Source organism: Malus sylvestris, chromosome 11 (assembly GCF_916048215.2).
Source record: "Malus sylvestris chromosome 11, drMalSylv7.2, whole genome shotgun sequence".
Classification (NCBI taxonomy): Eukaryota; Viridiplantae; Streptophyta; class Magnoliopsida; order Rosales; family Rosaceae; genus Malus; species Malus sylvestris.
Window position 1 is genome coordinate 34944910 of NC_062270.1, and position 72089 is coordinate 35016998.

General features: G+C 37.0%; 2 protein-coding genes and 1 pseudogene across 3 annotated transcripts; 1 reads left to right on the plus strand and 2 right to left on the minus strand.

The window, feature by feature from the left end:
- Positions 1-17575: 17575 nt before the first annotated feature.
- Positions 17576-19800, minus strand: LOC126591518 (transcription factor MYC2-like). 2 transcript variants are annotated; one of them, XM_050257221.1, is made up of 2 exons: positions 18909-19800; positions 17576-18586 (listed from the first exon to the last, which is right to left on the minus strand). In XM_050257221.1, the coding sequence occupies exons 1-2, from the start codon at positions 19696-19698 to the stop codon at positions 17829-17831; spliced, it is 1548 nt and encodes a 515-aa protein (XP_050113178.1). In that variant the 5' UTR covers positions 19699-19800; the 3' UTR covers positions 17576-17828. The 2 variants fall into 2 exon arrangements, with proteins under 2 accessions (XP_050113178.1, XP_050113176.1); XM_050257219.1 differs by having other exon boundaries at positions 18903-19800.
- A 5825-nt stretch (positions 19801-25625) lies between these two features.
- Positions 25626-54897, plus strand: LOC126590439 (UDP-glycosyltransferase 79B9-like; annotated as a pseudogene).
- Positions 54898-56920: 2023 nt separating this feature from the next.
- LOC126590440 (uncharacterized) lies at positions 56921-57520 on the minus strand. The gene has a single exon (XM_050255902.1). The coding sequence runs from the start codon at positions 57518-57520 to the stop codon at positions 56921-56923; it is 600 nt and encodes a 199-aa protein (XP_050111859.1).
- Between the last annotated feature and the right edge of the window lie 14569 nt (positions 57521-72089).

Genomic DNA, 72089 nt, shown 5'->3' on the forward strand with positions numbered 1-72089 from the left:
AGTTTAATAAAGGTGTGAGTATTAAAATTCTAAATCAATTATTAATTTTTATTTAAAAAATTATGTAACTAACATGTAAATTCATTATTACATTAATGCTAGGGACTTAAATCAAAATCTAAAAACTAATAAGATTTCAGTCAATAAACATTAGTAATTAGGGACCGGATACTATTTTTTTTCCAAAAAAAATCACGTACTAGAAATGCACAACGATAGTATATTCCAAAGCATGAACATGGCTCCATTTTTGTGGGAAATGAACTGGGATCGGGTCTATGTTGGAAAATAGTTATTTATTTAGTGTTTAGATTTGGGTTTAGCCCATTAAAATTAGGTTTTTGTTTACTTACTTATTAGGGATTAGGGTTAGTTTATTATAAATAGAAAACTTTGTTATTCAGAGATAATAAGTCAGTCAAAATTAGTCTCTTCGGTTCATGTAGTTTTCTTGGCAATTCCATTCAATAAAGTTTTATATTTAGTTAGTTTATTTGTTTGTTGTGTGCTCTAATATTTAACTTTGTATCAGAGCAGGTTCAATCATTTTGGTATTTAATCTGCTTTGATGTTATCAATTTCGTATGTTCGTATAGTTTGATACAACAACAACAACAACAACAACAAAGCCTTTTCCCACTAAGTGGGGTCGGCTATATGAATCCTAGAACGCCATTGCGCTCGGTTTTGTGTCATGTCCTCCGTTAGATCCAAGTACTCTAAGTCTTTTCTTAGAGTCTCTTCCAAAGTTATCCTAGGTCTTCCTCTACCCCTTCGGCCCTGAACCTCTGTCCCGTAGTCACATCTTCGAACCGGAGCGTCAGTCGGCCTTCTTTGCACATGTTCAAAATCACCGGAGCCGATTTTCTCTCATATTTCCTACAATTTCGGCTACTCCTACTTTACCTCGGATATCCTCATTCCCAATCTTATCCTTTCTCGTGTGCCCACACATCCCACGAAGCATCCTCATCTCTGCTACACCCATTTTGTGTACGTGTTGATGCTTCATCACCCAACATTCTGTGCCATACAACATCGCTAGCCTTATTGCCGTCCTATAAAATTTTCCCTTGAGCTTCAGTGGCCTACGACGGTCACACAACACGCCGGATGCACTCTTACACTTCATCCATCCAGCTCGTATTCTATGGTTGAGATCTCCATCTAATTCTCCGTTCTCTTGCAAGATAGATCCTAGGTAGCGAAAACGATCGCTTTTTGTGATCTTCGCTAGATTGCTCCGGTCATTAGTGTGGATAAGTATATAAATGGATAGAGATAGGAAAGCAAACACAAGATGTACGTGGTTCACCCAGATTGGCTACGTCCACGGAATAGAAGAGTTCTCATTAATTGTGAAGGGTTTACACAAGTACATAGGTTCAAGCTCTCATTTAGTGAGTACAAGTGAATGATTTAGTACAAATGACATTAGGAAATATTGTGGGAGAATGATCTCGTAATCACGAAACTTCTAAGTATCGGAGTGTGGTGTCGTCTTGACTTGCCTTATCTGTCTCATAGGTAGATGTGGCATCTTCTCTGGAAGTACTCTTCCTCCATCCAGGGGTGGTATCTTTAACTGGTGGAGATGCACAAGGTAATGTATCAATTTCACTTGAAGCTTACTCGTAGTTTCAGGCTTGGTCAAGCGCGATACAAACCATGTAGTAGGAGTCCTCCAAGTCGCCGAGCTAGGGGGTCTGCTGAAAGAGGTGACAGACAAGGTAAGCAATCAGAGCTCCGACTGATTGTTCACCTTCTCCCCATCTTGCAGCAGCATGAAGGATAAAGAGAAGAAAAATGAGAAGAGATGATATGAGATACTTTTGCTTTTGAAGAAGTAACTTTCCACAGGCTTATTCTTGAACTGAGCTGGAGGGTTTTCTGGTTTCCTCCAGAGTATAAGGCCGACTGAAGAATTTGAGGGTCAAAACAAGTCCATCAAATCTAGAGTACGTTCCACCCTGCTGATATGGGATACTTTTGCTTTTGACAGAGTAATGAATGTATCGGCACGTGTGCTGTTACGCTTGTCTCCACATGCTTCCTTGTATCCTTCGCACTTGCCCTATCTGTTCCTCAAGCAGATGCGGAATCTTCCCTGGAAACATAAGATGTTGAAGATGAGTACTCGAGAGCAATGCCAGGTAAGTAATCAGGTAAGGGGTTCCAGGCAGTCAGTTCCTGGCTGGAAGCTTGATTCCAAGTGCTGACTGATTGCTCTCTTTCTCCTTGTCTTGCAGGTAAAAACAAGGTCAAAAGAAAAGACAGGGAAAAAGCATGATATGGGATACTCTTGCTTTTAACCCTGATGATATGAGATATTCTTGCTCTAGTATAGCTTGTTTGCAGAGGTATTATCGGGGGGAAAGAAAGCTGAATATTTCGAAAGGCTTCGTTGGGAGTGCCCTCTCCGATATGATGAAGGGTTGAGCATTTTTGCAGGTCTGCCTGTCCGTTGGGGATGGAGGTCGACATATATAGGAGTCTCCTTAACAACAAGTAGTAATGCTATTCCTTTACCCTGCTTGGTCATAGCACGGTAGTGGGAGCTGCCAGTTTCACATGTTTTAACTCTGTCAGAGCACTTTGAAAAAGTGGTCTGTGGTATCTGGCTCTCGAGATTCGGAGAACGATGCCTCTTCGATTTTTTAGAAAGCAATCATGCTGGGGGTATGACTCTCGAGATTCGGAGAGCAGTGTCTCTTCGATTTTTGAGGAAGTAATCATGTTGGGAGTCTGGCTCTCGAGATTCGGAGGGCGGTGCCTCTTCGATTTTGGAGCAAGCAATCTTGTTGGGAGTGTTGTCTCGAATGTGAGTAAAGGTTGGGCATGTTTGCTAGTCTACCTTGCCACGAAGCACAAAGGTTGACACACAGGGACTTTCCAATTATCCAGCAATGGTACTGTTCCTTTACCCTCTCTTCGATTTTGAGAAAGTAGTCATGTTGGGAGTCTGGCTCTCGAGATTCGAAGGACGGTGCCTCTTCGATTTTGGAGCAAGCAATCTTATTGGGAGTGTTTTCTCGAATGTGAGTAAAGGTTGGGCATGTTTGCTAGTCTACCTTGCCACGAAGCACAGATGTTGACACACAGGGACTTTCCAATTATCCAGCAGTGGTACTTTTCCTTTACCCTTGTGGGTAATAATATGGTAGCTAGACCTTCAAAATTTATGGGTCTAAACTTTGTTAGTGCTGTTTCTTTGCTATTCTTTTACCCTTCTTGGTCAGAGCGATGTAGTGGGAGCTGCAAGCTTCACGTGCTCAACTTTGGCAGAGAACTTTGGCAAAGTTATCTGTGGTACCCATGAGCTATTGTTGCGTGTGGGAAGTGGGTGATTGAACAGTAAGATTCATGTGTTTTCTACTTCCCCAGAAGTCTTTGACAGAATGCCCATAATTTTCGCAAAACTGAGTGTGCGTGTGACAGGTGCTGACAAGGCTGGAAAAGTAGGTGCCTCTTCGATTTCTGAGATCGGCCCTCGTGGTCTCTGGGGAGCCCAGCTTTTAAGAAAGCGAGCGCCTCTTCGATTTTTGAGATCGGCCTTCGTGGTCTTTGAGCAGCCCAACTTTTGAGAAAGCAAACGCCTCTTCGATTTCTGAGATCAACCCTCGTGATCTCTAAGCAGCCCAGCTTTTGAGAAAGCAAACGCCTCTTCGATTTCTGAGCAGGCGCCTCTTCGATTTCTGAAGCTTCGTCGAGTGCAGATTTTTATAGGGGCTGGCATTAAGTTCCAAAGCACACTTGAATCTCCACCAGTAGAAGCTTCATTCTTGCACTTCTAAGATCTTGATTTGTCCGACCTCTTCTCTCTTCAACACCTTTGAAAATGTCTGGCCCCTCCGACCGTCGTTTTGACTTGAACCTTGTTGAAGAGGCAGCCCCGCCTTCTCCAGACAACATATGGCGCCCATCCTTCGTCTCCCCTACTGGTCCTCTTACCGTTGGGGATTCCGTGATGAAGAATGATATGACCGCTGCGGTGGTGGCCAGGAACCTTCTCACTCCCAAAGATAACAGACTACTTTCCAAACGGTCTGATGAGTTAGCTGTTAAGGATTCGCTGGCTCTCAGTGTTCAGTGTGCAGGTTCTGTGTCTAATATGGCCCAACGCCTATTTGCTCGAACCCGCCAAGTTGAATCATTGGCGGCTGAAGTGATGAGTCTCAAACAGGAGATTAGAGGGCTCAAGCATGAGAATAAACAGTTGCACCGGCTCGCACATGACTATGCTACAAACATGAAGAGGAAGCTTGACCAGATGAAGGAAACTGATGGTCAGGTTTTACTTGATCATCAGAGATTTGTGGGTTTGTTCCAAAGGCATTTATTGCCTTCGTCTTCTGGGGCTGTACCGCGTAATGAAGCTCCAAATGATCAACCTCTGATGCCTCCTCCTTCTAGGGTTCTGTCTAGTACTGAGGCTCCAAATGATTCCCCTCCGGTGCCTTCTCTTTCTGGGGCTCTACCGACTGCTGAGACTTCTCCTAAGCAACCTTTGTGAAGGCTCCCTCTTGTGTGCTTATTTTGACTCATGTATATGTACATATTTGTAGCTTATCGGGGATATCAATAAATAAGCTTTCCTTCATTTCAACGTATTGTGTTAAATACACCAAAGCCTTCTTCGCTAAGTTCTTTGAATTTTCTTTTGTTAAAGCTTGTATGTTGAAGCTTTCTGAGTGGAGCATGTAGGTTGGGGTAGTGTTCCCTTAATTTCCCGAGTGAGGAAAACTTCTCGGTTGGAGACTTGGAAAATCCAAGTCACTGAGTGGGATCGGCTATATGAATCTTAGAACGCCATTGTGCTCGATCCTGTGTCATGTCCTTCGTTAGATCCAAGTACTCTAAGTCTTTTCTTAGAGTCTCTTCCAAAGTTTTCCTAGGTCTTCCTCTACCCCTTCGGCCCTGAACCTCTGTCCCATAGTCGCATCTTCTAATCGGAACGTCAGTAGGCCTTCTTTGCACATGTCCAAACCACCGTAACCAATTTTCTCTCATCTTTCCTTCAATTTCGGCTACTCCTACTTTACCCCGGATATCCTCATTCCTAATCTTATCCTTTCTCGTGTGCCCACACATCCAACGAAGCATCCTCATCTCCGCTACACCCATTTTGTGTACGTGTTGATGTTTCACCGCCCAACATTCTGTGCCATACAGCATCGCCGGCCTTATTGCCGTCCTATAAAATTTTCCCTTGAGCTTCAGTGGCATACGGCGGTCACACAACACACCGGATGCACTCTTCCACTTCATCCATCCAGCTTGTATTCTATGGTTGAGATCTCCATCTAATTCTCCGTTCTTTTGCAAGATAGATCCTAGGTAACGAAAACGGTCGCTCTTTGGTATTTCTTGATCTCCGATCCTCACCCCTAACTCGTTTTGGCCTCCATTTGCACTGAACTTGCACTCCATATATTCTGTCTTTGATCGGCTTAGGCGAAGACCTTTAGATTCCAACACTTCTCTCCAAAGGTTAAGCTTTGCATTTACCCCTTCCTGAGTTTCATCTATCAACACTATATCGTCTGCGAAAAGCATACACCAAGGAATATCATCTTGAATATGTCGTGTTAACTCATCCATTACCAACGCAAAAAGGTAAGGACTTAAGGATGAGCCTTGATGTAATCCTACAGTTATGGGAAAACTTTCGGTTTGTCCTTCATGAGTTCTTACGGCAGTCTTTGCTCCTTCATACATATCCTTTATAGCTTGGATATATGCTACTCGTACTCCTTTCTTCTCTAAAATCCTCCAAAGAATGTCTCTTGGGACCCTATCATACGCTTTTTCCAAATCTATAAAGACCATGTGTAAATCCTTTTTCCCATCTCTATATCTTTCCATCAATCTTCGTAAGAGATAGATTGCCTCCATGGTTGAGCGCCCTGGCATGAACCCGAATTGGTTGTCCGAAACCCGTGTCTCTTGCCTCAATCTATGCTCAATGACTCTCTCCCAGAGCTTCATTGTATGACTCATTAGCTTAATACCCCTATAGTTCATGCAATTTTGTACGTCGCCCTTATTCTTGTAGATAGGCACCAAAGTGCTCATTCGCCACTCATTTGGCATCTTCTTCGTTTTCAAAATCCTATTGAAAAGGTCAGTGAGCCATGTTATACCTGTCTCTCCCAAAAGTTTCCACACTTCGATTGGTATATCGTCTGGGCCTATTGCTTTTTTATGCTTCATCTTCTTCAAAGCTACAACCACTTCTTCCTTCCGGATTCGACGATAAAAAGAGTAGTTTCTACACTCTTCTGAGTTACTCAACTCCCCTAAAGAAGCACTCATTTCATGTCCTTCATTGAAAAGATTATGAAAATAACCTCTCCATCTGTCTTTAACCGCGTTCTCTGTAGCAAGAACATTTCCATCCTCATCCTTGATGCACCTCACTTGGTTTAGGTCCCTTGTCTTCTTTTCCCTTGCTCTAGATAGTTTATAGATATCCAACTCTCCTTCTTTGGTATCTAGTCGTTTATACATATCGTCGTAAGCCGCTAACTTAGCTTCTCTGACAGCTTTCTTCGCCTCTTGCTTCGCTTTTCTATACCTTTCACCATTTTCATCAGTCTTCTCCTTGTATAAGGCTTTACAACATTCCTTCTTAGCCTTCACCTTTGTTTGTACCTCCTCATTCCACCACCAAGATTCCTTTTGGTGTGGGGCAAAGCCCTTGGACTCTCCTAATACCTCTTTTGCTATTTTTCGGATACAACTAGCCATGGAATCCCACATTTGGCTAGCTTCCCCCTCTCTATCCCACACACATTGGGTGATTACCTTCTCTTTGAAAATGGCTTGTTTTTCTTCTTTTAGATTCCACCATCTAGTCCTTGGGCACTTCCAAGTCTTGTTCTTTTGTCTTACTCTTTTGATATGTACATCCATCACCAACAAGCGATGTTGATTAGCCACGCTCTCTCCTGGTATAACTTTGCAATCCTTACAAGTTATACGATCCCCTTTCCTCATTAGAAGAAAATCTATTTGTGTTTTTGACGACCCACTCTTGTAGGTGATCACATGTTCTTCTCTCTTCTTAAAGAAGGTGTTGGCTAAGAAGAGATCATATGCCATTGCAAAATCCAAGATAGCTTCCCCATCCTCGTTTCTCTCCCCAAAACCATGGCCACCATGAAAACCTCCATAGTTGCCTGTCTCCCTGCCCACGTGTCCATTTAAATCTCCTCCTATAAATAACTTCTCCGTCTGAGCAATTCCTTGCACCAAGTCTCCAAGATCTTCCCAAAATTTCTCCTTCGAACTCGTATCCAACCCTACTTGAGGTGCGTACGCACTAATCACATTGATAAGTTCTTGTCCTATTACAATCTTGATTGCCATGATTCTATCTCCTACCCTCTTGACATCTACAACATCTTGTACCAAGATCTTGTCCACGATGATGCCAACACCGTTTCTCGTTCTATTTGTGCCCGAATACCAAAGTTTAAACCCTGAGTTTTCTAGATCCTTTGCCTTACTACCAACCCACTTAGTTTCTTGTAGGCACATAATATTTATCCTTCTCCTCACCATAACTTCCACTACTTCCATAGATTTTCCCGTTAAGGTTCCTATATTCCACGTTCCTAAACGCATTTTGCTCTCTTGAACTCTACCCTTCTGTCCTAGCTTCTTCACCCTCCCCCGTCTAATAGGATCAAAGTACTTCTTTTGTGTGTCCCGGGTAAAGTTGATAGGAGCATATGCTCCCAAACAACTTTGAGTGGAGTCGTTCGAAAAGAAGTTTCTATGGCCCCCTTGCTCATTTAACACTGCATCCGGGTGCCGATGGAGATACAGCGACCCTTGCTCACTTATCACTGTGCTCAGGCCACACAGCGCGCCACTTACGGGTGACGCCCTAGCTTTAGCGCGATTTTGTTCTGGATTCATTTTCATAAGGATTCGACGTGATCATGGAGTGCCGGCTGTCGACTACCTGACGCCCTCCCCCTCCTCCTTTATCCGGGCTTGGGACCGGCCATGTAAGACATAGGCGGAGTTTTCGTATAGTTTGATATTAAAAAAAAAAAAAAAAAAAAAAAAAAAGAATATTGCTGAAGCTTTGTCATGCCTCGCCACTCCGCTGCTTGAATCGATTCCGCGGCTATCCATTTAACTCGTTGTCCGCACCACCACCCGTTGAATCCGCTGCTTCCCTTGTCGTACCTGCATCCCCGCCGCCGCTGCACTAGGACCGACCCACCAAGTCTTCTGTCTCGATCAAATCCCGATGACATCGCACCCCTCGCAGCCCCGCAAGCCAAAACTCGTCGCCATACCCATCTACTTGTATCCGAACTTGCACCACCATCTGATTGCTTCGCTACTTAAACCCAGAAATCCGTCGTCGCACCCATTGCATCGTCGCCATGCCACCAAGTCCCGCCTGCAACCCTGCCGTCTCACCACTACCTGCTATAAACCCACGTCGCTCGCCTACTTGCGCGCAGCGCAGACCGGACCTGATAAACCCACCTTGCTTGCTACTTGTTGTCTGACCGAAACCAAATCGCACCATAATTTGTCACTGTTCTTGATCATTGTGTTACGATGGCCAGAAAAAAGGAAGAAAAAAAATAGAAAAAGAAAACATAAGAAGAGAGAAAAAAAAAGGGTATGAAGCCCACTATCCTATTATGATTTGTTAATTGAAGCTCTGTTAGCCTGGTTTGTTTGGGGCTCACACGGTTGATGTAAGAATGGTTATTACTGAGCTTGGAAATCTCCTGGTTGCCCACCATGATGACGATGACTTGAGTGCTTGAATTAATGATCATTCGAGTGGCATTGTGTACTTGGTTATTATTTGGATCTTCAACTGGAATCTGCTTGCTACTTGTTTGCTCGGATTGTTCGTTTGCTCACTTGATTGCCTGCTTGCCTTGTCGTGTCTGCCTAACGGAGCTTGCATCCGCATCTGCTTGTTTACAAACTCACGACGTGTATTGCCATGAGTTTGACAGTTTGACGAGGGTGTTGGAAAATAGTTATTTATTTAGTGTTTAGATTTGGGCTTAGCCCATTAGAATTAGGTTTTCATTTTCTTATTAGGGACTATGATTAGTTTATTATAAATAGAGAACTTTGTTATTCAGAGATAATAAGTCAATCAAGATGTAGTATCTTCGGTTCATGTAGTCTTCTTAGCAATTCCATTTAATAAAGTTTTATATTCAGTTAGTTAGTTGTTTGTTACGTACTCTGATATTTAACTACACCAAGTAGGGGTGGGCACGGTTTGGTTTGGTGCGGTTTTGAGTGAAACCAAAACCAAAACCGCAAGTTTTTGCGGTTTGGTTTGGTGCGGTTTTGAAGCTAAAACCGAAATGAAACAAAACCATTTGGTGCGGTTTGGTTTGGTTTCAAACGGTTTTGGTTTGGTTTCGTTGTATGAAAAAACTATTATAGTTACCTAATTGATGACAACAAAATTCACATCCACAAGAACCACAACAAAATAATTCAACTTGAGGCAACTAAGAGCACATCAAATCCGATGCCAGTACCGCAAACCCAAACATAAAAAAATTCTAATAACTTTGGTTTTGGTAGAACCTACAAATCAAACTATGTGAAATTTTTTTAATAACAAAAGGTGGTAGATGTGTTTTAGTAAAGTGGCAAACACACAGAAAGTGTAACATAAAGAAAGTCCCAGTAACTACAATTCTGGGTGATCACAACCAATACAAGTGCAGTTTGAAGAGCACTGCTTGGCCTATGTTGTATTGTTTGATAACTTTTTAATTTTTTTTTTATCGTATGGGTAGATGTATCCACAAGGAAGGATGTCTCACCACTTCTAGTGATGCGCGAAGGTGATTATCTAGCTGTGAAAGGACCTAAGGTAATCTTTTCCTATCAATTAAGAGTCCATATCAACCAAAAAGGAACAAGGAAGACAAAGCTACAGAACCAAAAAAAAAAAAAAAGCATTAAAACCCATTCGTTCAACAACATTTTCAATCTTCCATGTCACCCCGGGATAATCAGGATGCAGTTTGAGCCTTTTAGGACCAAGGTTAAAGACTCTAGGTAAAAATACAAAATTTTCTACGAAATTTTGAATCATTGACGTACCTCCCTACAATATGCAAATATCATATATGCTTTCAATTGACATTCTAATGTTCTTGAACGAAGAAAAATCAAAGACTAACCAACGAAAAACCAAATCCCCTTTTGATTCAAAACCCAACCCTAAACCTAACCCTAAAATTAATCTCAAATCTATAAGTAAATTTAACTAAAACAAGTTATAAATCATAGTTCTTACCATATTAGAACTCTGAAATTTAGAAGCTAGAAGCTGGAGAGCCTGGAATGAAGAGGGAATGAGGCCGAAGGGGAGAGAGAGACAGCGCCTGGAGACTAGAACTGGAAGAGTGCACGGATGAATAAAAACTTGAGAAAGAGAAGTCTTTACTCTTTAGTCTTGGTTAGTCCACGGGACTAGAAGAAAGAAAATAAAAGGTTAAGTTATGTGGCCATGTTATGATGTGGTTGAGTCCATACTAAATGTATGGACTCAATGAAAAGAACCAATTAAAATTTAACATTTAATAAAGGTATGCGGTTTCGGTTTCGGTTCGGTTTCGGAGGGCCGAAACCGAAACCAAACCGTTTTCCCCCTATTCGGTTCGGTTTCAAACCGAAACCGTTTTGAAACCGCAAAACCAAACCGTTCGGTTTGGTTTGGTTTGGTTCGGGTTTCGGTTGCGGTTTTCGGTTTCAAGTGCCCACCCCTAACACCAAGTTCACTTGTTAATTTAGTTCTATTTTCAGAATCTGGCATGGATCATCCCCATCTTCATCGACGAGTTGCATTCACCATAGGACTATCGTCGCCACTACTTTCCCATGTTTCGACCTTCCTCCAACAAATGCACCAAACCAAACCGAACCCACCAACCAAAACCACACATCCACCAAAAAACAACCGAACAACCGTTTGAGCCCATTTCCTGCCCTGTGCTGAACAATTGGGTTCTACCGGCATAGGAACCACTGGCGGCGGTTTGTTCATCGTATTCTCATTGCGCAATTCCGTCGATTTAAAACTCCATGTGTAGAACTTGTGCAGAGCTTAAAAGCCCTTGTCGTGGCAAATAACCAAACGACAACATTACTTTGCAAGTACTCACGCAAATCAACCGTGTAATGAAAAAAATATTACTAAACTGTAGTAATAAGTGACAAAATACTCAAATATAACTCCATTTTCTCATTTACAATTCCCATAAATACATTAAATACAAAGATGAGTACTATAAGAATATGTACTATGTAGAGAGAGCCATGCATATGGATATGGAATCGTTTTTATCTTGATATAGGTGAAGCCATACAACTCCCGTAATTTTAAAAGTTCAAATTAATCTAGAATCCAGAAATTTCAAATTTGACATGAACTTATGAAATTCCGGAATTGGATTTGATATTAAATTTCAAAAAAAAATTAGACTGGAATTGCAAAAATCGTTCTGGAACAGATAAAAGTCCACATATATTGGATACTATCTTAGATATTAGGTAAATATCTATTGACAACAAACTTGTGTCTCTTATATTTACAAAAGAGATAGAAGAGAGATCGTGATTCTATTGACAAATATAATAGGACATTTTTATATCTGTCTCCTATGAACAGTCTTTATAAATGATTTTTTATGTTTTTATCTTGTTGTAGTGGTATTTTCGGTTCTATCCGGCTCAAAATCAGGCATAGTCCTAATAACCCAACTTGTATGCTGTTTTAACAACAATTGTTAGGTTCAGTTTTATTAATGGCTTTGTTAGATTGGGTCTCAAAGGCTATATACAAAAGGATAATACTTAGTAGGCCTGGCAATTCCTGACACGACCCGATAACCCGACACGAAATTAACAGGTGTTCGGGTCGACATAATAATGAATCGGGTCGTTATCGAGTAACCTAATAAGCACCGGTTAAGATAACGGGTTGGTTCAGGTATAAACATGAGTAACACGATACACGATAAGCAAAATATTAATTTTATAATTTTATAACCCTAAAAAAATACTATAATAATTATATATATTAATTTAACAATTTTATACCCCTAAAAACTATAATAATTATGTATATATATATATATATATATAATTAAATATTAAAAATTGGTGACCATTGGATCCGCTTAAATATACATACCATTCAATTTCTTAAGTGTTATACGTACAAAATAAATAAATTTAAATCTACTTAATAAATAAATAAATAAATATATATATATATACACACACACACCATTGAACTTGATGGGATACGAATTCTACAAAACTAATTTCAACAATCCAACCGTCAAACTAGTTTGTATATGCTTCGACATCGCATTAGCAAAAAATCGCACAAAACAAGCATTCAAAGATCAAGTAACGGGACAAAACTTTTCGACGGTTATCAATGAAGAATCATGATATAACGGTTATTTTAACTATGATTTTGATGATTTTTTACAGCTACACTCCTTGACCCTATATGAATACAATGAATGAAATTGATCTTTAATTTAAAATATTTACACTAGTGGATACCACAAAATCTTATGTTATACTTAATGAAAGTATGAATAAACTCTTAAGTGTTAGTGAATCTATTGTTTTGATGAGATACGCATTCTACGAAACTAGTTTCAATGATCCAACTATCAAACATGTTTGTATATAATTTGAGATCCCATACGCCAAAAATTGTAAAAAACAAACATTCAGAGATCAAGTAACGGGACAAAACTTTTTGACGGTTATCAACGAAAAATCATGATTTAACGGTTATTTTAACTCCGATTTTGATGATTTTTTACAGTTACACTCCTTGACCCTATATGAATACAATGAATAAATTCGATCTTCAATTTAAAATATTTACACTAGTGGATACCACAAAATCTTATGTTATACTTAATGAAAGTATAAATAAACTCTAATTGTTAGTGAATCTATTATTTTGATGGGATACGTATTTTACAAAACTAATTTCAACGATCCAACTATGTCAAACTGTTTGTATATGCTTCAAGATTGCATACGTCAAAAATTGCAAAAAACAAATATTCAGAGATCAAGTAACGGGACAATATGAATACAATGAACAAATTTGATCTTCAATTTAAAATATTTATACTAGTGGATACTACAAAATCTTATGTTATACTTAATGAAAGTATGAATAAACTCTTAAGTGTTAGTGAATCTATCGTTTTGATGAGATATGCATTCTACAAAACTAATTTCAACGATCCAACCGTCAAACTTGTTTGTATATGCTTCAAGATCTCAGACGCCAAAAATCGCAAAAAAAAAACATTCAGAGATCAAGTAACAGGACAAAACTTTTCGACGGTTATCAACAAAAAATCACGATTTAACGGTTATTTTAACTCTGATTTTGATGATTTTTTACAGCTACACTCCTTGACCCTATACAAATACAATGAATGAACTCGATTTTCAATTTAAAATATTTACACTAGTGGATACCACAAAATCTTATGTTATACTTAATGAAAGTATGAATAAACTCTTAAGTGTTAGTGAATCTATTGTTTTGATGAGACACGCATTCTACGAAACTAGTTTCAACGATCCAACCATCAAACATATTTGTATATACTTCGAGATCGCATACGCCAAAAATCGCAAAAAACAAACATTCAGGGGGCATTTGTTGAGCTGGACTATCTCGGACTGGACTAGCTTCAAGGACTAAGCTGGACTAGATTAGACTAGACTAAGCTGGACTAATTTAGTGAAGCGTTTGGTGCAGTGTTGGACTAAGAAGCTGGATAATAACAAATTCTAATATTATATTATTTAATATATAAATTATTAATATTTTATTATGATCTAGGTGACCGGAGATGACGAGGAGTCTATCAGGAGTGGTTGTTGAGCATGACGAGGACAAGAGAGGATAGTCTTAGCTAGTCCCATGGTTATTGGGGAGTCTCGCTAAGACTTCTTAGTGAAGGGTTTTGTCCATGCTAGTCCCCTTTAGTCTTATTAATGTTAGTCCCAGCATGGAACAAACACGATATTGGACTAACAGCTAGTCTAGTCCAGTCCAATCCCACTTAGTGAGGGCAAACAAACGCCCCCTCAGAGATCAAGTAACATGACAAAACTTTTTGATGGTTATCAATGAAAAATTACGATTTAACGGTTATTTTAACTTCGATTTTGATGATTTTTTACAGCTACACTCCTTGACCCTATATGAATACAATGAATGAACTTGATCTTCAATTTAAAATATTTACACTAGTGGATACCACAAAATCTTATGTTATACTTAATGAAAGTATGAATAGACTCTTAAGTGTTAGTGAATCTATTGTTTTGATGAGATACACATTCTACGAAACTAATTTCAATGATCCAACCATCAAACTTGTTTGTATATACTTCGAGATCGCATACGCTAAAAATCGTAAAAAAAAAAAAAAACATTCAGAGATCAAGTAATGGGAGAAAACTTTTCGACAGTTTTCAACGAAAAATCACGATTTAACGGTTATTTTAACTCTGATTTTGATGATTTTTTTGCAGCTACACTCCTTGACCCTATATGAATACAATGAATGAACTCGATCTTCAATTTAAAATATTTACACTAGTGAATACCACAAAATTTTATGTTATACTTAATGAAAGTATGAATAAACTCTTAAGTGTTGGTGAATGTATTGTTTTGATGGGATACGTATTCTTCGAAACTAATTTCAATTATCCAACCGTCAAACATGTTTGTATATACTTCGAGATCGCATAAGCCCAAAATTGTAAAAAAACAAACATTCAGAGATCAAGTAACGGGATAAAACTTTTCGACGGTTATCAACGAAAAATCACGATTTAACGGTTATTTCAACTCCAATTTTGATGATATTTTTACAGCTACACTCCTTGACCCTATATGAATACAATGAATGAATTCAATCTTCAATTTAAAATATTTACACTAGCGGACACCATAAAATCTTATGTTATACTTAATGAAAGTATAAATAAACTTTAAGTGTTAGCGAATCTATCGTTTTGATGGGATACGCATTGTACGGAACTAATTTCAAAGATCCAACTGTCAAACTTGTTTGTATATACTTCAGGATCGCATATGCCAAAAATCGCAAAAAACAAACATTCAAAGATCAAGTAACGGGACAAAACTTTTTGACGGTTATCAACAAAAAATCAAGATTTAACGATTATTTTAACTCCGATTTTGATGATTTTTTTACAGCTACACTCCTTGACCCTATATGAATACAATGAATGAATTCAATCTTCAATTTAAAATATTTACACTAGTGGATACCAGAAAATCTTATGTCATGATGATTGATGAAAATTGACGATTTTGTAAAAGGAATAACATGCAAGCTTTGAGTTCCATTGGCAAGATTTAAACTTTTGAGAAAGGTTTCACAACCTTGAAAACAAAAACTCTTTCATTTTGCATATCCTTGCACATTTAATATTTTGTAATAGACTAGTTGTGTATGGATGTTTGTTTATTAGGCTCTTATTTTCGAGTTTAGATGTAGTAGTTAAACGACAAATGTGTTTTAATGTTTTGAAGTAATATTTATGTGGCAATGTGTGGTATGTGCAAATTTAAAGGAAAAAAATATTTTTCTTAACAGGTCATAACGGATGTGACACGACATGACTCGTTACAATAACAGGTGTTACACGAAAACGACATGAACATGACAAACATGACCCGTTTGCCAGGCGCAATACTTAGTACTCACTAAGGGGCTCACTTATTGATTTGGCTTAATATTAAATAATACTACGTGTTCCTTAATTTTTAAAACTTAAGAAAAATGAATAATATGTCAATTATTTTTAACAATAAAACATATTTTAAAATATTCATGGACAAAATAAAAAGATGAGTACCCAAATATTATCCTATACAAAATGAATAGGACAAACACCTTGCGCATAGCATCTAGAGTTAGTAAATTTTATCTTTAAAAAAAGTCTCATTTTATCTAGAGAGTTACTAAACACTAAACTTAGGTGGCACTTATTTACTCAGCCATACTTCATTAAAATAGATACGTTTTTAGGTAATAATATTTTAAAATGAAAACTAAAAGTAAAAAAGTTGATTGAAATGAATTAAATTTTTTCAAGTACTACAAAGTGTCATATAAAATACTAGTAACTGTTATTAGTACTCTAAAAATTTTATTTTACACTTCTTACAAGTGCATTTTTCTTTCTAATTATAAAAAAGTTTAGAATGACAAATGAGATTTTAGAATGCTAATAACAATTTTCAAATAATAAATATGAACACTTTTGAAGATGACATTTACTTCTGTGTTTTAAAAAATGATAAAATTTACCACTTTCTTAGAGATTTTTAGGTGCTGACTTGTTTATGGGTACAAATCATAACACGTTTAAATCCTATTACAATATGATAATTATTGAACTACAAAGGCTACAATACAAATCACTTTCTCACTCGTTTCATATCATAGTACATAATTGAGAATAAAAAATAAAAAAGGAATTGTTATTGACACTTCAAAAATCTCATTTTACATTCCAAATTTTCTATAATTAGAAAGAAAAATATATTTACAAAAAATGTAGAATGAAATTTTTAGAATGCTAATAATAGTTCTAAAAAATTAAAAAGAACAATAAAAAGGCAAGTCTCCTCATCATATGAAGAGTTAAGGTACATTTAAAATAAATAAATAAAAATCTATTAAAATCCAGCACTACTATAATGTTTCTTTCATTATTGCTCAATTTAGGTCTTGGTTCGAAACTCGTGGTTGGTGTGGAAGCTAAACTTGTGGTCAAGGGGAGACTAAAATGCATGTGTGAGTCTTTTCGGCCCTAAAAAAATATGAATAACCGTGGCTTGCCACTAATTGTCCCATTTTTTAAAAGAAAAAAATATTTATTTCATAACTCGTCGGATTACTCAATAATACAAAAAATGAATAGTTATAATTAAATTAAGAAAATACTATTGTTTTTTACTTGTTAATTTAATAGATATAAAATCAGACTACCAAATATTCGGGACAAGACTTACCCAGAAACTATAAACTTACAACTGACTTTTGATTGGACCTCTGGTGTTCCCCTTCCTAGCGGCAGTATTTATCATAATTTATTACAATAGATAAATTTTAGATAATAAGATTTTAAGATGAAAACTAAAAGTAAAAAAGTTGATTGAAATGAAATAATTTTTTTAAGTACTACAAAAGTGTCACATAAAATACTAAATATGAACACTTTTGAAGATGACATTTGCACTGTGTTTTAAAAAATGATAAATTTACCAACTCTCTTACAGATATTTAGGTGCTGACTTGTTTATGGGCACAAATCATTATAACAAGTTAAATCCTATGTACCATATACCAATTAGTGACCTACAAAGGCCACAATACAAATCACTCTCTCACTCGTTTCAGATTATAGGACATTATTGAGATAAAAATTTGAAAAGAACAGTTAAAAAGGCAAAGGATGATTTTCTGCATAATACGAACTACTCAATAATACATTAATTCAATGGTCATAATTAGAATGAGAAAATATTATTTTTACTTATTTATCAACTTATTAAATATAAAACCGAACTACTTAATAGTCTGGGCTAGACCTACCAAAAACTAAACTTATACCTAACGTTTGATCGGACCTCCCGTGTCCCTCTTCCCAAGGGACAACGTACACCTGACTTCGAGGTACAACAAGCACTACTCAATGAAAAATCATTGTCCTTATAAAAATCTTTTTATAATACCATTTCTCAATGCCTCCTCACTAGTGAACCCATAAGGCAGTCTTGCCACAACATCTTGAATCATTAACTCTTTCACGCTCGATATGCTTGCATGGTAAACTTGTAACCCTAGGCATTTGAGTGCACTCATCAACTTAGCATATGGGTAGTCTTGATCCGGACTCTGAACACGTATCATGGCTTCTGACCCCATAATCTTCACATCCACATCCACTTCCACAACTGCAGCAGCAGCTGCCCTATTACTATTACTAATAGTGTTATTATTATTATTAGCATTATTATTAGAATAATGATGCTGGTCAACTATGGAGCTGGTGCTTTGGCTGGAGTGATGATCAAGATTGTTACTTGCATTATTGCCCGCTTTAGGTTTTTGTGCTTGTTCTTGGACTTTGGCCTCCAACTCCTCAACTTTTGATTTGAGTTGATTGATGTACGCCACGGCATCGGCAAGCAAAGAGGACCTGTCCATTTTGGACACATTGGGAACAACTGACCGGAGGACACAGAATCTGTCGTTGAGTTTCTCCCTCCTTTGTTTCTCGGCCTCAACATGGTTTGACAATTGTGATTCTCTACTTGCAGCTCCATTGTTTGATGATCTTCCTCGCTTTTTTGATCGAGTCATGTTCTCAGTATTCTCGGAGGTGAAATTGCCAATGGAGTTGGAAGGTGATTCTAGCGATGACCCTCCTACATTGATAGGTGCAGCTTCTTTTATTCCACCTTGATCTGGAAAATAAGAAGTATTGAACATCGATGTTAAATTTGGTGTATTACACGTAGGTGAAAGCAGTGTAATTTACTGATGGACCTATGCAACTAATATGTACTTGGTAAGTGACCAAAAGCGAAAGTAAAATGCTTGGTATTAGGTGTTAATCATTGACCATGCCATTTCGGAGCTTGATCACTATATCACTATTTGGTAATATCGACAAATAACCAACCAAGTTCGAAAATTATACAAATTAGGTACCATACTTTGGTATTTGGTAAGTACGAAAAAACGAATTGCTCTCGAATTTAACATAGTTTTGGTGTATACCTTTACCTTGTCGGGTCAGTTCATTTTGATCTGCTGAGAACAGTTCATTTTCCAGGATAGGAACAAGTATATTGCCTTCACGACTGGTCTGCTGCTTTGAGAGCCTGCTGTTGTTGTTGTTATTGCCGTCTGATCCGAACAGTGACTTTGATAAGTGTACTAGACCGTAATCTTCTTTGATCACATCCAAAGAGGCCAGTTCAACCACCCCACAAGGAGTTGCAATGCAAACCAAAGTTTGGATTCCATGCATTCTTGCCTCTTTCACTCTCTCACACTCGTAAAACTGAAATTCATGGTCACCTGCAAGCCAAACAAACCCACCAGAACCAAATGCCCTGCCGAAAATATTGTTACTATTATTACCGTGGCTTGCTGAGAATGACTGGGTTAAAGAAACGGTGTAAAAGTAAAACAACTCGGAGTCAGTGACATCTCCATGATCCACCAGCCTCATGTCCAAATCCATTACGTCATCATGCAAAAGAGCTTCAACTTCCCGGTTAATCACCTTCTTCCCCTCCACATTGTTGAACCCAAATTTGGGTTGGTAACTGCTGGTCAATTGATTGCTTCTTTTTGATGCCAAGTGGTCGTGGGTGTTCTGAAAATGTCCGCCAGCCCACGACAGGGAAACTTGGTCACTACTGTCTTTGGAGGCTCGCCAGAAAATGGAATACACCCACCACTCAGGCACGTTCTGAACTATGAACTGTAGGCGCTGTTGAAATGTGGTTTCTTGGCAGAAATCGGGTGGACAGCACGAGGATAAGATTTCTTCCATAGTATTTGCCATAGTTTGGGTTGCTAAAGAAGGGGACTTTATGTAACAAGAGAGAGGAGGGTGAGAAGCAGAACAGTAGAAAAAGAGAGTTAAGAAACTAAGAGATCGAGGCTCTCATTGAGACCATCTCCAACCCTGGGCTAAAAGCTAAATTACCCCCCAAATTACCCCCCCAAACACTCTCAAACCCATGCTAAAATTTTAGGCTAAATGCCAAATGCTATTTCTGGGCCAAATACCCCCCAGCTTCCCCCCGGGCTAAATGCGAAATGTTTATCGGAATTTAAATTTTTTTAGATTAAAATGTTCATAAAATTAATTTACAATAATCTACATATTTATTTTTAAAAAAAATTGATTTAAGAAAAAAATTTAGGCTAATTTCATTTTTTAATAATTCCGGGCTAAAATTTTAGGGTAGAAGGGTTGGAGCAGAAAAGATGTTTCTGGGCTAAAAGCTAAATTTTCCGGGCTAAAAAATTTGGCTTTTAGCCCAAGGGTTGGAGATGGTCTGAGTGGTGTGGCTTTTGTGATTTGGTTATGGGCATAAATGTAGGGGAACCAATGCCTAGCTTTAGGCGTTGCACTGTTTGGACTTTTGGGCAAATGGTGCCAGCGTTTCAAACACGGTGACATAATAGACTTAATTTGCTTATTAATTAGACATATGTTGATTTTATTTTTTAAATTAAGGGATCGGTTCCTGACACTTCTCTTAGTATCAATACCATAGTAACACATGGTTGTAGATTTGAGATCGACAATAATATATTTTAAAATATAAATTTGATGAACAGATACTGAAATTTTATTTTAATATTCAGAATAATAAATATCACTGAATCAAAGATAATCGCATGATATAGATTGAATATTCCAAAGCATGAACATGGCTCCATTTTCGTGGTTAATGCGCTGGGATCGGATGTACCCCACGTGCACTCGATTATTTTTTACTATTTTCAGTATCTGGCATGGGCCACATGGCTTGATTTGATCAACCTAATTCCGAGTCTCCTCATCCTCACCAGAGATTTTTCAGTTCCGAGTCTCCTTATCCTTATGAGAGATTTTTCAATGTGGTTGACATATGAAATAGTACATCACGTATCATTATATAAATGTTAAGATTTGTGTGTTAAAAATTTAATTGGATTTTGGAGTGGAGGTCACAGTTTGGAGTTAAGAGTGCGTGGCAAACTCAAGACTCGTTCGTTTTGGTAATCGGGTGAGAATCATTTTGTGAATTTGAGAGAAATTTGAGGGAATCTTCTCCGGGTTTTCGAGTTCATTACTCATTTGGTTTAGGATATATAATTTGTGGAATTTGGGTTGTGAGAGTTAAACATTTTTTTTTAATCTCCGTTTGTTTAGTGAAAATTTTCGCCGTGTGTATGTAGTCTTTACGCCGAACCACGTTAATTTCATGTGATCTTAGTTGGAGAGTGTTTGTTTCTTCAATTTCGCTTCCAACATTAATATTTGGTACTTTATTAGAATTCATTTCTGTTTGAGCATAAAGCACAACATTTATCAAGTCACTTATTAAGAACTCGTTAAGATAACGAGTTTAACACGATATGATTTGTTAAGATAACAGATATGACATAAAGATGACACGAACACAACAAATACAATCATTTTGTTAAATCTAGTGACATTACCTCTTTCCTTTTTTGTTTTTGTCTCTCTGACTCTCAATGGGTTCCAATGTTTTACCGGTAATCTTGTCATTGTATGTCTGAGTAGTGAGATGTTTATTGCCAAACACTTTTGTCATAATATTGTTTTTGCCAAAGAAATCTTGTGATACAATAGAAAGAGAAGCGCTCAGTTGTTTAAAGATCCTGTGGCCCCACTCAATCGACTGCACATAAAGATAAATGTACAGATAGATTTCTCACTCTCCATTTATTGTTGGTCCCTTTTGGGACCTCGGCCTGACAGAATGACAAAACCAAATGATTCTCCCTTCGCCCCGCACCTTCTTTCAAATGGACCTGGATTGTCTACCCTTTCGTTCCATCTACTTTTCATCATCTTTTATTTCTGTGGTTATGGTTAAGTCATGTTAACGTTTTATATTTCCATTACTTTTTGTCTTATTATTTTTATAAAAAAATTAATATAAAATGTTGACGTGGCTTAACCATGACCACATAAATAGAAGATGATGGAAAGGGTATGGAACGGGGGAGGGTAGACAATCCAGGTCCATTTGAGAGAAGGTGCGGGGCGAAGGGAGAATCATTTGGTTTTGTCATTCTATCAGGTCGAGGTCCCAAAAGGGACCAACAATAAATGGAGAGACAAAAAGTAATGGGAATATAAAATGTTGACGTGGCTTAACCGTGACAACAGAAATAGGAGAAGATGGGAAGGGTATGGGATGGGGAGGGCAGACAATCCATGTCCCTCTCAAATTGTGATCTTTCAAATAATGAAGGGACTGATCAATTTTATTTGATAACAAAGAATAAAGAGAAATATTAAGGAGACTCTCTTAAAATGAGATTTTTTTTAAAAAATATTTAAATTTGTTTTTTAGTTTAATGTTAATTTACTTGTCATAATTATAAAACATTAAGAAACATGAGATGATATAGAATTATACTTTTGAGAAAGACTTCTTAGCCCTTCTTAACAATAAATAAATAAAGTAGATATCAACTAAATTGCATTAGCATATTTTAAGAAAAAAAATTTCTATGTTAAAAAACTTACCATATTGAGATTATTTGGTCAATTAATAGCAAGGATTCTCATTGGTCATTTCATTTCATACCTATTTTACACTATTTTTATTTTGTCAGTTACCATTTTTTCTAATTTAATGTCGCCGTGTTCTATTTTATCAAAATAGTGCTCGTAAATGGTGCTTCGTGATCATGAGGTAATTGGAGCCGTAATGTTTTTATTTGCATTGTCTAAATAAAAGCATAACGTTTTTTTCTATCTCGCGATTTTTTTTTTGAGAAGTTTTTACCCTAACACGATCTTGCAACATTAAATGCATTAGTTTTTATGAATTTTCCTCCTTCAGAGTCTTACAACATTTGTGATTGTTATTTTGTAATTTTAAACTTTCTGCAAGTACCCTCCGCCTCTAAGTTCTTCCTTTCATGAACGTTGAATGGTATGCAAATACAACAAAACCTTGATATGTCCAAATCAACGTTGAATGGTTGGCAAGGCAAGAAATGGAAACTTGCATTATTTGTAGAAGAGAGAAAACCGAAGGAAAAAAAAAAACTTGCATAACAATCTCTTCATGTTGACAGCTAAAGAGTTTAGATAATGTTATTCACACACCCATTTTTATTTCTTACGTATCCTTGTTAAATTTTGTCCATTGATATTCTTCAATTCATTTTCATCCGATGATCGAAAATTAAGAGAAATGTATGAGAAGTAAAAATGAATGTGTAGATAGCACAACCTAAGAGTTTTTGACCTCATGAAACTATATATTGATGGTATAAGCTTGTTATTACTGTATCAAATAGCTATATGGTATATAATTATTAGAGAGACGGGTTAAATGTCCACTTCCAACAACACTAATATTGTCCCTAACTTAGTAATTACCACCTACATAATCCGTCAGGTATGCAGTTTTATCACAAAAGACATCGGTATTAGTTAGAATAAAGTTAAGATATTTAAACTCTTATTTTCTTAGAAATACGGTCGATGTGAGATATTTTAACATATAAAACGTCGGATTCGGTAAGGTCATCGATTTGGACTAACCTTCATTGCTGTAGAGAAGTACAAACCAATCATACAAAGTAACTTCAAATCTTCTGTCAGACATAATTTTGTACCACCGACATATGCTATAGTTTTATACGAGGTGTTGCTATGTACTTTTCTTCTTTTTCATATCAAGTGGGCAATCACTCAGTACAATTTGTAAGAGCAAGTCCACCCATAGACATTGCTCGGGGGACAGGGGAGAGGAAAGCGCCCGAGGCCCTGTGAACTTGCTCCAGCGTTGAAGGAGCCCGAGCGGAGGTGAGGCCCGAGCTCCGGGCCTGTGAAGAGTTGACAGTCCGAGAGCCCGAGTGGGTGTGACGCCAGCGTTGGCGTCTGACCTTTTTTTTTTTTTTTTTGGTCAGGCGCGTGCACCCTACTCGCGCGTGGGGGCGCGTCACCTGACCATTTTTCAGAAAAGTTAGCAGACTTTTCAGACATAAAAGTTACCGTTCGGAAGCCACGTGGCTTCCCACAGTCCGTTCGATCTCAACGGCTCTTTAATTTGGACCGTTGGATCTCAACGGTAAAAAAAATAAAAAAAATCTTATTTAATATCAACCGTTCGATCTGAGATCAACGGTCGATATTAATATGCTTTATAAATAAAAAAATAGTTTTAAAATTAAGAAAAGTTACTGTTGTGACACGTGGCACAATCTGGAGTGTTGGAATTCATTTTTTTTTTTAAATCCAATTGCAGAGATTAATTATTTGAATAAAAAAGTTTAAAAATTGTAAAAAATCCGAAAAAATATCTGAATTTTTTTTTTAAAAATGTTTCTACTTTTCTATAAATACATTCTCATTATCATCTACTTTACACCACAATTTCATATTTTCTCAACTACTTTCAATCACATTCCTATATTTCTCTCAAAGTTTCAATCCAATTTTTTTTCAACAAAATGACTACTGATGCAGGTACGAATTGGACGCTTCTTGAAGATGTTGCATTGTGTACTAGCTGGGTTGAAGTTACTCATAGTTCGCGTACGGGTAATGAGATGCAGTTGCGAGAAATGTGGAGTCTTATTCATACTAATTATCTTGAAAAAATGGGTGGGAGTAGAACCAAAGAATCGATGTCTAGTTGTTGGAAATTACTTAGCCAATCGTTTAGTATTTGGAGAGACGCCTTGGCACAAGCTAGTAGTAATCTTCGAAGTGGGGAAAATTACATGGATCATGTAACAATATATTATTTATTTGTTTGTACTATACCCAAATTTACATTTTAATTATTTGTTTGTATTATTTATTTGTTACATACTTTAATTATAATTATTTGTTTGTATTATTTATTTGTTACATACTTTGATTATAATTTTTTGTTTGTATTATTTATTTGTTTCCTACTTTAATTATAATTATTTGTTTGTATTATTTATTTGTTACCTACTTTAATTATAATTATTTGTTTGTATTATTTATTTGTTACATACTTTGATTATAATTTTTTGTTTGTATTATTTATTTGTTTCCTACTTTAATTATAATTATTTGTTTGTATTATTTATTTGTTACCTACTTTAATTATAATTATTTGTTTGTATTATTTATTTGTTACATGCTTTGATTATAATTTTTTGTTTGTATTATTTATTTGTTTCCTACTTTAATTATAATCATTTCTTTGTATTATTTATTTGTTACCTACTTTAATTATAATTATTTGTTTGTATTATTAATTTTTACATACTTTGATTATAATTTTTTGTTTGTATTATTTATTTGTTACCTACTTTAATTATATTTATTTGTTTGTATTATTTATTTGTTACCTACTTTGATTATAATTATTTCTTCTCCCCCATTGTGTAGCTAATTCAAGCACAAGCTTGGTATGGTGCCAAAACCAAAAGTAAAAATAAATCATTCAATCGTTGGGAATGTTGGAATATTGTCAAAGATTGTCCTAAATTCAGAGTTGTGCCTGTCGGTCCATAAGTTGTCATGAACAGCACCCCACTACACTCTACACCTGATAATGACTCGCATGAAGATGATGCAGAAGAAGTGCCCAAAACTCCCATCCCTGAACAAGTGTCAGGTTCGCCCGTTATCCAATTAGGCCTCAAGGTAAGAAGGCTTCAAAGAGAAAAGGAAGTGCTTCCAAGCATGATTATGCAAAGTACATGGAGGAACTTACTCGCCATAGTGAATTGACTTTGGCGCGGGAAATGGCGAAATTTGAGGCTGATAAGGCTGGAGAGGAGGCAAAAGTTGCACCTGTTGAGAGAGAATTTCGAGCTAATCAGAGAGAAAGAGAGATACTTAGGCAAGAAAGGGAACTGGTTAGAGAAGAAATAATGGCTCAACGAGATCGTGAGATTATGAACATGCCTTTAGAAGGGAAGTCTCCAAATTCTAAATATTTTTGGAAGTTGGAGAAAGAGGATGTGGTGCGTAGGAGGCGTGCAAGAGAAGTGAGAGCAAGAGGAGATGGTCCTAGCACGACAAGAGAAAATCATCCTAGCACCACAAATTGGTTAAGTGATGATGATTAGAATACTTTTTGTAATCGGAGCCCATAGTTTTCCAATCACCTTCGGTTGTAATTTATTATTTATTGAATTGAGTATTTTATGTTGTTTTAAATTTATTGAATTTAGTACTTTATTTAAAGTGAGAATAAATTTATTTAATATGGTAATATATTTATACTATAAGAGAATCTTTATTCAAATGACATAAACACACCAAATAAAATTACATAAACACACCAAATAATAAAAACCTCACTAAAATGAACTAAAATAAAATACACCAAATAAAATTACATAAACACACCAAATAATAAAAACCTCACTAAATGAACTAAAATAAAACACACCACAAACCAAATAATAAAAAACACACTAAATAAACTTAATTATCTTCAGGTTGTTTCAACGCCCACTGGTGCTCTATCAAGTCATTTTGCCGGGCATTGTGCATGTCTGGTCTTTGAAATGCAGTATATCGTTGAATGACCCTTTCATTGTAACGTCCATCCATTTCTAATGGCTCATGTTGCATGGGCTCATCGGTGGCGTTATGAGCACAATATATACGTGTTCTTGAATTGTTCATCGTGTCTGCCTCATATTCATCAACGGCTTAATAATCGTACTCATCTTCCACAATCATGTTATGAAGAATGATGCACGTCATCATGATGGATCGAAACGACTCTACATCAAACAATCTGGCAACACCTCTGACGATCGCCGAGCGAGCTTGGAGGATACCGAAACAACGCTCCACATCCTTCCTGCACCTCTCTTGACATCTTGCCAAGTGTTTTTTCTTTGCACTTCGCGGACGTGGCACTGTTTTGACAAATGTTGACCACCTTGGGTAAATGCCGTCAGCTAGGTAGTATGGCCCGTCGTACATACGTCCGTTGACCTCATATGTGACTTTTGGTGCCTTTCCTTACAGGAAATCGTTGAACACTGGGGATTAGGTAAAGACGTTGAGGTCATTTTGAGCTCCCGGAACCCCGAAAAAGGCGTGCCAAATCCATGTATCAAAAGATGCCACTGCTTCCAAAATGATACTTTTTGCTCATTTTCTGTCTCCATAAGCGCCTTGCCATGCACTTGGACAGTTTTTCCATGTCCAATGCATACAATCAATGTTCCTAATCATCCCAGGATAACCTCGCATCTCGGCCTTCTTCAGAAGCCTTTTTAAGTCCATGTGAGTAGGTTTCCGGAGGTACTCAGCAGTGTAGATAGATTCGATTGCTTCGCAAAACCTCATCAAGGACTCAAGAATGGTTGATTTCCCCATCCTTGCTATCTCATTCACTTGGTCTGTAGCTGCTCCATACGCAAGCATCCGCAGCGCAGCATTAATTTTTTGCTTGGGAAGGAAACCCATAGCACCACAAGCATCATTCTTTTGCACAAAGTAAGAATCATGGTTGTAAACAGCAATCATGATTTTCTTGAACAAATGTCGTTCCATTCTAAAACGACGTCTGAAGTATGTATCAGGAAATGCACTATTATGGACAGCATAATCGTCCAACAGCTCATCACCTCGTTGTTGCCTGCTTCTATTAAGGTTTCTGGAATGGATGGGCCTGCATATATGAGCCACAACTTGGATGACTCGACGAGAATATGAGTCTCTGGCCATTCTTGCTTCGTCATCTCTCATTCTCCGCTCCTGATCCTCTTCCTTCTCATTTTGGGCTATATGGAGATTGAACATTCCTTCAGATTGGTTAAACAATTCTTCCTCTTCTTAATCGATTTCCCACATCATGCTTGAAGAAGAAGACATTGTAAGTAGAAACTATGAATAATGATACAGATTTTGATTTGGTGAAGAAGGAAGCAAAAACTATGAATAATGATAGAGATATTGAGAAAATTGGTGTGAGATTTAAAAGGATGGATGATGGATTATATGGAGGATTCTGAAATGATTAGGTTGTAGATAGTGCCACGTGGCATGCCGTCATTCGTTAAAAATCTGATCGAAATCTATCCTAAAAGATTCTGAAAAGATAATGACACGTGACACGACGACATTGGATAAAAATCTTATCGAAATCCATCACCAATAATTATTTTTTCGGATAATGACACGTGGCGCAACGAGAACGATTTAAAATCTGATTGAAATCTATCCTCAAAAATTCTGAAAAGATAACGACACGTGGCACGATGACATTGGATAAAAATCTTATCGAAATCTATGACCAATAATAGTCGTTTTGGGTAAATGACACTTGGCACAACGAGAACGATTTAAAATATCTTATCCGAAATTACAAAAAAAATTATTTAGTATTATTTTGTAAAAAAAATTAATAAATATTTTATTGCCTATTGCCATGACTATTCAAGTGCAAGGGTGGAGATGCAAAAGGCAGTTACTCTTTACATGGTGGATTAAATAGTGGATTGCCCGGTGGGAGGGCTCCAAGGGTGGAGTTGCTCTAATGGCTCATTAGTGAGATGCTGAGGGCTTGTAGAGGTGAAGGACAATGATTAACAATCCTTTTGCCCTCACTAAAGGGTTCAAACAATGGAAAAGGGTCTTCGGATCCTTTTTGTGGGGATTTGAAGGATCAATCAATCATGTCCGTTCATCGTATATCGTACGATTAGTTTTCGTTAAGTACTATTTATATTTAATTTTAAATTTAAAAAGATTTCTGACTGTATGATATACAATAGCCAGACATGATTGATGGAGCTCTTGGATCCCCACAAGGAGGATTCGAGGAAAAGATCATTTTCCTCAAACAATAATTAACTGGACAGAAGTAGGCAGAGAGATGAGGTAAAATAGTGGTTTCTGAGATCTGAAATTCTGAATGATTTTATGAATCACCTATACGATTATATTTTACTACGTCAGTATTTTATAAAACTATTTTTCATATTTATACAGGAAGCATTGTAACATGTGATAATTAAATACACAAACAGTGATGAAATCTATGAAACGTGGCTGACTGTAGATTTAGTTAGGATCGTTGTTTGGGGATTTGGATCCCATTCGGATTAAAATTGTGGAGATCCTAGAGATCCTCACATCTTAACCATTTATTGTATATCATGTAGTCAGAAATTATGTGACTTTATTTATTTAAAATTAAACACAAATAGTAACTGACGAAAACTGGCCGCATAATGCATGATGAACGGCTAGGATGTGAGGAACCCTAAGATCCTCACAAAGATGATTCGGAGAAGATCCTCATCCAATGATTGGTACATATCCTTCGTCCTGTATTTCATGCAATTATTTTATGATAATATTAAGGACTCAATCAGGAGGAGTAAGGAACACATTGTTATTGTTGTTATTATTATTAGCAATAGACTAGTATATAGCATGTGTTTATTAAAATTTTGAAAATAACATTTACAAAGAGAGAAAATATAAAATAGTCGCTAAGAAGTCACTACTATCAATTTCAAATCTCAAACACTAAAGTGAGGAATTATGCTAATTTCAGAGACTATTTTGGTTAAAAAGCCATGATTATATTCCTCGCTACTTTTAGTTTGGTTTTTTTTGTTAACTGGGTTAATTTGATCTTGGAAAAATTAGCATGCGGTCCCTTGTTTCTAATGTTCATTGATTGAGACATTATTAGTTTTTAGATTTTGGTCAAAGTTCCTATTATTAATGTATATAATGAATTACATGTCAGTGACATCATTTTAAAAAATAAAAATTATTAATTGATTTAGGGTTTTAATACTCAAATTTTTACTAAATTCCTAATTAATTTTCAATTCAAATCATTTCCAAAATATAAAAAATAAAATTAGAATAAGTTTGTACTCATTAATGTTTTTATAAAAAATTTCAATTTTTTTAATCTTATATGTACCCATTCAAATACCAATTTGTTATTTGTAAAATGTACCTATTTTTTTTTTATATAAAATTCATTCAATCTTTTTTCTTATCCATTTTTTAAACTTATATGGGTACATTCTATTTCATTGATTTGAGAATGTATCCATTTCAAGTTAATAGAAGAAATTTAATAATGTTATTATGTGACGACCCGTCCCTAATTTTCCTATGTAATTTCTACCCGAGTATGTGTATTGACGGTTATGCCCTTAGTGGTGAACGACTTGGACGTGTTTATTTCCTCCTTATTTATTTTATCGTCTTTGTAAATAAATTGTGCACGTTATTATGGGACTGCGTAGATTTTATCAGTGTGAAAACACTATTCCGGATAGATTTTCGATTTCCTTTCTGTACAAAATCTAAAACCCTATCCCTAGCCTTCTATTTAGGCTATCCCGTGCACTCCACCAATCCCATCCATTCCCTCATTTCTGTCCACTAATTAGAAAAGAGAAAATGGGACTCTCTCTCTCTTCATTCTCTCTCTCCTGTATACTCTCTTTCTCTGCAAACCCCTTGAACGAACCCTAAACCTCTCAGATCGAACCCAAAAACCACTCCATTGTACTCCTCTCATCCTCACGATCACAACCATGTTCTTGAAACCCGGAATGGACGAGTTTTCAACTTCGAACTCGTGAGGTTCGAACTTAGTGATCTGAGTTCATCAGATTTCAGGCCGAGTTAAGGAGTTCTGAAGGTAGAGGAAGCCTTCCCACAACTCCCTGAGGCCTCTAGGACATTTTTGAAGAAGTTTGGACGTCGAAACAACCGAGTTTCGAGGAGTTCACTTTTGGCAGGAACTTTCGAGGCGTTTTCCGACGACTTCTGTCCACTTTTTGGACTCCAAACAGGTATAACGCGATTCTACTCTCCATGAGCTTCAAATCCATATAAAGTTTGTCGAAAATGGTTGAAAAATGAAGAAGTTATGTAACTTTGAAAATTTCCCAGAAATCAGGTGAAAATCGAGTTGTAGACGGCGGCGACGGCGAGGACCATCGGAGAAGGTGATGGAATATTTCGTCAGAGTTGACGGAACATTCCTGACGGCGTTAGGTAGCGTCATTAACTTCTATTAGCATTTAAAGGAATATTCCGTGGAATATTCCTGATCACGTCAAGCTAGCTGATGGCGCTGGCCTGCGTATGGGGGGGCACGTCTGGCCGTGCCATTGCCAGCGCGTGAAGGGTCAAAATTTTTTTCTAAAAAATTGGGGATGTTCGTGACGTCGAGTAAGTCACGGTGGTATATTTAAACCCTAGGTTTGAGCAAACTATGGGGGTTTTATGTAGGTTTATGTAAATGTGCTTTAATTAATTCAAAATTAGTTATTTCACATATAGGGGAAACGTATCCCAAGGATGTTCGAGGCTAAGCTAGGCTCGGGGACTACGACCCAGCGACGTACTTGTGAGTGGGCAGTTTATTTTTATATCTATACGTATTTATAGTTTCCAGAATTGCATAAATACATCACTTTACGTTTATATTGCCAAATAGTTGATAAATGCGACATAATTGTGATAAATACTGCTATATGGTTGAGATATTACTGTCATGACATTCATACATATTTGTACGTGCTCATCTTGCTGCATCGGTGTTAGTACTCATCAGGGCCAGGGCTAGTCCTTCACGTGTATGATCATATCGCACCCTTCGCTCATCTTGGATCCAAGTCCTGTCGGGTAGATTGCATTAGGCAATCCGACTTGTATGTGACCGTTCTTCTACACCAGCCTTCACATGATCGTAATACTAGATCATATTGATTACACCTAGTCTTGTTCGTGTCAGAAATTATCTGTTCGAACTCGTGTATCAGCCTAGATGGATGAGCACTTAGCTATACTTGATTATCACATGATTATATTATTGTGGCATTTGATACATCATGACTTGGCATGTTTCTGGTTATAATACTATTATAATGCTGTTAATTTATTATTTACATACATACGTAGTATGTTTTAAGGAAACTATACTTGTTTTACTACGAGGGGTTAGTACATTAAAAAATAAAGGATTTCGCATAAGCATTGTTTTGCTGACCCACCTAAATTTTTTTTTTGCCCCTCCAGGACCTAGATAGATGTACTCTTTATGGCACTCGAGGAATCTCGGCAGTTCTGATATTCCCTTCTGTTTAGATGTACGAACTCGCACTGTTGTGTAATAAGTGTACTTTATTTACTTTGACTACTCTTCTGTAGTCTCACTGTCTATTATGCTCTGAATAATTGTAGTGGGTTCATTTCACGATTGCGCACTCTTTCACTATTTAGTATAATTTGTTCTAATTAGTTTTAAATTTATTCACTTTACATCACTTACCCTTATGGTTACGTTACCTCACGGTGATGGCCAGCATGCTTCGACCTTTCCAGGTCTGAGCGTGTCATATTAAGCCTAATATATATATATATATATATTTTTTTTTTTTTGAAAAATGTACCAATGTTTTGGTGCAATAATTTTTTTAGTTAGTATTGATGAATGTACCCATGTGTGTGTGTGACAAATCGTCCCTACTTTTATGATTTTAATAATTTTAAAAGAGTGAATGGACGAAAATGCCCTTGAGGTGAAATTGTTGACCTTCATTGACTGTCAATTCGTGACGCGAATGGGCTATTATTTTACCATATTCTCAAAGTACTCGACGGTACGAACACATGGACGCAAATGGACCTTAGTTCCGAGTTAGAACGGAGAAGTTACTAGCCTCGGAAGTAATGAGACATTTTAGACATGTGGACTTACTATTAGTAGTAAGTCTCTATAATTAGTTAGCTGAGTTAGGAAGTTTCCATTTGTGGAAACTAACCCAAAAGCCTAGAAACCCCAACCCAATTCGCGACCCAATTGATACCTGCAACCTCCCATTTTCTTACGCTGATTCGGGCCAACTATGGTGGATTTTTTCGACGCAACCAATACCATCTTGAAGCTCTCACTCCCCTCTACAAAACCCAACCAAGAACCACCTTGATTAACCACTGTACGTGGCAGTGTGAGGCCACAAAACTCGATGAAAACCAATGGTGCTCCGGCCACCCTTTTCCTTTTTCTGGTGAATCGGCAAAGCGATGGCCAATTCAACCACTTGGGTTTTGTAGCCCATCATCCCAGGAGTAAATCCTGATCAACTTTGACCCTGTTGGACCTCTGTAGATGATGAATTGACACGGGGAAGCTTTGGGCACCCATCAAATTTATCGGCAAATTTACCATTTTCCGTCAACTTTGGCTAGCGGGCTGACGCTGCCTTTTTAAGTTAAATTTGATGCTTTGATTTCAATTTGATAACCGTTTGATATAGTTCGATAGTTTGAACCTAGTATGGAATACTACACCACTTGACTATTTTATTATTCGACAATCCGACAATTGGATCATCACCAAACCTTAATATGTTCTAGTACGTAATATTTGAGAACCATAGGAACTGACGGATTGGGAATCCGACGTATGGATCTTTCCAAATTGAATTTCTAGGTTTGTAAAACTAACGTTGATAGCAACTTAATTCTAACAATTGGCAGAGATCCGACCGTTGGATCGTAAAGAAGTTTTAGTATGTTGTTCTAGAAGCATAGTGTGGACTATAGGAAGTTACGGATCGGAAAACCATGGGTAGATGTTCCAGGTTAACTTGTATAGGTTTGTGAACCTCACCTTTGATAGAGACTTGACTTTTGGACATTATGTTACGAATTGATCTCAAATATTAAAATCAATGTTACTAGAGACTATGTAGGGCTTATTGGGCCTATATTGATTAATGAGTTATCCCAGATAATATATACATCGATTGACTTTTTGTAAAATTTGATGGGGACCCTCCTTAGCGTATTTCGATGTGCTAATTCCGACTCTGCCGTCCATTTTCCGAAATTCGACCGTTTTAAGATCGTTCCTTTATTAGCCGTACTTTGTACGAAAATGCGTAATTTCATTAGCACGTTATATTTACCTAAATGGTTTCCTTTCTAGGCAAAATGCATCGCAAGGACACTCGATGCTACAAGGCGGTTCGACTCGGTGACATGATCTTTGAGTGGATCTTTTCTTTATATATACTAGCAGAGAACACACACTTGTGTGAACAACTTCTCTTAATAAGTGCATATTTTTTTAATATTACATAATTACTGTTTTGTCCTCCTTATGTAAATATTGTGTATCAAAAGTGAGGGTAAAATTGGAAAAATAGGGATATGATTGTTATTTTGTCAAAAGGTACAAAATTACTATTTTGCCCTCCTTTTGTCAATAGTGTGTATCAAAAGTGAGGGCAAAATAGGAAAAAAATGGGGAAAAAGTTGACAAGGAGGGTTTTCTTAATAATAGTATGTATATATATATTGGTTACTTTCCATATATACAAGCATTAATAAATTCTTTATATGATTGCCATGATTAAATTGATGTTTATAAGAAATACCTTATTGTTGGGAAATGATGAAATAATCCTATGGGATGCATAGGTATGCTTACTATAAGGAGTTGCCTTGATTATATTTATGGCCATGAATAGTACGATATTGATTATAATTGTTGAATGGCTGTGGCATGACTATATTGATGTTATCTGCTTATCGTTTGTTGCACTGGTGTTGGTACTCGCCTAGGCTCGGGCCAGTCTTTTACGTGTATGTGCACATCGTACCGTACACTCACTTTGGATCCATTGTAGGTGCCAGTCCTGTCGCACAACTTGCCATAGGCAACTTCGACTCGTATGTGCTACGCATAACGCTAGTCTTCACGTGATTGTAGTACTATAGCATATATTATTATTACACCCAATCCTGTTCATGTCAGAATACCTCTACATGAACTCGTGTGTCAGCATGTGTCGATGAGCACCCGATATGATATATTGCTTATGTGAGATTTTTTGATAATGGATGTCATGCCCTTATTTACGAGATATTGTGTCGTAATGAATTCTTGAGATGTTGCAGGCTACGGTAAGTATTTTCTTACTATACATAGTATGTATATTTTGGAAACTATACTGATTTTACAGCGAGGGGTTATTATGTTTTCGAAAAGGTTTTTACAAAGATTTGTTTCTAGGCCCACTCAACCTTGTTTTTCGCCCCTCCAGGTTTTATTGTAGAGCTTACATGTCGACGAGGATTCTTGGCAAATCTTGGTGTAGACAATTACTTTCGATGATATAATTCTCACCCTATCTTACTGAAATATGAAAGGCTAACGCAAGTATGAAATTGTCACAAAATTAAACTTTAGGTTAAAAGTGGGACGAAAAAAACTTTAGGTTTAAAGGTTGGAATTTCACGATAGTAAATTGAGGACTACCCTATATTTAAATATTTTCCTAAAGTTGTTTGTGACAATGCTTTATTTTTTAGAGTTGATGTCATATCTTTGAATTTGCGGGTACGTAATACCTTGTCAAGGTGTACACCTCATTGTCAAAGTCAAAGTGCTTCTAACTTCATGTTTACAGCTTCTCGGCATGAAATTTTCGTATGCTTTTAGAGATTAGCTGCCTCTTTTTTCTTGGGTAATGTTAAAGAGACTAAATTTGAAGACAAAATTTGTAAACCAAATAAGGATTGTTCATGATTGGATGCTTTTAGAGATTGGTTGCTTCTTTTTCCTTGGGTAATGCCTCTCTCATTCCATACAACAATGCCAATGCCTCTCACCATCTCGTCTCTTAGCTCTGCCCCATCCACATTTACTCCGTACATCACTTCCCGTCTAGGTCTAACCATAGTTCCTTCCCTCCGAGCTTTGAATAGTGATCGAATCATATTTATATATATTTTTACTTCAAATTCACTCGTCTTTTCTTAGTTAATTCCTTATATTTTTGAACTATTTACGTTATTTTTGTGTTTATAGGATTTGTTATGCAAAGAAAATAAAAATGGCACAAATGAGTTTTAAATAATAAATTCGTCAAAAAGTAAGATTTGTTTTAGTTTAAGTATTAATTCTTATCCCTTCCACCTTTAGTTTAAAATAAGTAATTGATCCAAGTTTTATATTTTGTTATGCATACACACACATATAAATAGACACACACACGTTGTTCTCTACTTTTGATATAGTAAATATGCATGCAGGTGCTTTTCGAGCTGGAGGTGTGAGGAAGAAAAGGAGCACTTGGGGATCAGAAAAGAGAAAAATAATAAAAAGCTTTGCAGAGTGTGGTAGGTGAAAGGCACAGAAGGAATAAAAAAACTGCACTTGCAGCATTAGTGTGGTGGGTGAGGCATTAGCCTCGAGAGAGAAAAGAATAAACAAGACCTTGCAGCCTTGGAGTAGGGGGAACGAAATAAGCTGCCTTTGGCAGCAGATAGCAGGGAGAATGGGGAGAGATAGAAGGGAGGACGCTGCTTTGGCAGCGTGAGAAACCAAGAGGAGAGCAGAGGCTGCCATTTGGCAGCTTGAGCCTTGACTGACGGGAACTGGGGAGAGACACGGGCTGCCACGGGGCAGCGTGCGGAGAAGAAAAGAAGGGAAGCAAGTCAGGGACTTGCCAGGCAGAAACGAGAAAGGAAAGAAGCTCAGAGGGGAAGCTGCAGGAAAGGAGAGGGCGCCAGCGAGGCGCAGTTCACACGGGCACGAACGCAGCAGATCACCTTCTTTCGGTTTAATCTTTCCAAACTTCTATTTTATTTTTGTTTTAATAATGTGTAATTAAATTTATTTTGGCTAGAGGTTAATTCAAAGCCATGAATATATTTCTAATATGAATTGATTACCTTCAGTTGTGATTTCTGAGTTGTGATTTAATTTGCTTAACTGCTTGATTGATAACTTATTTTTGTATGTCGATTAAGAATGCATACTTAATTTACATGCATGAATTTGATGCTAGAATATAAGTGAATTTCACCTAATCGTTATGAACTTATATTCACAAGTAGTAAAGGTTGCTAGTCACAATCACGTTAAGTAAATTCTTGGCATAAGTTTCATGCAAATCATAGTAACGAGTGCCTCGTCAATGCTTATGTTTTTCATAGAACTTAATGATTCTTGCTTGTATCTCTATTATGCAATTCATGTAGGGAACTTGTAGGGAATGTTTTGGGTTGTCGTATGCAATCATCCAACCCAATAACTTGTGGAAAAACTGAAGGTTAATTAGTGCAATTCACGGTTAATTTGGGGCGTTGAGATTTACAATTTATTGAAAGAACAACTGAAAAATCAATTTAGGTTGCATATGTGTCATGTGTGGAGAAGAACCCTCTAGCTAGTCCGTCACCTATCCTTTCACCTTAATTTCATGTTTTTGTCAATTCTGTAATTTATTTAAGTTTAATTTACTTTTCATCAAAACCAAACCCCCCATTATTAAATTATATTATTTAGTTAGTTTTCATTGTTGTTAGTCTTTTAATTCAATTTCCGTCCATTTCAGTTCCTAGTGTCTAATTTGATTATTTTCATTATTTTGAGTCATTCTAAGTGTGTTTCGAGTTATTAGAGTTTTTAGCCTAGTTTTGTGTCCTTGAGTTTTGTTTAATATTTTTAAATTAATTTAGAATAGATTAGCAATCCCTCCTAATCCCCGGCCTAGAACGATACCCTACTTACATCTATAGTACAATTGTCAAAAAGAGGGTTTAATTTGTGTGCTTATATTATTCGCATCAAATTTTGGTGCCGTTGCCGGGGATTAGCAACTTTGCTAATCCTTTAATTTTTGTTTTTGTTTATGTTTATATTGGTGTTTGTGTATTTTACTTTTGATATTTGATTTATTTTTCTTTCTTTGATTTTAGGTTCAAATGGAGCCGAGGGAAATTTAAAGGAAAGATGCGTCCGGCTAAAGACGTTAAATCAAGCGCTTCTTGGGAGGCAACCCAAGCATTCAACGAAGGGAGACTTTGGAATCACTAACCCAATCAGCTTTGCATTCTTCCACCCTTATCTTTACTGCTTTCATTTTGTTTTGTTTAGTTAGTTGTGTTATTTGGTTGATTTCTGTGAGTTTGTGTTATTTAGTTTAAGTGTGGGGGAAGGTTAACCAAAGTCTCTTTACATTAATTTACATATATAAAAAAAAAAAAAAAACAAAACAAAAAATACATAAAAAATAAATAAATAAAAAAATAAAATAAAATAAAAAAAAGTACAAATATTTTACAATGATGTAAACTAATAGTATTCATTGGTCGGGTGGTGCTTCAGTAGTAGGCGGGGCTTCAGCAGTCGGCGGGGCCACAGAAGGAGGAGGCGGCAGAGGTTGATCAGTTGGAGCTTCACTACGCGGTGCCGCTCCAAAAGACGAAGGCAGATGTTGTTGGAACAAACCCACAAACCTCCGATGATCAAGTAAAATTTGACCATCGGTGTCCTGCATCTGGTCAATCTTCCTCTTCATGCTGGTGGCATAGCTGTGTGCGAGCTTGTGCAATTCTTTATTCTCATGCTTGAGCCCTTTAATCTCTTGTTTGAGACTCTGTATTTCAGCCACCAACGACTCAACATGACGTGTTCGAGCATATAGGCGTTGGGCCATGTTGGACACAGAACTCGCACACTGCACGCTAAGAGCCAGAGACTCCTTAACCGCCAATTCATCAGACCGTCTAGCGAGCAGTCTGTTATCTCTGGGAGTGACAAGGTTCCGGGCCACCACCGCAGCGGTCATGTCATTTTTTATCACCGAATCCCCCACGGTAAGAGGACCGGTAGGAGATATGAAGGATGGGCGCCATATGTTGTCTGGTGAAGGCGGAGCTGCCTCTTCACCAAGGTTTAAGTCAAAACGACGATCGGAAGGGCCAGACATTTTTCAGAGGTGGTGAAGAAAGAAAAGAGTCGGACAGATCAAGATTAAACAAGTGCAAGAAGGGAGTGTTTACAGGAGGGAGCTCAAGTGTGTTGTGGAACAAAATTAACGCCTCTATAAAAAGAAGAAATCAAATAGGCGCTCCTCAGAAATTGAAGAGGCGTCATCTCGCAAATCGAAGAGTCGGGGCTCCGTTCTCAAACGCCTGATTCTTTTCTCAAAAGAGGAGTTTCCTTTCTCAAAAGCCGGATTCTTTTCTCAAAAGAGGCGTTTCATTTCTTAAAGGCTGGGCTTGCTCAGAAACCACGAGCCGAACCCCGGATTTCAAAAGATCAATTTGTCCAGACATGTTGTCACTCGTCACATGCAACCGGTAGCTTTGCGGAAATCACGGGCAGTTTGTCGAAGCACCAATTCAGAAATCAAAGAGGGAAATTCAACAGTCAAAGACACGCTAGCTTTCTCAAAAGCTGGGCTTCAACCCACGGGCAAATCTTCTTTTCCTGATTTATCCGCACGTGTCACATGCTACCTCTACAATCGACGATGCTCAGAGCTCGATGCGCCGATTCCAGATATCAATGAAGAATCTGCTTTGCGGAAATCACGAATAGCTGGTCAAAAAAAAAAAAAAATTTATGGTGAAGTGGGAAAGCACGTTCCACTGTTCTTCTACTCGTGTCGGTAACCCTGGGTTAATTGAACAGTACCTCTACCAGCCATTAAGAAAATTCTTTAAATGTTAAACTTCATTGCAAAGTAGCCTCACTCAAAACTTCTTCATCTCCGAGAATGCATTCCAAAAGAATCCTCCTAAGTTACTCAGTGTTCCTCATTCCTTGGGATACTCTTGCGAACAACCCATTCAAAGCAAAAGTATTTCATATCATAAAGGTTGAAAGCAAGAGTATCTCATATCATGCTTTCTCCATGTCCTTCTCCTTGTCTTTGTTTTCCGACAAGGAGAAAGAGAGTAATCAGCCAGCATTTGGTATCAATCTTCCGATCTGGAGCCAACTGCCTGGAACCCCTTCCTGATTGCTTACCTAGCCTTGCTCTCGAGTACTCATCTTCTTCATCTTATGCTTCCGTTTTGTCTACCACATCTACTTGGGGGACAAGTAAGGGAGGTGAAAATGAGACCTCGAAGCATGGGGAGACAATTTTCCAATTCATCCTCAGCTAGGGAAGGAGAAAGAAAGCAAGAGGTGGGCACTTGGAAAGATTGAAGAAAGAATCAGACCAAAACAGCTACCTTGTGCCTGCCCGCCATGCAGAGGAAACAAGCAGAGAAGAATGCAGCTTGTACAATCAAACCAGCACAAGGAGTCCGAGTTGAAGAACTCGAGAAGCTTCAACAACATTTGGAGGGCACCTTCGCCAAAGAGCAAAGCCTCGCAGTACAATAGCATAAAATCATCACTTGCAAGTGAAAAGCTAAGTGTCACCCTGTTCAAGAGGAAAGCTGTGGAAAGTCAACAAGCACGACCAATGATTACTTATTAGTTTTATTCATTATCTTTTATCGTAATTTTCAATTTTTCGTTTGCAATTTTTTTTAATTAATTTTCTTGCGTTACTTAACTGAATTATTTCTTTTCTTTGCAGGAACTTTTGGTTCTTTCCACCCTTGAAGTTGATTGCAGAATTTTAGCTTGGAGGGTCATCGCTTGATTTTACTGCAAACTAGGGAAGTTTTCAGTCCAATTGCTTTATTTTGTTTCTTATTATTTATTTATTTTATTTTTATTTGCATTATAGTGTTTTCTGACATTGGGGACAATGTCCAGTTTAAGTGTGGGGGTAGACATCTCTAGAATTTCATTTGTTTCTGTGTTGTTGTTTTTTTTTTGTTTTCTTTAAAAAAAAAAAAAAATATATATATATATAATAAAAAATAAATAAAAAATAAAAAAATCGGAAAATTTAAAAATCCAAAAATATTGTCTTGTTTCCCTTATTGTTTTGAATTAGATTTTTGTTAGTTTCCCGACCCAATGATATAATTGGATCAAATTTGAACCATGATCATCAAGAACTTAGTTAACATGTGTTTTGTGAAATTCCTAATTCTCTTGTTAGTTTTGTATATGTTTGACCATCTTTGAAAAATCAAATGCACATAGCCTTGTTAATGTGAAACTAAAGTATGAATTAAAGTGTCATATGTGAATTTAGTGACCATATTCATCCTATGTGAGTTTTTGAGCCGATTGAAAGTGTGTGCATTTTTCATACACTCCTATTCTTTCATGTGTGATGAACTTATGTGAGATACATCTCTAGAACTTGCGTAACGATCTTTCGAAATGTTTATCATTGATTGCATGAACTTGGAAATGATAGAGGCATTAGGTTTACCATTATGGCCCAAATAACCATGTTTCCCAAAGAAAAATGATATCATTAGATTGCCAATTTGAGCCGTCTTTGTTGAGCTTTTTATTTCTTATCACCAGATATGTCTACCCTTATACCTGAAACATTTTTTCCTTACCCTTTCCAAGCAAGCTAGTGAGCAATGTGAGATTGTCTTATGAGAAATGTTTGTGAAGTACTTTGAAGGTGTTTGGCAAAAGAATAAGTGTGGGGGTATTTCATGTTTGTATTTAGTTGTGATTGAAAAAAAAAAAAAAAAAAAAAAAAAAGATTGTATACGAAGAAAATAAAAAGTTTTTAAAGTTTCAGTTTAAGGGTGTGATTGAAGGTTTCAGAAGAATCGTTGGAGAGCTTGAGTTCTTATAAATCTAAACAAAAGAATTGCTTGCAATGTAGCTTGGAACTTGTGTTTTCCTATTCTTTCGTTTCAATAACCCTATCCCTAAGCCTCATTATATCCAATAAAAGTCCTCTTGATTTAAGTTTTGCAATTATGACTGTGGAGAAGTGATCTTTATGCAAGCTTATGGTAGAAATTTCACATTTGTTTCTTTGAGCGAAACACATTAAAACTAAACACATGTGTGATTGAGTGCATATCCCGTGAGAAGGTCGCTAGTTTGCATATGATGATTTTAAAAATAAAAACTTGAAATTGCATTAGCATGGCTATCTCACACACTACACTTCAATGATGATTTAAAGATTACTGCTAATATTTGAATGAGGAAGATGAACTTGGATTAGTTTGTTGGTGTTAGCTATGGTTCTTGATGATTTGTTTTCTCGAATGAAATTCTATGAGGGTCACATAGGGAGAAACTAATGTTTTTCATGTTAGTACTTTTTCATGTTTTCTTTGTTTTGCTCGAGGACTAGCAAAAGCTAAGTATGGGGGTATTTGATCGGATCATATTTATATATATTTTTACTTCAAATTCACTCGTCTTTTCTTAGTTAATTCCTTATATTTTTGAACTATTTACGTTATTTTTGTGTTTATAGGATTTGTTATGCAAAGAAAATAAAAATGGCACAAATGAGTTTTAAATAATAAATTCGTCAAAAAGTAAGATTTGTTTTAGTTTAAGTATTAATTCTTATCCCTTCCACCTTTAGTTTAAAATAAGTAATTGATCCAAGTTTTATATTTTGTTATGCATACACACACATATAAATAGACACACACACGTTGTTCTCTACTTTTGATATAGTAAATATGCATGCAGGTGCTTTTCGAGCTGGAGGTGTGAGGAAGAAAATGAGCACTTGGGGATCAGAAAAGAGAAAAATAATAAAAAGCTTTGCAGAGTGTGGTAGGTGAAAGGCACAGAAGGAATAAAAAAACTGCACTTGCAGCATTAGTGTGGTGGGTGAGGCATTAGCCTCGGGAGAGAAAAGAATAAACAAGACCTTGCAGCCTTGGAGTAGGGGGAACGAAATAAGCTGCCTTTGGCAGCAGATAGCAGGGAGAATGGGGAGAGATAGAAGGGAGGACGCTGCTTTGGCAGCGTGAGAAACCAAGAGGAGAGCAGAGGCTGCCATTTGGCAGCTTGAGCCTTGACTGACGGGAACTGGGGAGAGACACGGGCTGCCACGGGGCAGCGTGCGGAGAAGAAAAGAAGGGAAGCAAGTCAGGGACTTGCCAGGCAGAAACGAGAAAGGAAAGAAGCTCAGAGGGGAAGCTGCAGGAAAGGAGAGGGCGCCAGCGAGGCGCAGTTCACACGGGCACGAACGCAGCAGATCACCTTCTTTCGGTTTAATCTTTCCAAACTTCTATTTTATTTTTGTTTTAATAATGTGTAATTAAATTTATTTTGGCTAGAGGTTAATTCAAAGCCATGAATATATTTCTAATATGAATTGATTACCTTCAGTTGTGATTTCTGAGTTGTGATTTAATTTGCTTAACTGCTTGATTGATAACTTATTTTTGTATGTCGATTAAGAATGCATACTTAATTTACATGCATGAATTTGATGCTAGAATATAAGTGAATTTCACCTAATCGTTATGAACTTATATTCACAAGTAGTAAAGGTTGCTAGTCACAATCACGTTAAGTAAATTCTTGGCATAAGTTTCATGCAAATCATAGTAACGAGTGCCTCGTCAATGCTTATGTTTTTCATAGAACTTAATGATTCTTGCTTGTATCTCTATTATGCAATTCATGTAGGGAACTTGTAGGGAATGTTTTGGGTTGTCGTATGCAATCATCCAACCCAATAACTTGTGGAAAAACTGAAGGTTAATTAGTGCAATTCACGGTTAATTTGGGGCGTTGAGATTTACAATTTATTGAAAGAACAACTGAAAAATCAATTTAGGTTGCATATGTGTCATGTGTGGAGAAGAACCCTCTAGCTAGTCCGTCACCTATCCTTTCACCTTAATTTCATGTTTTTGTCAATTCTGTAATTTATTTAAGTTTAATTTACTTTTCATCAAAACCAAACCCCCCATTATTAAATTATATTATTTAGTTAGTTTTCATTGTTGTTAGTCTTTTAATTCAATTTCCGTCCATTTCAGTTCCTAGTGTCTAATTTGATTATTTTCATTATTTTGAGTCATTCTAAGTGTGTTTCGAGTTATTAGAGTTTTTAGCCTAGTTTTGTGTCCTTGAGTCTTGTTTAATATTTTTAAATTAATTTAGAATAGATTAGCAATCCCTCCTAATCCCCGGCCTAGAACGATACCCTACTTACATCTATACTACAATTGTCAAAAAGAGGGTTTAATTTGTGTGCTTATATTATTCGCATCAAATAGCAGTTGGGAACGTGCATTAACATTTTTCAACTCTAGCTAATATCCCTCTCGCTTGTGCAAAAACATCATCATTAGTGTTAAACATGTGTTTCTTGGTAGAAAGAGCATTCTCTTCTCAGACCTTGATTGCATTGTTTGAACAAGGAGGCAACTCTACTTTTGGAAAGATTTTTCAGTGTGACCGGTACACGGGGTATAGTATACCACGTGTTGCTATACAAATGGTGAGATATGTGTGTTAAAAAGTTAATAACTTAAAAAATAAAATTTCCCACCACTTCTATAAAAACACATGGTGTACTCGTGTTCTGGTTACAATGAAAAATTTCTCCTACTTTTGACAGTGTACCTACCATATATCAATTGGAACTAGATCCCCTCCGGACCCAAAGGAACCGAGCCCAAGGATCAAATGATTCGGGCCTTTGAATTTTGATCCAACGGCTACAAACAGATGGCTCCTCTAAAACTAATAATAATTGTAGTTGTTGGATCAAATTTCAATGGTTTAGATCATTTGATCATTGAGCTTAGTTCCCTTGGGTTTGGATGGGATTCGGTTCCATATCAACTTATCCTCTGTCTTTTGAGAATTGATAACTCAACGACATTTGCAATATCGATCGCTTCCCTTTCCTGGTCCCAAAAGCATCCATGTAATAGGTCTCCACTCCAAGCCCAAGAGTCAGAAACTATTAGACCATCTCCAACCCTGGACTAAAACCTAAAATTTTTAGCTCAGAAAATTTAGGTTTTAACCCAGAAACCTTTTTTCTGCTCCAACCCTTCTGGCCTAAATTTTTTAGCCCGAGGTTATTAAATAATAAATTTGCGCTAATTTTTTTAAGTAATTAAAAAAAATATGTGCACTATCCTAATTTAATTTTATAAACATTTTAACCTAAAAATATTTACAGTCTGATAAATATTGAAAACTCACTAAATTTGGGTGAATTTTGAGTTAATTAATTTTAGCTGTTAGATTTAAATTTGGGTTGTTAGATCTTTTTTATACCGTTGTATTTGATAATATTAGATATTAGCCGTTGAATTCAATGAAATTATAAATATAAAACAAAAACATTAACCAAATTAAATGTGGACCGTTGGATAACCAATGGCCCGTTTGAATTTCAACTGTTGATCATCCAAAAGAACCGTTGGCTCACTTTTCTTGGCCGACATTTGTTGAACACACCCATGTGGGTGGGGTTGCCTTTTGCAGCAATGATAAATGCTGGAGCAATACTGGAGCGCGTCCTTCATGTCGTGCAAGTGGTTTTGGGCACTTGTCGTCCAACTCCTTCTCTTCCACTCTCACATGTGGGCTCCACCACTAACCTTGGCCTAAATCTGGCTTTTTTTAATTTTTTTAATTTTTAAGACTTAACCCCATTTTAGAACAAGGGTTGGAATGAAATTTGGGGGAGGGGGGAGGAATAGAAGGGAAAATTTAGAACTTACTCTAAGGGTTGAAGTTGGTCTTATAGACTCAAACTTTATGCATTTTAGGTTTTTGATTGAAGTCCCTTTCCTGCCACATAAATGACATAATAATAAAAGAGATGCAATAATATTAATAAATACTCAACTGTTTTTTTTTTTTTTTTTTGCTTTCATTTACACCAACCGTTTTAATAGTAAAAAAAAATAAATACTTGCTTATGGGTGCATTCTAGATTATAAAAAAAGGGGATTTTATTTTATTTTTATAAAATATGAGTACATGTATATAATAAAATTTGGCTACATTTTACATATAAAAAATTGGTATATTTATATAAAAATGTGGGTACATTTTACATACCAAATTGATACATTTAATACAAAAAAAGAGGAACGTTTTATATAACAAAAAATGGGTACATTTATATAAAAAACAATGGGTACATTTTATATAAAAAAAATCAATGGTACATTTTAGATTAAATAAATAAATTTTATATTAAAAAATGGGTACATTTTACATAAAAAATGGTACTTACAAAAAAAAAAAAGATACATTTTGTGTGACAGCCCCTCCCGGATGTTCTTATTATTTTTACCCTTGATAGCGTGGAATGACCTATATTACCATTGAACGTTAAGTTGTGGTGGTGTGTTTGAGCATAGGTTTTGGACCCAATTGGAACTTAAAATTTTATTTGTTTTGTTTGGTTGCCCTAACCTGGACCACACACACACACACACACCCACACAAACCCGTTGACCTATCTTTCTCTCTCTCAGATTTTTCTTCCATTTTCATACAACTGTACGGACAACCTCTCAACCAACTTCATCACTTATGGATCGAAGTTGTGAAAGTCATATTCATGCTCATTGCAAGCTTAGGAACAAGGCCATATCATTAGTTTGGAGGTTGGACCTCGAAAACCCTAGAAACTCGCGAGCTCCGGTGAGGTGCACTGTTCACTCGACGTGATCGCGAAGGTTTCAGGTAGTTTTGAGACTTAGAAAGGTTTTATTCTTGCTTTTCTGGTACTTTAGGTTGATTTTAGAGTAATTTTGACGTAGAAACGCTCGGGTTTAGTGAGTTGCATGGTGGCTGGATTATCGTGACTTTTTCCTGCGAGATTCCGGTAGATTTAGGACCTATGTTCCTTTCATCCTAAGCTTCATTTTGGTATAAAATTTGTGAATTTTGGTTAAGAATTGAAGAAGATATGACGATTAGAAGTTTTTCCAGAAACCGGCAGTTGCAGAGGTCACCGGTGCCGGACTCCAGCTAGCTGAGGTTAAAGGAAGGGAATATTCCATCAAAGTTGACGGAATATGCTAACGGTGTCAGGTATATTTAATAGTATAATCTAATATTTAATGGAATATTCCCTAACGCCGTTAGGGAATCCGTTAGTGTGCCAAGCATGTGCCTACACGTGGGCCGCGCGTCTGGCCGTGCCTTGGCCAGCGTGTGACGGTGCGTGAGTGGTCGGAAATTTTTTCTTGGGGACGTTCCTGAGGTTGAGTAGGTCATGATGGTATATTCCAATACCCTAATTGAGTAATGTATGAGAAGTTGTTACCTAGTTTTGATTATGTGCTTAAAAATAATGTTTAAATAGTTGTTTCGTATATAGGTGAGACCTATCCTGAGGGCGAACGCAGTCAAGAAAGGCTCGGGATATATATATAGACACACACACTTGTTATTTTTCCCAGAAAACTTAATTAAACGGTTTGATACTTTGAAATGCCATGTCAAATGCTTTCTATGTTTAATTGTTCATTAGTATGGTTATATATATTGTTGCTCGACGCTGTGGACGTTCAGGTAAGTTTTAGGTGAATATATTGATGGTAGTGATGGTAATGAGTATATTAGTGCTGAGATGTATTTCGAGCTATTTATCCTGCACCCCGATGTTAGTGCTCCGCCCAAGGACAGAGCCTAGCCTTCACATGATGGTTCACTTCCCACACCACATGCTCACCTTGGATCCAAGGCATGTGCTAGCCTGTCGTACAAACCACTTTAGGTGGTTCTGACTCGTAGGCGACTTGCGATACTTCACACAGCCTTCACGTGACCGTAGCAATTGAGCGTATTTATTTACACCTAGTCTGTCGTACAGACCACATTAGGTGGTTTCGATTCGTGTGAAGAATTTGATTGATGAGTTGTGGACCCAGCCGTACAGGTCACTTTAGGTGACTTCGGCTGGCATACTATCTCATATTGATTGATAATACCTGGCTTACTTATTTCTTTCTGAGATTTGACATGGTATATTCGGTGGATTTGTTATTTTGAATATGATTTTGAGATATAATTGTGTATGTTATTTTCTGGGAATTATACAGGTTTTACAGCGAGGGATTACTACTTTTGATATTGAAATGGTTTTGAAAAACTTTGTTTTTGCCCAATCACACTTTCTGTTTTGCACCCCTCCAGGTTTTAGGTAGGAGTGCTCGTTATTGGCTCAGAAGGAATTCAAGGCAGCTCTGACAGGTTATCACAAATGTAGGACCATCGTTGGTATTGTATAATTAGTATTCGTCCTGCTGGACTGCACTTAGGCTACCTACGATCTGGTTATGTGTAGTCACTTTTAATATCAACTTTCACCTTATCTCATCTAGTGTTTTAGTCAGTTGTTTTTTTTATTTTTTTTATTTATTCACATTTCTAATTTTATTATTGCTTCTGCACTATGCACATAGCTACGTTACCCTCACGTGATGGCCAACATGCCTCAATCTTAGGTCGGGGTGTGTCATTTTGCATATAAGAAAGTGGTACATTTGTACAGAAAAATGGGTACATTATAAATAAATTATGGGTACAAATAAAAATAAAAGGTTAAAAAAAAATTATGAGTACAAATAAAAGTTAAAAAAAAAAGGACAAAAAGAAATTAATATATGGGTACAAATTAAAATTTAAAGAAAATTGATGCAATTTAAAAAAAAAGGGTTGCAAATTCAAAATGGGTACAAACTAGAACTAGAAATATATGATAAAAAGTTTAGCCATAGATATAAATATACCTAATGAAACGGTTCTAACACTAAATGAATATATTTAAAAATAAAATTTAATTATCTTAATATGTAAATATTTTATTTTTGAAATAAAATAGAGTAGAAAAATTGAAAATGAATAAGGTTTTAATCAATAGAGTAGAAAAATAGAGATAGGAACCTAATTTCTCCATATATAATATATTAGCTAGTAACATTATCTAATGTAACGCATATATAGATTTAGTCAAATTAGCTAAAGCAGTGTAATTCACTCTTTGCACAAAAGTCCAAATTCCTTTTATCCTAGTTTAGATGAATTTAGTGTTGCATCGAGTTCAAATAAGATGTGTCCAGCATAGTTTGAAGAATACGGATTATTCATGTGTCCAGTCCACTACCAACAAATTAAGGGTAAAAAAGGAGGGGTACTAGACTTCAAAGAAATCACGCCAAAAAAACACTAAAAAAGACATGGGTTTCGTGTGCAGGGCATAAAATGTTAAAAACAAGGGGCAGGCCTCACGAGATTGAGCATTCATCAAACCCATAATAAATAAACAAGGGACGCTTGACTCCATTCCTCCACCTCTCTAACGAGCTGGCCGCTAGAGGTCATGATGAGATCACTTTCTTGTTGCCCAAGAAAGCTCAAATTCATCTTCAACATCTCAATCTCCACCCACACCTTATCACCTTCCATTCGGTCATCGCCCCTCACATTGAAGGCCTCTTGGACAACATTGCGTTTGTCTTCAAAATCCCACTGTATTTGAGCTATTTGCTCACCTTTGCCATAGACCGCACCCGCGACCAAATACAAGATTTTCTGAAAACAAGTGTTGCTAACTGTAAACTCGACATGATTTTCTTTGATAGTGCCCATTCGATACTAGAGATCACAAGAGGGCTTGGCATTAAATCCATTTTCTATGGTGTCATTTGTGCCGCAGCATACACACTTTCTCTTGTTCCGATATGTAATTATGTGACCAAAGATGCATGCATGACGCCCATGATAATGACTGAAGAACATCTTAACCCGGCTCTTGGGTATGATAAAGTTTGTTTGTTTGGATGTTTTGGTTGATAGTTTGGATCAGTTTCTTAGGGTTCGAATAGCAGAGAATGAAGAGGACTTGGAAAAGTGATTGACGGCTTCAAAGGCTGTGTAAAGTACAGCAGCCATAATTTCATTAAGTAGAGGAAATCTTGTAGGGTATGGTGCATTACCATGAAGCATGCTTGCTTAAAGGAGTGATTGACAAGAGACTTAAACAACTCTTTTATCCTTACTACTCCATATTAAATCCTAGCCCTTCATTTGGGTTTCAAGTGATCTAATCTGGAATGTACATTTGTCACTCACACACTTACACATACATTTAAACTGAAAAACTAGCCGCTGGAGGCTAAAACCCTTTCTTCTTCTTTATTTTTCGATGCAATTAGAAGCCATGCTCGGGAGCTCCTTGCTGCCTTCGATCTTTCGACTTCAGAAACTGTTTAGCTTCCAACACTCCCTTCTAAATTGCTTTTGGGAGTCATTCCAAGCAATCCCCTCAGGTAATTGAATCTCTCACTCAGTAATGCTTCTGTGAAAATATCTGCGATCTGATCTTCTGTGCTGCAATAGATTAGCTTGATTGTGTTGTTCTGCAATGCCTCTCTGATGAAATGATATATTCTTTTGATGAGCTTTGTTCTCTGATGAAATATTGGGTTTTTTGTCATGGAAATTGCAGAGGTGTTGTCACACATAAGTGATGTGGCTTCAACCTGCAATTCGCCAAAGTCTTTGAGTATAAACCTTAGCCAAATAGCTTGAGCTGTTGCTTCTGATGCACTCACATACTTTGCCTTGGCTGTGGACAGTGCAACACTGTGTTGCTTCACAGAGGCCCATGAAAATACCCCTGAACCAAAGGTAAAATCATAGCCCGACGTGCTTCTGCTATCATTTTCACTGCCACCCCAGTCACTGTCACAATATCCAATTAGGAAAATTGACTTCCCCATTTCATATTTGATGCCATAATCAAGTGTTCCTTGCACCTATCTTAGAACTCTTTTTGCTGTCCCCATGTGTATCTTGCTAGGATTGCTAGGATTCTGCATAAACCTAGAGAGTAAGCTTATTGAGAACATTAGATCCGACCTTGTTGTAGTTAAGTACAATAGACTGCCAACAATGCTCTTGTAGAGACTTGCATCCATAGATTCACTCCCATCTTCCTTCTTAAGCTTCTCATTTGCAATTAGAGGTGTAGAGACCGGTTTGCAACCCTTCAAACCAAACATTTCAAGCAAGGTTTCATCATACTTCCTTTGATGAATGAAGATACTGTTTGCCTCTTGAATTACCCCAATGCCAAGAAAATGATGTAAGAGGCCTAGGTTAGTCATTTCATACCTCTTTATCATTTCTTCTTTGAACTTTTCAATCATTGCAGCATCATTTCCAGTGTAGACAACATCATCCACATAGATTTAGACAATGAATGTCTTGTTGTTGCTTTCTGTCTTGGTGTAGAGTGTAGCTTCACTAAGACTTTTTTTTAAATCTTTTCTCAGTGAAATAAGAATCAATCTCACTGTACCAAGCCCTTGGAGCTTGTTTTAGGCCATATAGTGTTTTCTTTAGCTTGTACACTTTATCTGGAAATGCATTACTTGTGAACTCTTGAGGTTGTTCCACAAACACCTCATTCTCTAGCACTTCATTTAGAAATACCGATTTGAAATCCAATTGATGTAGCTTTTAACCCTTCTTGGCTGCTAGGGCTATCAAGGTCCTTCTGGTCTCTAACCTTGCTACTGCTGCAAAGGTTTCATTAAAGTCTACTAATCTTGCCTTGTTCTTCTGCATAGAACCATTTAGGTATAGCTTCACTTTGTACACCCATTTCACTCCAATTACAGGTTTGTCACTTGGTCGATTTACAAATTCCCAAGTGTTATTCTTCTTTATCATTTCAAGCTCTTCCTTCATTGTTTTCTTCCAAGCTTTGTCTTTCTCAGCTTCTTCATATGTTTCGGTTCCATTACACAGTAATTACATGTAGCATATATCTCATCTAAGCTTCTTAACCTCACTGGAGTTGAACTTGGAGTTGTTATTTGTGATTGACTTGATTGTGGACTCATGTTTGCTTGCTGTGGAGTCCCTTGCATGTCACCATTCTTTGTGGTTTCTTCTTGAATTGAGGTCTCCATAGGCTCCCTTGTTTGCCCATTGTTGAGGTCAAGTTGTAGAGAGACAATGTCTTTCTCTTCTACACTTGTTTCCCAATTCCATGTTGAGTCTTCATCAAAGATAACATCCCTTGACAAGATTATCTTCTGAGTTAACAGATTGTAAACTATGTACCCTTTCTCACTGGTACCATAACTCACAAAAACACCCTTGTTGCTTGATTTCTCCAACTTATGTCGTAGTTGTTGAGGAATGTAAGTGTAGCACATTGAGCCAAACACTTTCAAATGCTTCACAGAAGGCTTCCTTCCACTGAACACTTCAAATGGAGTTTTCTTGTCCAATGCTTTAGTAGGGCACCTATTCAATAGGTACATTGAGGTGTTCACAGCTTCATCCTAAAATGTATAAAGCATGTTCTTTTCATGCATCATAGACTTAGCCATTTCGACTATAGTCCTATTCTTCATTTTTGCAATGCCATTCGATTGTGGTGAATATGCCACTATGAGTTGTTTCTCCAACCCCACATCTTTACATAATGCATTGAACTCAAGAGAGGTGTACTCTTTTCCCCTATCACTTCTTAGTCTTTCCCTTCAAGCCTTTCCAGCTTCAAATGGATCTCTGTGATGCTTTCCAAGCACACACCCTTCACAGGTTTCACTGCATTGATCCAACTTTGGTATACCTTGTACCATTTCATGCTTTTACAGATTTTCTAGACTTGTCATGTTTAAGTGACCAAGCCTCTTATGCCATAGCTTCATAGAACTTGTCACACTTGTTTTCCTTGCCACCTCTCTTAGGTACTTCAACATAAGTGGAAAACTTCTGTTTTTCACTTCCACTCATATTCACTAGGTTTGATAGGGACTTGTCATCATAGATCTCGACCACAATTCCTCCAAAAAGTAGGAAATAGCCATGCTCCATCATTTGACCCACACTAATTAGATTCTCATCCAATCCAGGCACTAGCATCACCTCCCTTATGTATCTTCTTCCTTTCTTAGTGTTAACGAACATAGCTCTTCTTCGAGTGGCTTTGACAATGTTTCCATCTCCCATTTTCACTTTTCCAGTGAAGTTTGTGTCAATGTCAATGAGTAATGACTCATGTGCAGCCATGTGATTGCTGCAACCACTGTCAATGTACCACACTTCAGTGTTTTTCTCCATTTATGCACTGAAAGCACAAAACACATTTGCTTCTTCTTCTACTTAGTTTGCACAGTTCACTTGCTGCACATTCTTTGATCTGCAATCCCTTATTATGTGCCCGAACTTGTTGCATTTGTGACATCTAGGCTTGTCCTTGAACCAACACTCTCCAAAATGGAAATTGTCATAGTGCTTGCATTGCTCCTTGGTTCTTGGACCTTCATTTGAGTTGCTACCTTGGTTAGGTCTAGGGGTTTTGTTACCCCTTTCCTTCCCATTTCTTGTTCTTACCCTTCCACTGTGGTTTTTGTTTGCTTGCATTAGCTTGACTACTAGATCCAACAGAGAGAGATTGAAATGCTTTCTCAGTGGCAAAATATGCATGCCTCTTGAGCTTTTGGTCAAAAACTCTTAAGGATGCCATCACATCTTGCACACTAAGAGTTTCAATGTCCTTGATTTCTTCAATGACACTCACTATTGAATCATAGGGCTTAGTTAAACTGATCTACAGTTTCTGGACAACTCTCTCATTAGGCAATTCCTCACCATGTGTTTTCATCTTATTTACAACATCAAATAGACTAGTAAAGTAATCTTTCAACATCTCATTTTCCCTCATTCTTGTATACTCGAAATCTCTTCTAAGGGATTGAAGTTTTACCTTTCTGACTTTGGGGTCTCCTCTGTACTCTTGCTGTAAAACTTCCCAAGCTCCCTTTGTAGTTTTTTCATTTGCTATCCTCGGGAAAATAGTGTCTGAGACAGCACCTTGGATGATTCCAAGTGCTCTAGCATCCTCCATCCAGTTCTACTTCAGTGTTTTGAGTTGTGTTTCTATGAGGTCCTCCTTTAGAGCATCGACCTCCATCTTAGGTAGTTCATACCCATGTTGAACCATATCCCATATATCATAGGACTTGAAAATGGTTGTCATTCTTATTCTCCAAAAATCATAGTTCTCCCCCATCAAAGACTAGAGCCTTTAGCTCACTGCTACTGCTTGATCCCTTCATTTGCAGGGTTGTTTGTTGATTGTTGTTGTTGAGGATACTATGTAGGTGCTCCCAAAGATCTCAACTTGCACATATTATGCCTAGAAAGTTGTAAGATCAGAAACTAAGCTCTGAGGCCATGATAAAGTTTGTTTGTTTAGATGTTTTGGTTGATAGTTTGGATTGGTTTCTTAGGGTTAGAATAGTAAAGAATGGAGAGGACTTGGAGAAGTGATTGACGGCTTTAAAGGCTGTGTAAAGTGCAGCAGCCATAATTTCATTAAGTAGAGGAAATCTTGTAGGGTATGGTGCATTGCCATGACCCATGCTTGCTTAAAGGAGTGATTGACAAGAGACTTAAACAACTCTTTTATCCTTACTACTCCAAATTAAATCCTAGCCCTTCATTTGGTTTTTAAGTGATCTAATTTGGAATGTACATTTGTCACTCACACACTTCACATACATTTAAACTGAAAAACTAACCGTTGGAGGCTAAAACCCTTTCTTCTTCGATGCAGTTAGAAGCCATGCTCGGGAGCTCCTTGTTGCCTTCGATCCTTCGACTTCAGAAGCTGTTTAGCTTCCAACAGGGTACCCGTCTTCAACTGTGGTATTGACGCGTAGCCATGAAGTTCAGTCCTTGATGACATCAAGATCGTGTGGCGTTGGTATTAGAGTTAACCGGAGGCTTATCACAGGATACAGAGCGATCAAAGAATGTGACGCCTCTGCCTTAGAACGTGCAGAGAGTTCGAAGGTGACTTTTGCGATTACTTGGAAGCACAGTTTCAAAAGCCAGTGCTTTTAACCGGACCCGTATTGAGCCTGGAAAAAGGACCAAAATTATTAGAAGAAAGGTGGGCTGATTGGTTTGCCGGGTTTGAAGCCGGATCAATGGTGTTTTGTGCATTTGGAAGCCAGTGGGCATTTGGAAAAGACCAATTCCAGGGTTTGAGCTAACTGGGTTGCCATTTTTGGTAGCTGTGAAACCGCCATTGGGCTATAATGTGGGAGTCTTTGATGAGTGAGAATCAGATTGTGCTGGTCCCACAATTGGTGGACCAGATCTTGGGAGCCAAGTTGCTGGCTAAAGAGCTCACGGTTGCAGTGGAGGTAGAGAGAAGAAGATGGGTGGTTTTCAAAGGAGAGTTTGAGCAAAGCTGTTAAAAGTTTGATGGATAAAGAGAGTGAGGTGGGTGTTATGGTGAAGAAGAACCATGCAAAGTTTAGGGAAATAATATGGGAGCCAGGGTGGGCTACGTTGATAGGTTTGTTGACAATCTGAAAGAGCATGTTTAATTATATCTTTGATGTCTTGTTGACGTCTTTGATGTATGACAGTTGAAGTTTATTTCAATAAGTTGCCGGTTGGATTGGTCCAACCAAGAAAGGCATGGGGCATTACTTTACTTGTTTGCTTATGATCTGAATCATTCGTATTATAGATCATTATGTAAAGATACCTTTGCAAAAAATCAATTAAAACTAAGTCCTTTTAGTTAATCAACTTTACTTGTTATGATAAACTAGCATCATATGTGCTAACAAAATGCAAGTGTCCCTAGCCAAACTTACAGCCTAAAAGGCATTTCCAGCTCAACAAAACCTTGCTTCAGTTAGCATGCAAAACCCTTGTTCATACAGCACCAAATACTACAATTTGAATTGGTTCACAATAAACACCCTCCATACAAAAGGAATGGCAAAATGCAAAATATAGTTCAAAGAAATTGAAGCAACCATGTAACTTTCGACTTCCAAATTAACAACGAGCGTCAACTGGAAGACCATGGCATGAGTAGCTTAAGCACATCTCTTCATACATGTTCATGTCACCGCAATAGAATTCTACCCAAGGTTAAAAAAAGTGATACAAAGCGGATACGAAATTTAAACAGCCCAAAAATAAACATCAGAAAATCGATCCATCTTAGGATTTAACAGATGTGCTTGTCTGGTTTCCAACTTTGATGGCTGAATCCATCTAAAACACAATGCTGGAGTTACAAAATAGAAAAACGTTGTGAACGCTGCAGTTTAGACAACTTCAACCAGACAAGTCCTAGAGCCCATTTCAAGCATTAGTTCTTTGTACAACTCATCATTGTCAACAGTCATCTTAGTCAAAACTTTACCGCTGTTTAACAAACACTTTGTCACTTTCTTCACATGCGGGTATCCCTCGAGTCCCCTTATAGTGATAGTCTTGAGGTGTCCTGTCACACAAATCGGCACAGACTCTGGTGTACTCCATAGATCCTCTTTTGAGTACCTTTCAAGCTCCTCATGATCCTCAACGCATTCCTCATCCTGAAAAGTACGAATGATGAGAATACTAGAGAGCATCAAGTTGTTATGACTTAGCATGAGCGAAAATACATCTTGCTTCTTCATAATATGAAGACAAGAGATGCCAAATTAGGTGATTTCTTGACGAACTGTGTTAGCAAATCCCAATGATAGCAATCGTAAACAAGCAACTTCAATTCGGTCAAATGATTTAAAGCAGGCAGACAACCCTGGCTCACGAAATATAAAAAAATGGGTACATTACAAAAAACCACATCAATTATGGATCGCATCACAATTTCATGCCTCATGTTTTAAACATTACAATGTTATACTTTAATTTATGAGTCCATTGCAATGTCATACCTCCGTTAAAAATGCAATCAATTTATTTGTTAAATGCTAACGTAGCAACAAATTAATTTGTGCCACGTGGCAAAAAATAATTTCAATAAAGTTTAATAATCTAATAATGCCAAAAACAAGAAAATCTATTTAAAATATAAAAAAGTTTCATCATTTTAAAAGAAAAAGTTGCAGACCTTCCCAGCACCCATCTTCCCCGACCAACCCCAACCCTCTCGACCCTCCGTTGCGCAATCCATGAGAATCATCCAGCCAAAATACCCCTTGTTAAAAAACCAGACCTACAATGGTCTCAACCTACCAGTGCAGCAATGGTGATGGAAGCAATGGAGAAGATGAGTGAAGAGAGAGAGAGAGAATATTCTATTAGATTTTTCAAAGCATACCGTTACAAATATTTCGGAATAAAAAATATAGCTACCACTAGCATTCCTCCCTAATGAGTGACTGCCAACTGGACACTTAACCAACTAATTAAATTGACTCCCCAAAAGACTTAGGCTATTACAATCCAACCCCAATTCTTTAGACTCTTACAATTAGCCCCAAAATCCCTTATAATTTAGTCCCATACGACTAATAATAATTTATCCTTGTGACTGAAACAATCACTCGAACTTAGTTCATAACAATACTCCCCCCCTTCGAACAACCTTGTCCTCAAGGTTCAAAGTGGAAAATCTGGAAACTTATTCTTGAGCTCATCGAAATCCTCCCAAGTTGCATTAGCTTCCTCTTGGTCATTCCATTGCACCAGCACTTGTACACCAGCAACACTACCCTTTTTGTACATCCTTCTAGCAAGAATTGCTTGAGGAATGTTATGAGCCAACCCATCTTCTATGACTTGAGGCAACACATATTGTGGAGTGATTGCATAACCTAGTTGTCTCTTGAGGCAGCTCACATGGAAGATAAGATGAATCTTGGTTTTTGCAGGGAGTTTTAGCTTGTAAACCACCATTCCAACCTTCTCCACGATTTCATAAAAGCTATAGTACCTTAGTTGTAGCTTATGGTAGCTATGTGGAGCTAGAGCTTGTAACTGATATGGCACCAATTTCAAGTAGACCAACTCTCCAACCTCCAAATGCATTTCAATTCTCTTTCTGTCACTATATTGCTTCATTCGATTATGTGCTACTTCCAAGTTGATCTTCAACACTGATAACACCATATCTTTGTCCAATAAACCTTGTTCCACAACTTCTACCTTTGCAGTCCCTAGCTTGTAAGGGATTACTTGAGGTGGGGGGTAAACATACATTAACTCAAAAGGGGTATATTTTAAGGAAGTGTGAAAGGAAATATTGAAGCACCACTCAGTCCATGGTAACCATTGAACCCATTTCCTAGGTTGCCCTCTCACAAAGCATCTTAGATAGGTCTCCAAACACCTGTTCATTACCTCAGATTGCCCATTACTGGATCTCTGTCACTCACAATGGAACTAGGTATTCCATGAAGTTTGAAAATATATTCCACAAAGAGTTGTGCTACTGAAGATGCAGTGTAAAGATGTGACATAGGCACAAAGTGAGCATACTTTGAAAGCTTGTCCACCACCACCCATATCACAGATTTTCCCTTGCAATTGAGTAGACCTACTATGAAATGCATGTTGATATCACTCTATATTCTCTATGGGATTGGAAATGGTTGCAACAACACATGAGGTGACATATTTTCGATTTTGTTTTGTTGACAATTTGGGCACTCAGGTATGAATTTCTGAATGTCATGTTTAATGCCCTTCCAATAAAAACTCCTCTTGATCCTTTGATAAGTCTTGAGCACACCTTGATGACCTGAAGATGGAGTGGAGTGATGTTCTTCAATAATTTTTGCTCTTTATTCAGAAGTAGGCCCTAACATAATTCTCTTCTTGTAACAAAGAAATCCATTATCAATAGAATACCTACCCAACTTTTAACTACTAGAACCATCTTGTAGGGACTGAGCAATCTCTTTCTTCTTCTCTATAATCCACTCATCCTGTTCATTGCTTTTCCTCAAGTCATCTATCCACCTAGCATAAGGGTAAGATATAGCAACACATTCAACATCCTTAGAGATCTTAGTGATAAATTCTTGCAAACAATGAGCATCCTGCAATCTTGACAGTGCATCAGCAACCATGTTTTGAGCCCTTTGCTTATATTGAATCTCATAATCATACCCCATGAGTTTTGAGACCCACTTTTGTTGAAAGGGAATACTTGCCCTTTGGCTTAAGAAATACTTAAGACTGTTGTGATCTGTCTTAATAATAAGATGTCTCTATTGCAAGTAATTCTTCCATTTTTTGATTGCATACACTATAAAAATTAGTTCTTTCTCATAAGTGGAGAGTGCTTGATTCGTAGGACCTAGAGCTTGGCTAGTGAATGTTGTAGGTCTCCCCCTTGTTGAAGAATAGCTCCAATGCCACAACCTGATGCATCACACCCTAATTCAAATGGCTTGGAGAAGTTTGGAAGGGCCAAGACTTGTGGTAATGCCATAATGGACTTGAGTTTTTCAAAAGCCTGTGCAGTTTCCACTCCCCAATTGAAACAATCCTTTCTGGTTAACTGATATAAAGGTTGACATATTTTCCCATACCCTGGAACAAATTTCCTGTAATACCCAGTTAAGCCTAGGAATCCTCTTAGCTCTTTGACAGATTTTGGAGTAGGCCACTCTTGTATAGCTAACCATTTAGAAGGATCAGCTGCAACCCCCTTGTGAGAAACAATATGACCTAGGTATTCTACACTTGATTGTCCAAATGAACATTTGGATTTCTTGAGATACAACTGATTTTCCCTTATAACCCCCAATACTACCTGCAAATATTGTAAGTGTTCATTCCAATCCTTGTTATACATCAGAATGTCATCAAAGAATACTAGCATAAACTTTCTGAGATAAGCTTGAATATATCATTCATTAGACTTTGACAAGTGGGTGAAGCATTGGTAAGCCCAAAAGGCATCACCAAGAATTCATAGTGACCCTTATGAGTTCTAAATGCTGTTTTTTCCACATCACTAGCTTTCATTAGGATTTGTTGTATCCAGACCTCAAATCTAGCTTGGTAAAGTACCAGGCACTATGTAATTCATCCAACAGATCACCTATGAGAGGTATGAGGTATTTATCCTTAATGGTTAAGGCATTAAGCTCCCTATAGTTTATACATATCCTCCAACTACCCTCTTTTTTCTTGACTAGGAGCACAAGAAATGAGAAGGGATTGTGATTTTGTCTAATAAACCCTGCAGCTAATAGCTCTTACATTGCCTTTTCAATTTCATTTTTCTGCAATGGACCATAGTGATATGGTCGAATGTTTGGGGTAGGCACTTGGAAAATATCCTCAAATTGCTCCAATACAACCTGGAGTTCATGTAATTGCTCCACATTTAAGTCATGGAACTCCATTTTCCCACCCTCCATAGAATAGAGGAATAGTCCTAAGTTAGAACTACCAAGCTCTTTATCAATGTGCTGCAGAGAAGTTTCTTGAATCAACTATGAAGGGGTCACAGTGTGAGAGAGTTTGTATTTATGTTGATCTTTAGTAAACTCCATTGTAAACAACTGGAAGTCCCATAACATAGGACTCACAGTTGATAACCATTGCTGTGAAATCACGTTCTCGGATTTCACTGTTATAATCTACGTAATTGTATTATTGAGATTTTTATTTTTCGGGAATTTATATTAATTTATTTGAATTTAGATTTTAATTAAACTAGTTACAAAGAGTGAAGTTTGGAAACTAATTATTTAAAATCTGTCGATCGTTCATGTCACAATTTATATTTTTAAATAGAGCTCGATCTCACGAATGCATAGGCACAAACCGTTCGTGAAACAGCGTCATAACGAAGGAGTTATTAACGTTTAAAGTTAATGATATTTCGGTAATTTTACCTCAATCAAGAAGGCTCTAGATTTTATGGAGCACTGAGATTATGCCACATGTGTGGCTAACATAAAAAGAAAAGAAGAGATGGACGGACAGGATGAAAAGGAAAGGAAAGAGAGAAGAAATGAGAGATGCGGGAGAGAAAATGAGAGACAAGACCAATCAAAAAGGGAGGAGGAAAATGAGAGGACGAATGAGGGAGAGTGAGGGAAAAGAAGAGAGGTGAGATGCACGGAATCAACCCCAACCCATGGCACCTGTGACCCGAACCGTTATCTCGGTGACATTCCGTCGCTTATCCGCCATTTTTTTCTGACGAATTGGACCGATCTACCACCCCCAATATTGTTCTAGTCCTTCCCTCTTCCATTTCCACCTAAAATTATAATGAAATTGGTTTTATTTTGGTGGAATACTACCCGATGGGAAACATTGGTGCACGGCGGCAATTCCGCCGTTTTTGCAGCTATTGTCAACGACCACCACCCTTGAGGCCTAAAACATAGCCTAAACACTAGTAGGGGCGTCAGAGCATCCATGGAGTGGAATCGAAGGACACCCAAAATCTAGGGTTCTGGTGGGTTCAAGGTAATTCCGAGCACTTTCCGGCCGAAAGACAATTTGGCCCAGGTATGAAACTTACTCTACTCATTGAGATCTACAATTATGTAAATTTTCGTAATTTTTGGAAATAGTTGAATTTTCCGGCAACTCGGGGTGGTCGACCACCACCCTCAGCGACGCATGCCCAATGGGCCAACAATGTCTTTCTAAGTTCAATTAGATGCCTTGATTTCATAATTGATATTCGTAAGAAGTGGTTTGGTTGTTTGAACTTAGTTTCATTATGATACATTACTTGAACAATATATGAATTGACGATACGACCGTTGGATCATATTGAAATTTTAATATGTTGTTTTAGAAGCATAATGTGAGTCTTTGGAAGTTACGGATCTGAAATCTGATGTGCGGATCTTATGGATCAAATTACGTAGGGTTGTGGGCACCACCGTTGATCGAGAGTTCACTTTTGGTCAACATGTCTCAAATCGTTTGTAAAACTAAAATTAGTATTAATAGAGGCTCAGTGAGGCTTTGTGGACCTATCTAGGTGAGTGACTTTAATATATGTGATATGGTGATTACCCGATTCTTTATATTAATATCCTTTGTGGATATGACTTGGTTTTATAATTGTGTTTTCTATTAAAATGTGACTTAGTTTTATAAATGTGTTTTTTGTTAAAATGTGATTCTTTTATAATTGGCCATCGATCTATTTTTATTAAATGTGAATTGATTCATGGATTGGTAATATTTGTGAAAATAATGATTTGAATTGCATATTGAAATGTTTATTAAATTGAGGGCTAGTAGGAGACCATGACCCTGTTTGGTTAATCCGCGATAAGGGATCACTAGTGGTCTTGCTTGGTTAATCCACGATAGGGGACCATATTATTTATGGATCATGATTGGTTAATCCGCGATAGGCGATCCTTATAGCCATACATACTTAGAAGTGATCATGCTTGGTTAATCTGCGATAGGTGATCACTGCCTAACAGTTCCGTAAGTGTGACTCTGCTTGGTTAATCCGCGATAGGGGACCATGATCTTGCTTGGTTAATCCGCAATAGGGGACCATATTTTCTATGGATCATGCTTAGTTAATCTGCGATAGGCGATCTTTATATCTTTGGTATGGCCATACACACACACACACACACACACACACACACACACACACACACACACACACTTAGGGGTGATCATACTTGGTTAATCCGCGATAGGTGATCACTGCCTAACAGATGCATATGAGTGACTTTGCTTGGTTAATCCACTATAAGGGGTCACTGCCTACTTGGTTACTACAGGAGTGGTTCTACTTGATTAATCCATGATAGGAGGGCCACTTCCTGTTTGGTTACATATGTAGGCTTCGGCCGAACTGCGTCCTTCTAACCCTAGTTTTTAATGCACATATGAACGATGGTTTTTGAGAATCCTGGTGGTTTGAATAGGAAAATTCGTTGGATGTCTAGGTGACTCATTCGGAGCTGTTAGAGACTGGACTATGTTTTCATAATTACGAACTTATCTTTGAGGTTTATAAATTATGATCGATGGTCTTTCTTTTTATTGAATATCACATACTTGTATTATTGTCACTCACCTGAGCTTTGCAGTTTATCTGAGTTCTGGTTGGCCAGTGCACCATTCTCATGATGTAGGCACTGATTATATATATGATAGATTTGGGTAGATTACGAGAAACCGCTAGATATTTTGGATTCTGTTGAGTGGTTCGGAATCCTTGCTCCTGTTCATTTCCATAAGGTTCGTCTAGAACCCTAGATTCGAGTGAATGGGAATTACCCACAAAAGACCTTGTGAATATTATTTAGATTCACCATGTTTAATTACTTATAATTCAAATAGGGAATTATGTAGAGTTCCTTGATTAGATACGTGAAATGATATGTATTCGCATTGATTGATTAATGTAGTTAAATGCTAAGATTATGCATCTTTGAGTCATGAATTGATTAATCGATGGGATTGTGGAATGACGTTGGATATGATTGTTATCATTATGATGATTTTAGTTGATCAGTGTGGCTTGAGAATAATATTGTGCTTCGTTGGTTATTTGATATGTTACATGCTGTTGATGGAGGTATCATGTTGCAAATAAAGTGAATTATGGGATTATTACTTGAGTGTAGTGAATGGTGAACTACGAATGGCTTGATCACTATTTAGGGTACGTAGGTAGTCTAACGAAAAATGTTAGATGTAGCCATAAAGTATACAAAAAAATTTTATGCGATTCGATTCTTGAGTTATGCTTCGTACCAAAGCCGGCGTTAGGGGAGTGTGACCGGTTCGATGGCACAGGGCCCCAAAATTTTGGGGGCCCCCAAATTATTATTTTTTGAATATAATAATATATATAAAATAATATTATATAAAAATAATAAATAAAAATATTAATCAAATCAAAATATATACATATAAAAATCGGATGGGTCAAAATCAAATCAAAATATATACATAAAAAAAATTTGATGGGCCAAAAGCCATCAGACTACTACCTATCAAAGTCAGACTACTAGTACCTAAAAACCATTAGACTACCTACAACCTGTACGAAAATATATAAAAAAATAATTAACAAAGGGCAAAGTTAATCAGAGAAGCCCACTGACCGAGGCAAACAATTCAAAGACAAAGTATTCCTCTCACGCCAAAATCCCATCACTATGTTCCACTTTTCTTCTTTCACAGCAAACTACCAGTACCAGAGCATCGAAATCCTAGACGTTGTGCCAGTGTCCCAGACTCCCAGTGTAATTCCCTTCTCTTTTCATTCCATTGTTATATTTCCCACAAATTATTAAACCCTAATTTATAAATTTATGAAATTAAAGAGAAACGTCCAAATTATCAGAGTGATGGAGACTTCGATCAAAGCATGATATTTACTAATTTAAGTATATTGACTCGAAATTTGAAGATTTGGGTATTTTTCATCTATAATGATTTTTTTTTGTACTTTTCAGGGCAAAATCAAGAGAAGAGCAGTCACAAAAAATCGCTAGACGCACACGTATTATGGACTATCAGGTTTCATCGTTAAGTGAAGCTTTAGTTCTAGACTTTTTTAAGTTTTGTTTATTTGGTTTCTTTAGATTGAACTTATTGTTACTTATTAGTACTATGGTTATTTTGTAGCTTTCTTTGCATTTAATAGTATTTAGAAATAGATGGTTAGTTAGTTTTAAAGTTTATTTTGATATTGCTTTTTAGCATCAATACGTTGTTCAATTTTTTTAAGATGTCTTATAAGAAGGGCCCCTTTTATGAATTTCGCACAGGGCCTCCAAAATCTCAGAGACGGCCCTGCTTCGTACATATTTCAGAGGTGGGATATGTTGGAGATATGGTTACTTGGTGACGTCACGTGTCGATCCTGGACGTAGGTCGGGATCGAGGCCTGACAATTGCACCCCTAAGACAACATCACACCCCCAAAGGCAATGCAAAAAGATCAACAGTGCATTAAAACCCCCTACAGAGAGTGAAGTAGCTTTGCAGCAACCAGAACTTCTAACTTTTCCCCCATCTGCTATCATTACCTCAAAGTGTTTGGTAGGAGAAACTGGGTTGCCCCAATGCTTCAAAAGTTTTGAGTCTACAAAATTATGAGTGCTACCTAAATCTAACAGGATCCTAACACTATGTCCATTAATTTGCCCTTCAACCTTATAGTTTGAGTTGTTTGGCCACCCATTTAGTGCCATAAAAAGCACAAGAACTGAGTTCCATTTGTTGACACTCAATGTGGTCTTCAAAGGGATTCAATTCTACTTGATCAGAACATAGCACATCCAGCATCAAAAGCTGTTTTAATCCATACTTATGCCCTTTAACCCACTTATCACTACAAAACCAGCATTCTCCTATCTCTTTTCTTCTGGTGACAATTTCTTAATAGGGAAGTTATTCAAATGAGGGACAGTGTGAGGAATAACCGTGGTGGTAGTGGATTAAGATTTGGCTGCAGTGGTATATTTTTTAGTAGGAGGTCTAAGCTTAGCAAGTTTTGCATCTAATTGCATCGCAATGGAAATTGCATCATGGACACTAATAGGTTTCAATAGCTTCACATCGAACTTCAATTCCTTCTTCAACCTTCATATGAAACAACTTTTCAGCAGAATCAGACAAACCTTGGGTGATCTAGTAGCTAAACGCTTGAATTCATAGATGTAGTCACGAAGGCTACATGTATGTCCCAATTTGAAGAATGCTTCAGCATTATCTTCAAACTCAGAAGGTCCGAACTCCATACACAGGGCCTTAGTGAACTCTAGCCAAGTTGGGGCAATATTCAGGCAATCCAACCAACGACACCAGTGGAGGACCTCACCTTCAAGATGAAAGGAGGCAATGAGAACTCACTGAGCCTCAGGGATGTTGTAAAAGGAAAAGAACTACTCCGCCTTGTAGATCCAAGCAAGGGGGTGATCACCCTTAAGGAATCTTAGGAATTCGATGCGCTGAGGCCATAGTGGGCCTGGAGAAGGTCCGCCCCCACCCGAGTTAGGACTCAAAGGGCGAGTGTAACGCCTCGCCCTTTAAATATTTATTTTTAGGAAATAGTTCGATGATAGGCCCAAATCAAACTCTTGTTTAATTTGCTACCATTACACATTATTCTTTAATTAAAATTCCTTAGTTACTCACAAAAGCCTACCACCAAATTTACTTATAAAAAACATACGTTTATTATTTTTAGTTTAACACCAATTTCTCTTCTTTACTCTAATTCCCAACAAGAGGTCAAAACTCAATTAATTAACATCATTTATTTTATAGCTGCATCTAACTTCACGTTAGACTGCCTATGTACCCTTCAAAGGGATCAAGCCATTTGTAGTTCACATTTCATTTTCAATTCATTTTCGAGACATTCAAGTAAAAACAATAACCCACATTGGGTTTAATAATTGAAACACATCAATTGGATACCAAATTCATATGTAGAATATCAAAATTTTCACAAAATGGTAGCATCCAACCACTGGCCACGTGTCGCCGGGAGTGGTGGTTTTAGGTGAACGGAAACTCAATTTTTCGACTAATTTCAAAAATTACCAAATTTCACAGAAATGTATATCTCAATGATTAGAGAAAGTTTCATACCTGTGGCCAAGTCCAATTTGGCCGGAAAAATCCCCAAATTCATTCGAACCTGCTGGAAACCCTAAGATGAGTGTTATTCGATTCGACTTGCTCGATGTTCCAACACCCCTACAACTGACTAGTTCTTGTTCCTAGGTCCAAGGGGAGTTGATTAAGGGTGGTGGTGGGTGGTGAAACTCGCCGGAACGGCGAAATCGCCGTTGAACACCTCTAGTCACCCGCATGGTTTTTACGTGATTTTTAACTTAAAAACCCACAATCTTGAGTGAAAATGGTAGAGGGGATGTTGGAGAAGAGGTTGTAGATATTGAATGATGGTAATTCAAAGGAGGAAATGGAAAAAATCATCGGAGTGGGTCGGTTGGGTTGTGCGGGTGCTCGGCGACGGGAAGGTTAGGAACTTCCCTTATTTTTTTCCCCCTTTTTCTAATTTGTTCCTCCCCCTCCCCCTTTTTCTGATTGATCCCAATCTGTCCTTTTTTCTCCTTCTCTTTCCATCAAAGTCACACACGTGGCATTCCCTTTTCTCCAGATTTTCTGGAACCTTCCAACTTAATGTCAAAATGACTATTTTGCCTTCAACTTCTATCGCTAATAACTTCTTCTTTATAACTCTATTTCAGGAACGGTTTTCGCCTACGCGCTCATAGGATCATCCTCTGTCAAGAAATCCAATAAAATATATGAGAATAAAATACGTCCTCATATAATTACGTTAAGTCAACTAGGGGCATTTCCGTTTTTTCCACTTAACGATAAATTTCACAACATAATTTATAATAATTTTTGGAAACAAAACTTTAAAAGCTCTCAATTCAATTTTACATACCCATAAATCAATTTATTTTCAATTTTTATCCGCATACTCATATATTTAAATTTTTAGGGTATTATAGCGAGAAAGTTGCTCCAGTTCATGCGGAGGTGGACGATCGGTAAGTGGTTAAGTTGAGGAATCTTCACCGGACCTCTGGCAACTCATCTCATGCCGAAACTGTTCGAAGTAGAGAGGTAAGCGAGCATTAAGGTGAGTATTGAGCTTGTTGTCAAAAGCAATGTTAACAGCGGAAGCGATGAGAGAAGGCAAATTCGCAAGGAAAGCTTCAAGGGTGGGGACACGGGCGTCCATGGTGGTGAAGCGTGTAGTGTTGGTGTAACGGGGCATACATAGCAAGGAAAACCAATTATCGAATAGGGTGATACCAATGTTAAAAACCATACCTGCAATGGTCTCAACCAACCAATGCAGCAATGACGATGGAAGCAATGGAGAAGATGAGTGAAGTGAGAAAGAATATTCTATTAGTTTTTTCAAAGCATACCGTTAAAAATATTTTGGAATAACAAATATAGCTACCACCAGAATTCCTCCCCAATGAGTGACTGCCAACTGGACACTTAACCAACTAATTAAATTGACTCCCCAAAAGACTTAGGCTATTACAATCCAACCCCAATTCCTTAGACTCTTACAATTAGCCCCAAAATCCCTTACAATTTAGTTTCATACTACTAATACTAATTTATCCTTATGACTGAAACAATCACCCGAATTACATTACTCCTCAAATTGTGGGGTTTTGGTGATAAAAAATGAGGTGGAGAACGGCGAGGTTTAGCGGTAGAGGATGAAGTGAGAGTGGGTGAGTGGACTCACCAACGACTCGGCACTGATCGTAGTAGGCGGATCGTCTGGAGCGGGTGACTCTTCGTCCACCACGTCCAAGGGAAGCACGGCCGTCGGGTCGCCAGCTTGTCGCTTGCAGTGTCGTCGGCGGTCGGGTCTTCTCTCAGTTCTCTCTCCAGATCGAATCATGCGGCTATCGGGTCATCTCTCAAATATGGATCATACGACTATCTGGTGTAGAGGTCTGCAACTATGGCAGCGGATGTCGTCGGAAGTAAAGAGAGAGGATCGAAGAGAAAGAGGGGGCTATGGAGTGAATTTCATTAATTTTGGGCCCAAATTGTAAAATTTTATTTTATTTTATAATACTTTTTATTATTTTCAAATATTTATAAATAATAACAATTTTTAATTAGATTTTTTTTCATGTGGTTTAAACTTGACATCTATATGAACAAAATTGTGGGCTTCACAGTTGTCATATCATCATTTAACAAATAAATTAATATAAAATTTAACGGATGTGTGACATTGCAATGAATTTCTAAGATGAAGTATGATATTACAATGTTTAAAAAAATGAGATATGAGTTTGTTATGTGACCTAAAGTCGATGTGGTAAAATATAATTTACCCTAAAAAAATTGATCAAACATATCCTCATCATCCAGACAATAATGATATCCTCATCATAAGATAGTGGCGTATTTGTGTGGCTCATTCGTATGTTTGTGAGAGTCAATTTATGAATTGTGAGTTAGAGAGCAATTTGAGAGAGTATTCTCAGTTTGTTTGGGTTCTTTACTTGTTTGGTTTTGTTAGGTTCTGTAATTTGTGAGATTTGGATTTGGGAGAGTTTAAACATTTTTTTCTAATCTTCGTTTGTTTAATGGAATTTCCTCATCGTGCTTTGCTCATGGATGCAAACTTTTACACCAAACTATGTAAATCTCTTCTGTTCAGTTTAAGATTGCTTGTTTTAATTAGTTTTTACACATAATTCTCACTTTACTACCCTCAAGTATTGTGAAATTCCGACTTTCATACCTAAATTGTTTTTCGTCTCACTTTCATACCTAAAGTCTACATATTTTGTCATACTTTCATACTTGCGTTACCTTTTCTGTCAGCACATCCGTTAATGCGTGACGTGATACTCTCGTAGACAATGACATGGCACAACGAGCCCTGTAATATATGAGGCAAATAAAACGTAAAAGAAAATTTGGACAAAAATCAACAAATAAAAAATAAAAGACAAATTATATTTGTATTCATTTTAATATTTTATTTAAAAAATTAAAAAGAAACCACTGCTCTTCTGCACCGCATCATCGCCATTGATGCCAAGTCCAACATGCTTCAGCTCCTCAACACAACTCCCCCAATTGCAATTTTCAAACAATTTTCTCAGCCTCTCGAGTAAAAGTAGAAATATAGAGAATAATCTTAAGGATGACTTTGAAGTACGATTTGGATTGTTCTCAAAAAGTGTTGTTAGCCCCCTACTCAAATGAGTTTGCTAAAAAGTTCTTGGTAAATCTCTTCCATGATACAACATAGTATGTTCGATTAACAAAACTGAATTATATTCCTTTAGAAATAACTAGAAAGAAATTGCATAAATGTGATGGAGAGAGAAGAGAGTAAGGAAAGTAAAAATAAGTTTCTGAAATTGTGTTTGAAATAGTATACCACAATAAGTATTTATAGACATTAAAGCATCCATTCATCGAGTCCCTTCATTTTAGTTGAAGACATACAACTCTTTTTAATAGTGCTGACCCAAAAAACATGTCATCTATTTAGAGTTTCCAGAAAATAAATATTGACTGATTGCATCTTTTAATTCTACTGAGTAAGTATCATGTCTTTTAATAAAAAATTGTTCAACCAAAAGGTACAAGGTTGAATTAAATCCAACCTTTCTATACATATGTTGCCTCACACATCGCAGCGGCACAAGGTCGTGTGTATGTGTATATATTTATTGAAATCTCTAGCACTCTCTGCAAATTTTCTTCCCCAATAAAACTTCACTCTAATCATTACTAAGTTCATCTTCCTATTTTCCCACCTGGGTTGTATTTCGATTTTCCTTTCGTTTTCTACCTGGCTGTCGAAGGAGCGCACCTGGGTTGTATTTATGACATGACAAACAGTGTTGTTCTCAAAGTTGCATTCGCAGTCAGTATTTTTCTGGGATCCCTTGGTTGCTTCTCTGTTACCCCTACCATATTGTTTCGGAAAAATTAGTATGAGATCTTTAATTTCTAATGTTCATTAACTGAGACCTTATCAGTTTTTAGATTTTGATCAAAGTTTCTAATATTAGTATTAATGAGTTACATGTCAGTTACATAATTGTTTTTAAAATAAAAATTAGTAATTGATTTAGGGTTTTAATACTCACATCCTTACTAAATTCCTAATTAATTTTCAATTAAAAACATCTCCAAAATATAAAAAATAAAATTAGAATAAGTTTGTACCCATTAATTTTTTTTTTTATAAAAAATTTCAATTTTTTAATCTTATATGTACCCATTCATATACCAATTTGTTATTTTTAGAATGTACCTTTTTTAATATAAAATGTACCTATTTTTTATATAAAATTCATTCAATCTTTTTCTTATCAATTTTTTAAAACTTATATGGGTTCATTACGTTCTATTTCGTTGATTTGAGAATGTATTCATGTCAAGTTAATAGAAGAAATTTAATATATATATATATATATATATTTTTTTTTTTTTTAAATGTACCCATGTTTTTGTGCAATAATTTTTTGGTTAGTATTGATGAACATACCCATGTATATATAGAAAAAATATATTGGAGAGTATAATTTATCTTTAGTATTTTTTTATCCCATAAATTATTGGTTTTATTTAAAATCTCATTAATATAAATAACTACAAATTTCTTTTTTAATTTAAAAATATAATAACTACATAGAAATACATTATTACATTAATATCAAGAACTTCAATAAAAAATTGAAAATCACAAAGGTTTCAGTCAAAGAACATTAATTGTTAGGGATCGCATCCATAGTCTCCCTTTGATCTTTACCCTATTTTTGGTTGACAAAAGAGGATTATATTAATAGGTAGTTGGACACCATTCACATAACTAGCGTAAGAAACGCGAAGATTTTTCGATCTAGGATCATAACGAATCCAAGCGATATTGATCCGTCTGATTGTAATGGATCCGTTCTAGGGATGGGCAAATACCCATTGGTTATAAGTAACCGCGGTTACCCGCCCATTTAAATTAAACGGTTACTGTTATGGGTAACCGTTTAGATAAATAAATGGTTATGGGTATAACCGTTTACCCGCGAAATTTAAATGGGCGGTTATGGGTATTAACCATGGTTATAAACGGTTAACCATTTACCCATTTATTTTATATATGTAAAACTAACACAAACCATGTTCTCGATCCAATAATACTTAGCACCCAATAAATTAGCAAGGAATTCATCGGTCCTTCTCTCAATAACACTACTACAGGAATGATGATTCTCATCATCAAAGAATTGGCCAAATTAATTTAAATTCCTTGCGGGTAACCGTGAAATTGACAGAAATACTTTGACAGAAATGTCTTCTAAACAATTTTTGTAACCCAATAATACTTAGCAAATATTATATTTACCTTCATTGGTAACAATTAAAAATATCATCCGTAAACTATTATTTCAATTATTGGAATGATATAAGGACTTAAAAATTAAAATATAGAAATGTATGATGAATGTATCTATAACAGTGTTTAATTGTCAAAAAAAAAAATTATGACATTTTTTTTTAATTTTCAAGTTGTTAAAAAACATGTAGACGGGTGAAAAAAGGGTAATGGTAAAAAAAGAAAAGATAAACGGGTTAAAAAAGATAAATGGGTAAACGGGTATTAAACGGTTACGGTTAAATTGGTATGTGGTTATGGGTATGGTTAACCGTTTATAAACGGTTATGGGTATGTGTATAACCATTTAGGCAATTACCCAATGGGTAAACGGTTATGCGGGTATGAGCATAAACGGTTATGGGTAAATTAACCGCGGTTACCTGCCTGCATAACCATTGCCCATCCCTAATCCGTTCCAAGGCTTTAAAACTTTAGACTTTAGAGAGTTACAACAAAAAGGTGGACCAATTGCCTTCACCATCCAGGCTTTGGCCCTAGGAACAAAGCTTTATCAACCTTGGAAAGATAACTCATTACTATTGTGCATACAGTCAAGCAATGGTAAAATTATTTGCAGGAGTGCCACTTTGTGATCAAAGCTGACTATAACAGCCTTACGTACTTCCTTAATCACAAAGCAAACTATAACGACCCAAAAATTCTTATTTGGAAGCTAAAATCCGGTGTAGGCCAAAATAAATTCATGATCAATTTCCACGATATTAACCATAATTATTTCTTTCCTTAAAAGAAATCCAACACAAATAAATTTGGATTATTTTGTGGCCGCATCTAACCATCTCGTTAGACTGCCTACGTACCCTACGAAGGGGCTAAGCCATTCATAGTTCACATTACGCTTACAACATACTA

Bases quoted from the DNA above. Each gene is read 5' to 3' on its own strand.
- LOC126591518 (XM_050257219.1), bottom strand. From the start codon at position 19,698: ATGGCAAATACTATGGAAGAAATCTTATCCTCGTGCTGTCCACCCGAT. The intron at 18,587-18,902 runs GTATACACCAAA...CTTATTTTCCAG, and splicing joins ACTGACCCGACAAGGTAAAG to ATCAAGGTGGAATAAAAGAA.
- LOC126590440 (XM_050255902.1), bottom strand. From the start codon at position 57,520: ATGTATGTTTACCCCCCACCTCAAGTAATCCCTTACAAGCTAGGGACT.